The 70976-nt window shown below is 42.3% G+C and overlaps 3 protein-coding genes across 5 annotated transcripts in view; 2 read left to right on the top strand and 1 right to left on the bottom strand.

Annotated features, from left to right (window-relative positions):
- Positions 1-1394, top strand: part of TCF21 (transcription factor 21) — a 2791-nt gene extending 1397 nt beyond the window's left edge. Inside the window, exon 2 of the mRNA XM_008494037.2 lies at positions 832-1394. Within this exon, the coding sequence (XP_008492259.2) occupies positions 832-921 (90 nt within the window). The 3' untranslated portion in view covers positions 922-1394. The remainder of the gene's footprint in view (positions 1-831) is intronic.
- A 10665-nt stretch (positions 1395-12059) lies between these two features.
- On the top strand, positions 12060-25876 carry TBPL1 (TATA-box binding protein like 1). 3 transcript variants are annotated; one of them, XM_030448464.1, is made up of 7 exons: positions 12060-12180; positions 19263-19449; positions 20092-20174; positions 21052-21115; positions 22297-22400; positions 22504-22598; positions 25354-25876. In XM_030448464.1, exons 2-7 carry the CDS (start codon positions 19315-19317, stop codon positions 25422-25424), a joined length of 552 nt encoding a protein of 183 aa, XP_030304324.1. In that variant the 5' UTR covers positions 12060-12180; positions 19263-19314; the 3' UTR covers positions 25425-25876. The 3 variants fall into 3 exon arrangements, with proteins under 3 accessions (XP_030304324.1, XP_030304322.1, XP_030304323.1); XM_030448462.1 differs by lacking the exon at positions 12060-12180 and adding an exon at positions 12441-12645; XM_030448463.1 differs by lacking the exon at positions 12060-12180 and adding an exon at positions 12657-12885.
- Positions 25877-34526: 8650 nt separating this feature from the next.
- SLC2A12 (solute carrier family 2 member 12) lies at positions 34527-66447 on the bottom strand. The gene is made up of 5 exons (XM_008494039.2): positions 66192-66447; positions 57305-58627; positions 38782-38904; positions 36692-36824; positions 34527-34834 (listed from the first exon to the last, which is right to left on the bottom strand). The coding sequence occupies exons 1-5, from the start codon at positions 66322-66324 to the stop codon at positions 34738-34740; spliced, it is 1809 nt and encodes a 602-aa protein (XP_008492261.1). The 5' UTR covers positions 66325-66447; the 3' UTR covers positions 34527-34737.
- Between the last annotated feature and the right edge of the window lie 4529 nt (positions 66448-70976).

Genomic DNA, 70976 nt, shown 5'->3' with positions numbered 1-70976 from the left:
GGGGGTGGGAGAGATCTGCCTAGAATCTTTTTCAACATCCATCCTTTACATTGCCCATACACACAGACCCCTACAGATAAAGGGATGTAGAGGTGATCGGGGGATGTTTCACTGGGTCTGGCTCCAACTTTCTGAGCTCCGGACTCAGTAGGAAAGTCCATTACCTGCTGTGTCAGCTAATAGAAGTCCTAGGAGACTTATTGTTTTGCTAAACCCAAATCCTCAGCAGAACAAGATGGGGGGGGGGGGGAAATAATAAAGTAGAAGTAAAACAAAAACAATACCCAATCCAGATATAAACCACCACCCCTCACTCCTCACTCGGCACCAGTGCACACCAAACTTGCCCTAGCAGCCGTGGAAGGCCAAGGCAGGCGGCTGAGGGCTCCCGGGGCAAACCGGCGGCGGCAGCAAGGCTTGAGTCTGCCCTGGCGGGACACAGCTCCACGCCGCTCGGTCACCAGCAACGCCGGGGGGAGGTGTGGGGACCGCGGTGGCTGTGCCGTGGGTACGCGGGTGCGCTCCTTCCCTCCCTTCCGCCGAGCATTCGACGGGCTCTGCCGCCCGGGAAAAGTCCGCGGGGAGCCCGCCGCGTCTGAGAGCCGAAGCGGCATCACCCGCCGGTGAAAGGCAAAAGGGTCTTCGCCGAAGCCAGAGGCCACTACTCCGGCCCGAGCCCCTCTTGAGCGCTGCCAGAAGCGGGCTCAGGCGGTGGATGCGTGCTTGACCCCTGGGGCGTCCCCAGGCTGGGCCTGCTGGGGCATTAAGCGTTACAATGTGCATTTATCCGTATATAACCCCCTTCCCACCCGTGTCTTTTCCTGGCTACAGACCTGGCCTTTTATGGTAGCCGGCAAACCCGAGAGTGACCTGAAAGAAGTGGTGAACACAAACCGCTTGTGCGGCCCGACGGCATCCTGAGCCCCGGCGGCCGGGCCAGCAGCCACCCTGCGCGGCCGGGGAACGGAGCGGGCGGCGGGGAGGGCAGGGACACGCCACGGCCCCGCCGCTGCCCCGGGCCCCAGGCAGAGCGACGAGGAGAGCGGCTCTCCCGGCGCAGAGGAGACCAAATGTGCCCTAGCAAAGACTCCACCCCGAGAGATCCCGACTCTATTTAACTTTATTAAATACGTGTACAGTCGAGTGTCCTGCAACAACAGCCTTGCTGGTTCAAGCGCTACTAGAGAAAAGACAGAGATCAAACAAAACCTACCACGCGTGTATCTTTTGTCTGAGACCTGTGAAATATGTAGATGCCTAGAAAAAAAAACTGACTTTGACAGTCATGTCTATGAAGCAATTCACCCTAAAGATATATAGATATATTTTCTTCAAGCAGGTTTTGCTCTATTTCTGTGAATAAACCTTCCTTTCCACTGAACACGGAGCGGTGTAATCTTCGTTTCCGACCCTCGGGATCGGCGGGAGAAGGACCGCGCCTCCGCCGGCCTCAGGCGACCTGCGAAGAGGCCGCGCTCGCTCGACGGGCTGCGGAGAGCCCGGCCCGGGCCGCGGGAGGGCTGCTTCCTCGGAGCTAAAGATTTGGAGCAAATCCCTGGGGAAGTGGGGGGGCAGGTTGGGGCCACAGCCCGTCCTTGCTGCGGGAGCCCGGCCCGGCCCGCAGCCCCGCAAGCCGGCGGGGACGCGAGCATTTCTCTATTGATGAAGTACAGTCAGGCGCAGGATCCCCCTCTAGCCCCGTCCATAGGTGCTGGGAATTCTTTAACTTAAACATCTCCCCTCTATCGATCAGCGAGCCCGTGGGAGATGAGTCTGAGATAAACAGGAGTGCGGGGCGCTCCCCCGGCACCGGCAGCGGCCGCCGGCAGCTGATGCGCCAGATCCCACCGCGCTGTTTAATGTTTCAGGGTTATGACCGCACTGTTTACAAGACGTCTTCGGTTATTTATACTGTTAATATTAGCAGAGAGGCTTTAAATTTCCGCTTCACTTGCTCTTTCAATACCGTCCCCTCGGTTCCGTTTGTTACCTGGGTACGTTCTGGAGGAAAGCAGGAATAGGGCAGCGTCAAGGGGATGCGTAGCCCTGCTGCTTCCCGAGTCAAGCCACCCATGCCCGAGGGCTGGGTCTAAAGCAGGGGCAAAGCAGGGGACAAGGGACTTGCGGGGTGCTGATTGCCCCTGGGCACCCCTGCAAGCGGGTGCTGAGCCTGCCTAAACAGCCATGTGGGCTGGAGTGTGTTTCTTCTCATTCCCCACTTCCCCCCGAGATAATCGGGTGAGGTAGCGCCGTCCTCCAGGCGACCCAAATTCACCAGCTGGGTTCATGTGTGGGCTACGTTTAATTAAAGTGGCTTGCTGGGAGCTGAGAGCTGTGCAAACATCTCGGCCCTCGTTTTGGCTAGGGTCAGGTCCTGCTGTATCATCCTAATGGTTTAGAACGGGAGGGCTGTTTCATTTCACTTTTTCACAGCTTTATCTCCATCCCGTGCAATTAAAAGCAGACCTTCTTCCCCAGCCTAACCGTGAGCAACTTCTCTGCCATAAGCGGGGCTGTATCAGCTGACACACGCAGTTATACACACGTGTGGCTTCACTACCAAACTCATCACCTTGAACAGACAGGGAGCTGAACAACTCCGGTAAGCACAGCTGGAAGGGCTGATCTCTTTGCCACAGGCATTGGGAAATTCAGTGGGAATTGCTCTTCTCTTAAAGGGAGATAGACCAGAGCCTTCCAACCTCACACAAAGTGAAAATGAGTGATACAGCAAATGCCCAAAATCCATGCTAACCACTGAATTTACCCCCTGAACCGAAAGTTAACAGTTGGATTTAATCACTCAGAATCTGGAGCTGAATCCATACTAACTAATGCCTGCTTGAGCCTCACAGCAAGGTGCCATTTTCCTTCAAGAAAGCAGAAATTGATAGGCATTTGGGATGTGCACAGAATTAAGAGTTAAACTTGGAATTTTCTCACAAAACACTTCTTTGCCACCCTGCTTTTGCAATGCTTACTAACTGAACTTACTAAATGAACTAACAGCATCCTTCCCACACTTTTGCACTAGCCACGTTTACTCTTCATTTGCCACCTGAAACGCAGAATGGAGAAAGAGAGGGGAGAAATGAAGTATTCCTCCACAAAATGTGAGGATTACAGCTGTAAAAAAAGCTGCCAAAAGCTCCAATGTAAGAGTAGGCAGAAGGCACTTTTATATTTCCTCTTATTTTTCTTGCAGCTATTCCCTTTATCTAGCAGTCTAGATTGCAAGCCTCTTGGGGACTGAAATGTTCCCGAAGCATCTTCCTCCTTCCTCAGTCCATGCCTCTGAGCAACAGCTCAGCAACAAACAAAAAGACAAGCACACCAAGCAATAAACAAAAGCAACTAGCGATACACAGAAGGGTAAATCAAGATTTTACTCTGACTGTAACACAATTAGTGGCTTTATCTCCATTTTGAAGACCATGAACATATTTTCAAGAAGTATTTATTTGTCTGGGAACCCTTGGTCCACTGACTGACTTGTGTAAGGGCACAGTCCAGCCCGTCCTGGAAGTCTGCTTGAACAGCCCAAGTTTCTTAGCTAAATTAAGATATTTGCAGACAGAAAATGTATGTTTAGTCTGACTAAAGAAATTGGTGCCTTTGAAAGGAACACATGCGCTGAAGGAAACCATTTTAGATATTGATGTAAATTATTTTAAAGAAAATATTTTGTTTTCCTTCTTGCTTTTCTGTACAAATTGATGCATTTTAATATTTACTGAAAAACACTTACACTCCTTCTTCATGTGGAAACAAAGCTGATCTGATTTATCTTTCTGTATCTACATGGATGTAGATGCAGCTGCATGAGTGTCTGTATACATTCCCTCCTAATAATGTTTGAACTCATTGCCTGATTTCAACTGAATTTGACAGAGGTCTCAAAGATAACTAAATTGCTACTTTTTTTTTCTTTTTTTTTCTTTTTTTTTCTTTTTTTTTTTTTGGTGTGTGAAAACAGGCAGCTGAGTAGATAAAAAAAACTCACTATGTTTTGCAACTAAAGAAAAATTTTCAACATTAACTCAGCCCTTATCAGATATCAGAACATAGGGAGCAGCATACCAGCTGCAGATGAAGCTTCAAATGCTGCTTCAATCACAGAATACAAGTTTATAGAAAGCCTGTGGATCTATGCCTTTTAAGATAAGGACTCTCTAAAAATAGCTGTCCTATCTGATTATCTGATTTAATACTTTTTTTTTTTTTTTTTTTTTTTTTTTTTTTTTTTTTTTTTTGAAGGAAACCCCACTTCCACCCAACTGCTTCGTGACAGTTTTCCAGAGCAGCTAGACTAGATAAATCCTTTCTTTTCAGGGCTGCACTCAGCAGTCCGGCTCCTGGGCTTGGTGCTCACATTGTGCTGTTTAGCAGCAGTTTTCACAGCCCACAAGGTCTTAAGAAGCAAGCATTTTTTCATCTCTTACAGATAATACATTTTCGGTTTATCTCAGCCTCTTGACGGGATGGAAATCTGCCAGCCTTAAACACCAGCACAGCAATGAAGCCACTTTTCAGACACCTGCACAGTGTCTTGCTGTCCTGGGCACTGATTTGGGCAGTGAGGCCACTGTGATCCTCGTGCCCCCAAGCTGCAAGGTGCTCAAGAAGAGCACACACTGGATAGATTATTCTTTAAAGTGCCTCCAAGTTTGAAATTCCCAGCTCGAAAACTGAAAGACAGAAAAATCTGTGTGGTTCCTTTTGAAAGGAAGCTGGTTTGAAACCTGGATGACAGGACCACAAACACAGGTTTGTTTGAAGCATTCATATTGGTAACCCTACATTTGTGCCTGCCTGGAAAAGCATTCTTCCCTGGAAGGAATCACATATATTTTTCAAAAGGTCATCTTCCCTGAAGCCCTGTTGTTACTGCTATTCATTTTTATTTGTAGTAAAAAATAAAATATACAAATTACATTAGACAATTGCAGGTAATAAGTTGCCTAGAAGAGAATAAAACTCACATATATCTGGTGTACAAATGGAGGGTACAATCTAATAAAAGTGCAGGGTATTTCTAAATTCTGTCTGGATATCTGAATGTAGACTATCACTCCTAGTCTCCTAAATGGAATAGGTTTTCAAGAGAAATTTCAAAGACACTTCAATGAAATTCAGTTTCAATGAAACCGAAATTTTTGGTGGCAAACAACAGAACATTCTGTAATTTCCCTGTAAATACACAGCTAGAAACAGCTCCATATATAATTTCTCAAAATAGCCAGCAATCTGTATGGTCCTTTATTCACTGCTGGCCATGTAGCACTGATTATTCTTGTATTAAGGCTGTGTTGCATAATGCAGACTCATAGGGTAAATACAACACTGTGCTCACAGTGTCATGGACTGCTTCATGCCTTTCAGCCCACTGTGATTTATGGAAAGTGGCACAACTGGTAGTGATGCCTTTTTTGTTTCTTGAGCAGAAAAGCTACCGTTGTATTATGGCTTGGTGAATTTTGGCAACCCTGTGAAGATATCATAGGCCTGACCTAAAAATTGTGCTCTGGGATTAATTGGAAAAATCTCATTACCTTTGTGAGGATAGCTGTTGGTAGACTCCAAACCCACTGAAGTTCTGCAAGTAACTGATTTTGCTCCAGTTCACTTCAGACACTGGTGTCTCAGAGCTAGCTCTACAAAACTGACTTTGAGTGGCCTGGACATGCAGTCATCGCATTTCCCAACCGTGGTGGGGACATACCCTAGGGTCACAACAGCCCTGAGATGACGCATTTGCTTGCCTTAGGGGTTTGCCCTTTAACTGAAACATGTAAACAGATGAAATGCGTTTTCAAGTCGATGTGCATGCATGCACACAGCTATACCATCCTCACGTGGGGAGTGGAGATCCAAACCTCCATGCAAGGGGAAAAAAAAGATCATAACAAAAGCAGAGGAATAAAAACCAATGCAAACCTTTCCTTCGCATTAAATTCTACAAATCCATTTTCCTTCAGCGAGGAGGAAAAAATAATCCTTATTTACTTCCCAGGCTGCTATGTAAACTATGAGACCATATCCGACTGTAAATATGGATTATCTGCATGCTCGTGTTTTCTCTCAGTTGTTTATATGCTGTTTGAGAGAAAAAAAAAGGAAGGGTACAGCTACACAGTCAGAAGAGCAAGGGGTGAAAAAGGCACAGAATAATCCCTCTTCCTCTGACTACTACTGCTTGGTCCTTGTGAAAGGATGGGCTGGGGGAAGGAGGAACTACCAGCAGCTCTATCAAAGCTGGGTGGAGGCAGACCACCGGGGAGATGGAAACCAAGAGGCTCAGAGCTGCAGCTGCCTTCTCTGGGAGGAACATCTGTGAAATCCTGGGCAGCAGCAGCAGCAGCAGCAGTGGAGGAGGAGGAGCGGGCACAGGCAGCAAGCATTCCCAGGGATGCAGTCACACAGATAACTGTCCCACTGGATGGCTTCCCAGGCTGCTGCTGCAGCATTTCCCTCCCCCGACACGGATGAGGCAAAGACCATCGTGTGAGACAAGCAATCCAATGTCAGTGTGGCCTCTTGCTTCAGGATTCTGTTTCTTGTGACGCTTTTTTGATGGCCAAGATGACCAGAATGGGAACAGCCCTTCCTCACTGGTAAGACGTTGTTTTGTCCTTGTATAGGGACATTTATACCCCTGGCACTTCTGAGAGAAAGCAGAAATTAACTAGAAGACAGCAGTTACCTTGGAGCATTTGCTGTCACCTCATGACCAAATGTTTTTCTATAGGGGGCCTCTATCATTATCCAGATGGGAAGAAAAAGGAGGTACAGAGCTGATAGCCAGCTGGCTGAAGGTTCACATCTCAGTACAGGTTTAGGATAGCAGCGCTTTTGGTGCACAAACTTATGTGCCATTCATCTGGGCACACTGAAGCAACCAGGGATCTTTGCTCTTTGAATTTAGTAAAAAGACAGGAATATAAGAGTGTAGAAATTATATTCTCCCTCAGGCTGTATTTCTATATTTATGTCTAGATCCGTATCTTTATGTATACTTGCTAGCATAGACAAAACAGGATATTCACCATTCTCTGTCTCCAACAGCCAGTGTATAGCTTGGGTAACACCCACATATACCTGAAATTTATTTCACTCTTAACAAAGGGCAAGGACAGTCCCCAGAACATGCTATTCCCAAACCATGCCTGGACATTTTCTGGGAGGAAGTTAGACAGACCAGAGGCATGCCAAGGACCCTGCTAACAACCACGCCTTCATCCTGTTTTATTTGTCAGTATTGCTGCAGCCTTAGACGCTTAGAGCAATAAAGGTACTCAATGCCTTTGTCTTACCCCAGCCTTGTGTTCATCTCATTTTTTTCCTAGATCAACCTGCTATCTTTTTTTATGGGCTGAAAAGTCTTAGTGGGGATCCTCTTTGCTATCTGTATTCCATAACTAATATATTAAGACTGGAGGTCTCTAGAAGCAAGAGGCCAAGTTCAAGAACAAACTTAACACGAGATTTAAACAATGTTGTGCCCTAAATTATGACATTGAAAACTGCTGTTCACTTGTTGCTCAACCCTATTAAGCTCTGCAGTACTTTTCTACCTGGACTGTGAGTTCCCTGACACCAAAATTTGACATATGCCCTCAGAGCAGCTCTTTCTTGACATTAACGTGAAGCTTCTTGGCAATGGTATCTATATTATTTTTTATATAAACACATATATATGTGTAATGAAATAAATAATACATATTACAAAATCAAGCAGAATGTTTGAAATACTGCGGAGCTTGTCCAAATACTATCTTAATAGTGCTGGTGTTAGTTATCACATTGTACCTCATCAGAGATGTGTGAGAAGGCACATTTGAATTCACTGTTTCACCTGATAAACCCAGCCCTGGAGCAAGGGATTCCCTCCCTGACCGATTTCCTGCCACAGGGTTAAGCTTATTCCCTGCTGGCTGCCACCTTGGGAGGTGTCTCATATTTAACCTGAAGTATCAGACACACACAGCTGATGACCATTCCACAAAATGTAATTTCCATGGAATGTGCAAGGCATGGGTCTCTCCTATGGAGGGCAAAGGAGGGGAGGCAACTAGGCAACTATGAGGGCAACGAGGCTGGTGAAGGGGCTCAATCACAGACCCTCTGAGGAGAGGCTGAGGGAGCTGGGGGTGTTCAATCTGGAGAAGAGGAGGCTCAGAGAAGACCTCATCACTCTCTACAACTCCCTGAAAGGAGGGTGTAGCCAGGGGGGGGTTGGTCTCTTTTGCCAGATGACTTTCAACAAGACAAGAGGGCATGGTCTTAAGTTGTGCCAGGGGAGGTTTAGGTTAGATATTAGAAAGAATTTCTTTATGGAGAGGGTGATCAAACACTGGAATAGGCTTCCCAGGGAAGTAGTGGATTCTCAGTCCCTGGAGATATTTAAAAAGAGACTGGATGTGGCACTCAGTGCCATGGTCTGGTAACCACAGCAGTAGTGGTTCAATGGTTGGACTTGATGATCTCAGAGGTCCCTTCCAACTCAGCCAGTTCTATGATTCTATGATTCTATGTACCTCCTCTTAGAACACAAATACTGCAATGTAGTCTTCTGCACAGTACACAGCTGTATAAAACTCTTCATCTGGCTGTCTCAAAAGGCTGTCTGTCTTCTCTCCCTCCTACACTTTCCCACACTCTACCTTGCACTGGATCTTATCTGACTGAAAATTAACTACACAAAAATGCAAAACTCCAGAATCATGCATTTGCTCTGGTTTGACAAGTTTTTGGTTTGGTTTGGTTTTTGACAGAAAACTAAAGTTAGATCTAAATAACACTGTGAAATTGCATCTTTGTTTACTCTCACTGATGTAATTAAAGAACAAAATATGTGCAGTGTCCTAAAGTTCAATTATTTTTTCTGCACCAGTACTGATGGTCCCGAGCAGCCCACAGTTGCACTCTGCAGAATGCCCAAGCACAGGAAACAGCCTCTCACCATCTCCATCTCCTCTTTACTTCTCAAACAAGGAACAGGGAAACAAAAACATAGGGAAAAAAAGAAATGTTGTAAGGAACTGACAGTGTCAGAAATGGCCTCTGTGCCTCCCCTATTTGATGTCAGTACAGCATCTTGAAAGAAACAACATGCAATAGAAAGGGGCAGATGAGGACAATGGTTCCTGCAGGTGGGAAAACCCCAAGGTTTGCATCTCAGTCACACCAGTGGAGAAAGACACAGAGCCAAATTATAGTTGCACAGAGGGATGGAGGCCAGGACAGGGAGACCATAAGGACAGAATAACCAGTTTTCTAATTATTTTTTAAATAAAATTGTAGACAGAACTGATAAACTTACATGTCAAATTAGGTAGATGCCCAGTCACCTTAGCTGCAATCCATGTTAATGTGATCATAACTGCATGCATACTTTTGCACATTTTGCAAATGTGTATTTCAAAATGCAATCTTCAGAACATGTCCTAATCTAAATGGGAAAAGCTCAGGCTGACAAAGCAGCCAAAGCTTTGAAATGGTAAGTGTTCATCAATTCATCAGTAAGAAAAAAATCTTAATGCCCATTGAGGACTGCATATTTCTGTGGAACACCTGCTAGGAAAAGTTATATCCTACAAAATGCAAGCACGGGGAGATAGGCAACGGGTGTGTATTTGCCAGAAGGCATTTTGTGTCAAATTTATGTGTACAACCTACATGGGTATGGAAAAAAACAAGGACAGAATTCAAACAAAATCAGGGTTTATAAATCTTTTCTTCATAAATTGCCTACGTGCTTAGCTATTCAGAAAAAAAAAACCAACAAAAAACAACAACAAAACACCCCCCACATCTGTTGTGATACAACTATACTGAACCTTTACAGAACTATCATGAAGAAGACGCCATAAAGATCTACCCCACGGTAGCTTTGTTAATTACAATGAATCAGAGCCTTTGGGCTGGTGCCCATAAAGAATTAAAGCCGCCCTAAGGCACTCCGTAAAAATGCTGGCGCTTGCTTCCGTGCAGAGTGAATGCACTGCGCTAACAGCTGCTCTGAATCCAGAATCCCTGCTCCCAAAAGTCTGCCCGGATCCGCCCGGGAGCGGGGGATCCCTCCTCTCTGCGAGCAGCCGCCGGGGGGCAGCGCGGCCCCGCGATGCTGGGCAGGAGCCGGCTGATGGGGAAGCAAACCCGGCATTACCAACCAACACTGGCACGGGTGTCTGTCTCCCCGGCTGGTCTGAAGTGAAAATCCGAAGTAATTTTTCTTGACAAGTGAGCCTAGTAATGTATATATAAAGGTGATTTTCTGTCTTGTACTTTTGCTTTTAGCTAAATCTTAGCTTAGCTAAAGTCTAAGCTAAGTCTTAAGCTTAAGCTTAAATCTGTCAGGGTTTAACACTGGCCCGGCAATTACACCGAGTAACAGATGCTCTCTATTAATCTCTCTCTCCTCCTTGATAAAGAAAGGAGAGAGAATAAGGGAGAGAGACTTATGGGTTGGAAACTAAACTACACAACTTTAATGAAACAGTAATGATAAATAGGAAAAATTACTAAATATATACAAATATACAGGAAAATGGATACCACATTCCTCCCTCGTTTTCCCCCAATAACTCTCACGTCACCACCGAGGCTGCAGGGCAGCCCTGGGAAAGTCCAGGCTGGACTCCTGGAGTCGGCAGCAGTCGGGAACTGGAGGCAGGAACACACAGACATGGGCTGGCACGGATCAGGACCAGAGGTAGAGGAACGGACGGGATCCTTCCAGGATGCCAGGTGAAGGAAGGGAAGCAGGAAATCAGAAAAAAAAAAGCTAAAGTCTAAGCTAAGTCTTAAGCTAAGACTTAGCTAAAAGCAAAAGTACAAGACAGAAAATCACCTTTATCCAGGCCCAAACCAGGACAGTATTTCAAGCATTAAACTGAATCTAGCAGAGGAAAACAACCCAATTCTAAAGACTTCAAACTTTAAATTTCATACTTCCCTCAGCTAATTAAAGATCTTCTGCTATCAGTTCAGATGTGGAAAGCAGATAATTACAGAACCTCTACTTAAAAAAATTGTCATTCCAGTGACTACTTTGCACTACACACACAAATATGCATATATATGCTTTTTGTATAAAGACCAATGCATCTTTGTAAAACTAAAATCGACCTGACAATTTCACTTCATTCCTCAGTCTGGGTGCTCGGTCCTTAATTTGCCACGTTCATTTGCTTCTGGGTTCCCAAGGGAAGCACATAATAAAATGTTGTTTTGAGAAAGAGAAAAGGTAAGTATGCTGAAAGGCAGCTCATCACAGTCTGCAAAGGAGGATCAGTGCCACATTTGCAGAACTGTCCTGAATGGAGAGAAACAGTATTATCTCAGCTGGGGGCTTGGATCTTGATGATCTTTTAAGGTGCCTTATAAACCTAATCAATCTATGATTCTATGATCTCAAGTCTTTTCCTGCCCCCCATCTGCCTCTCCTCAGTGTGCACCATGTACCCACTCAGCAATGATTAAACGAGCTGTGTATTTCAAGAGTACAAAGGAGCAGTGTCACTGTCGTCATGTTAACATTAAAACCCCAAATGCTGAGGGCCCCACAGCCCTCAGAAGACTTGAGAACAGTTGAGGTTTCTCAGCCACCAGCTTTTTTATCTTTGTTTCACTTGGGATCAGTAGCCTGCTCACACAGGAACAAGGAACAAGTTTACTGCTATGGATTATCCCTTCAGTACCAAACGACATTGCTTTAAATTTAAAACAAATCTTTGAAGCATTTGTAAGACAAGCTGCAGAAGCCAGACTCCTGCTGCAGTGCAATCCTTGTGTGTGGAGCTGCAATGGTGGCAGCGCGTTGATACTCCCAGTCCTAATGACAGCCGGGTTGTATCAAGAGCTCTGCTGACCACTCATTTCGGTCAGATGTATACACGGAGCAGACAAGCCAGCGAAAAAGCTGCTAAGTTCTGAAGGCCATGAGGGTTCACACATCCGATTTCCAAACCGGACCACATCTCGCTTTGCTGGCAAAGGCGCTCAGCTGACGTGGTTCTGATCAAGCCTCTATCACCTGGCCAAAGGCCGGGAACCACGGGCACACCAGCCCCACGGACGCTGACAAGGGCTCGCAGGCCGACCCACGGCCAGGCCCCGCCGCTGCAGAGCCGGAGGCGATTCCCCGGTACAACTCCCTGCGGGCTGCTCCCGAGACAGGTCCGAAACAACACCCAGGGACGTTTCACGACAGCCGCCGTGCCGCAGCCGAGGGTAACGCCTCGCTGCGCCAATCCTAGGGCGGTGTCTGCCCGAGTAGACCACAGCGGGGCGGCCCAAAGCCGCCCGCCGGTCAGCGGGCCCATCAGCCCGCTCGCCCCGGGCGCCTCCGCCACCTCCCTCACCCCGCCACGGCCCAGGGGGCGGCAGAGGAAAGCGGAAGTGCGGTGCTAGCGCGGCCCCCTCCCCTTCCTCCCCTTCCTTCCTCCCCTCCCGCCGCCGTGACTTCCGGCGGCCGCTCTAGCCGGCCGCGCGTCTATGCCCGCGGCGCCGGGGGATGTGGATTGTCGCGGGGAGTCGGCCCAGGACCCGCATCGCTGCCGGGCGCCAGCGGCGGGGCGCCTAGCAACCGGCACCGCGCGCCGCCCCGCCCCGCCCGCCGCCAACCGCCCCGCCGCCCGCACGGTAACGGCTGCTGCTCGCCGACGGGCCGCGCGTCTCCTCCTCCTCTTTCTCCTTCCCTTTCTTCCTCCTCCTCCTCCTCCTCCTCCTTTTCGTCGCCGCCTCCGTCTCGGTGTACCCGGCCTGGCGGGACCTGCAGCCCCTTACCCGGAGGAAAGCGGCTCCGCCGGCAGCGCTCGCCGGGGTGGCCGTTGCGACCCGGCGTGCCGTGCCCCCGCTCCCTCCCGTACCTTCCCGGCCGAGGTGAGGAGCGGGAGGGGGGGGCAAAGGGAGAAAGGCGGCGGGGGGTTCCCCTTCCCCGCTTCTCGTCGCGGCTCCTTCCCCTCTGGGGCAGGCGATGCGTGGCTGGAGGCGCCGTGTCTGGGAGGGCAAGGGGGGCAGAGCATCTTCACGGGAAACGTTCCCCGGCAGCCGGCGAGGCTTCCGTAAAGGGCACCGGCTGCCCCGCGGCCCGGTCCCCTAAAAGAGCGTGCCCGTTCCCCCGGGGGCTTTGTAGCAGCCTCGGCGCCGCTCCGGGTGTGGAGGTGCAGAGACAATCCAGCGCTGCCGAGCGGTGGAGGCTGGCGTGGCCGGGCCGCCTCCTGCCTCCGCTTTGTCTCCGCTGGGCTGGCCGTGGAAGTTTTCGGATGGTGTGAAAAGCGGGAAGGGTTGGGGAAAAAAAAAAAAAAAAAAAAAAAAAGAAAAGAATTATTTGTTAACTTAAATATTGTGTCGCGGGGACGTGAAGGGTTCTGAGTAAGGTTCCCAGCTGTGGTAGTAGGAGGAGTGGTTTTGTGGCCTCGGTTGAGTGTGCAAGCGGTAGATGTTGGACTGGGAGGGAGGTGAGAGGTTTTCCTGTTGTGTTAAAATACATTGGAACAGCAAAGCGGAGTTTTATTTTTCTTAAAGAGTTTTACCAAGTTCGAACGGCCGCATAGCCGGTCAATTCAGACTTTTCACATATGAAGACCTGAAGGAGGCATTTGACTATTAGTGTTTGTTATGAGGGAAAGATGGCACAAAATTGGATGCAAATCTTGCTTCGAATATAAGTGGGCATTTTTATGAGAGATCTGAGGAAAATTACCTGTTACAGATTATATTAAAATACACTTTCTGGTCTCCTTATATGAAATATTTGACTTCTCCATCTGGGTTTGTGTTGAAAGACCCCAGGACCATGGGACCTGACAGCGTGACTGGGCATTTGTGTCCTACTTGCTTATGCTATAGCCATTGCCATAATTCTGTTAGCATCTAATTGGACAAATCCTTACGCTGACACTGGTTTTATTCATGGTTGGAAACTTATTCCTTCAAAACATATTTATTTCTGTAGGAAATATTCATGACAGTGCAAACCTTGAAAGATGAGAATAATAGCTTCAAGATGGCCTTTTTTTTTTGATTTAGGGACAATTTAAGTTGCCACTGGAGACAACAAAAGTAAAAGCATGCCCAGCTAGTCCAGCGGCTGTAGCTAAAAAAGCTGTTTAGACTGCAGTACCAGTGCAGAGGATTTTGATAACAGCTCTTGGTACTGGGAAGTCATTCACCTGCCACCTGACTGTGTAGTATCTAAGAATTCAAGCAGATTTAAGAGGTCTGTCACCTCCACCTTTTCATATGGACCTGTTCCCTGAGAGGAGCTGAACACAAATCTTAAAAAAATGTGCCTTCAGTGGAAGGATGTAATTGAATTTTTTCACTCCTGATGGGCTTTATATTGTGCTTTCTCTGATCTGGTTTGAAAACTTCATATGGATGTTCCTGTTAACTTCTTCAGAAATGGCTTTCAAGTATTAGTTTGAAAAATGCCTACAGGCTTAGTTGTGACAAATAACCCTTCAGCTGGTCATTTGGTGAACTGTTTTGGAGCAAGGTTAAAAATAACCAGTAGAAGATGCTTATACTTAGAGTGCTGGTGAAAAAGGTGTTTATTAAACTGTTCTGACATTAATGTAACCATTGTTAGATACCACCCATCTACCTTTATAGCTCTGAGTTTCTGGGATCAAAGGTAGCCAAAAGCTTAAAATAATACTTTGTTTATATGCCCCATCCCAAGTGCCTTTCCTCTCTCTTTGATGATGACGATGGTGTGGTTGGTTTGGAACTTTTTGAAGACTAAGAGAGCACTGGCTTTTTTTAGATTGTAAGATTTCAGTGCAGGGTGTTTGTCTTCATGTGTGTTTACATATTATCTAAAATAGTATGGCCATGGTCCTAACTGGGGATGTATGGGTAATGCTTTTCCTAAGAACTTGTGTGCTCATTCCTTCCTCTTAAGTTTATTTTAATCTAGGAAGTTTCTTTAGTTTCAGTGTAGAATCCATTACTTTTCACTGCGTGAAATACCCTTGAGTTATGTTTTGTTGTTTTTATTTTTATGTTCATTATGATGTTTTACCTATCTCCTTTTTTTTTTATTATTGTGGTAATACTCCAGATGTATATCTGAAATCTATGTTGAAAAGAAGGAACAAACTTTAAAAATTTTCATTAATAGAATAGTACAAACCTGCAGAGATGTATTTAAGTACTTTTTTTTTTTTTTCCTGCCCTCTTGCCTATCAGGGCATATTGTGTTATGCTGGTGTGAGAGAACTTGAAATCAGAATTGGCTAGTTTCTTACACTGGGGAGAGCTGAATGAAGTGCGTAGTTTAAAAGAAATGCTGCACATATAGACAAGTAAATTATTTTACTTTCAATTTTATCCTGTTATTAAATCATTAACTAGCAAAACACAATTTTAGAAGTGAGATTTGAGCTGCCAAAATTCCAGTGTTTAGATGAGAGAACCTTTGGGAAGAATTAATGAATGAAACCTAAGCTGTGCTCAACAAAATCAATTTAGGTATTTGCAAATTCAGAACTCGAAATAACGAGATGTCTTCTACTCTATCTCTCTGTTCTGCAGGTATAACTGCATAAATATGGAATAGTGACAAGCTTATATGTAAAGCTATTGCTTGATCTCAAGATGTGTTTGTAAAAGCATGGGAGCATTATTTCCCCCTTTATGCTGATAGAAATGCAGAAATTCAGGTTTTGGGAAATAATATCATGGATCAGGGCTATGCAGCAGAGATCCAGTAATATGTGTATCAATAGCAGAGAAGACAAGACAAGAGAATTCTGTGAAAGAGGACCATCAGAATGTTGCTTAGGATTACAGCAAGTTCCAGCTAGTCATACTGTTGAAGATACTATAAAAACATATATCTTTCTTTATTCTCAGCCTTTCCCTCTCTCTCAGCCTTTCCCTCTTTGCCTTTCCTAGTTGTGATACCTTTTTATTTTATATATATATATATATAGTGCCTGTATTGTTATTTTTTAACAATTAGTTAGTTAGTTAGCTTACTTCTGTTCACACTGTTCCTATGAATACAGACCTTTTTGAGACTTCTCAAAGAAAGGTGGCAGGATGTCTTTCTTTTCTCTAGTTTTTTTTCTTTGCTGTCAGTACAGTGTGAGACATGAAAATGACTGCTGAAGGCAGAGGTTGTAATAGGTTATGCTTGCTCACTCCTTGGACAGAAGTATCCAGGTCTAGAAACATTTTGGTTTACCCAATATTTCTAAACCATGCCTTAAAACAGTTCAACCCATACTGAATGAGAATAGATGTATTATTACACCCATTGGTTGTATTACTGACATGTAGATGCAGGTTCTCAAAGAACATGGGTAGTATTTAGCAGCAGCAACTAAAGAGGTCTCAATACAGATTAGAAAAACTTGGTAATTAATATTTGAATATTGGTATTTGATATTTGAGTGAAGAGTTTAACAGTTAAATGCTTCTGTATTTTAAAGCAGAATAAAGGCAGTGTTCAGTATTTTTACACTGTATTCAGATACTGCTTCTATAATACATTATATCCTTTATTAGCTACAGCTTAAATCATATTTCAAATTAAAAAGCTGCCCCCTAACTATCTGTTGTCTTGAACTTTCAGAATATAGCTAATGAAAATGGGAACACACTGCTGTAACATTGCTTTATTTTTCTCCCATTAATATCTATGCAAGTAGGTTGTACTCCTAACGAACATACACCACAAATGATGAAAACATCCTGACAGCTCCACAGCATATTAATGTTCTTTTTTCCTTCCTCTTTAATGATTATCTTTTCCCTTTAAATTTTAATTTTTATCTCTTTCAGTCACTTTTTGCTTTGTTCTGAATGAGCATGTGTATTTCCTCCCCAGATCTGTTTTAAGACAAGCCATCCCAGTTTTATGGGAATGTTATTGTACAGTATTATGGTTTACTCAGAGGTTAGCAGACTTTCAAGGCTGTTGTGAATCCCAGATTCTGTGAATCCCAGAATCTACATTCTTTCAGAATGTAGAGATTGAGGGTGCCAGGAGAAAGTTGCTGATTGCAGGTGTCTGTTTTTTTTACACAGCAGTCGTTCCTGGGTTCCAGTAAATGAACTCAGCGAGAGCCAGGAGTTGGAGCCAGGACTGAAAACAAATGCCACTCTGAAGATGCCATGGGTTCCAACTCCTTGCTCTGCACTGGCCCTGCCTGCGTGCCATTCAGAATCTGCACCTGTGCTATCTTTGGGTCTGGTGCCATGAATTGGTAACCCAATCTGTAGTAGTCGATCAAAACCAGATGGGATAAGTAATTTTTAACTTGAGGATTCATATACTTTTTGTTAAAGAAAAACAAAGAATCAAGGAATGCTAACTGGTTACTGCTTGCTTGCTTCTTTGCCTGCTTCGTCTCACCCCCACACATAGCCTTTGTTTTTTTCATTTTCCTCTTGCTATTTCTTTGTTTTCAGATACTGCTTCTATAATACATTATAATCTTTATTAGCTACAGTTCAAATCATATTTCAAATTAAAAAGCTGCTCCCTAACTATCTGTTGTCTTGAACTTTCAGAATACAGCTAACGAAAATGGGGACACACAGCTGTAACATTGTTTTATTTTTCTCCCATTAATATATATGCAAGTCAGTTTTACTCCTAATGAAGATACACTGCAATTCTTTGTCTTTTTTCTGAATTAACACCCATCTTGCCTTTTCTTACACTGGACAATTCAGCAATTACAAAATAATTCTGTCAGCCAGGAATAAGCTGCACAGTAGAAGTGGTAACCATCACAGCAGCTGACCAAGTACATTATGCACATCTGCCTTGGAGTGTAGTGTCTGCTGTATTGTCAGTGAGTTGGGAGTCAAGAAGCACCTTCAGTGAGTTCTTAATTAGAGACTGGTGTGATGTTTAGGAAGTCGTAGTCAGCTGAAAATACTGATAATAATGCTAATTTTATATCTTGAGGATTTCTTATATAGAATATAAGGCCAAAAGCATTTAAGTGATCCGAGTGCTTTACAGTTTGTATATTGTTCTTCATGCATGGTCTCCTGCTTCTTCCATGACAATGATCATATAGAAATTATAAAAGATAATATAGCTGACTATGTTTCTTTGATTTTGCTATTTGCTTTCTGTTGAGTTAATTTTGTATTAAACTCTACCAATTTTTTAAATTAATGGATGAAGATAATATTGCTATATTCAGGCTGTGTTCTACATAAGCTACTTCTCCTGGAGTAAAACTAAGACTTTTACATTCTTCTACAAAGAAAAATTCCTTAATGCTCTACAGAACTTTTGATATGTCCTTTTCACTGTATGCTTAATATTCTTGCTCTGTTCCCTTCTGCTTTCCCCTAATATTTCACCAGAGGTTTGATTTGCCCGCTGTCTTGCCTTTGGTATGCTTACAAAAGAGATGTCAGGTAGTTTCCAGCTGAGCTGAGTGGTAGCCCAACTCCCCCTCTTATGATCTTCCTGTTACTCTTAGTGTTCACAGGCTTCCTGGCTTCCTTAGGTTTGTTGTGCATGCGCTGGGACGCCGTGCTGTGCCTTCACAGTTATTCAGGCTTTTCCTCAGAAACACTCACTCTTACTCTGCACATACAATGCGTTCATTCTGTGCTGTTCCTGTGGGCAATGCAGAAGGGGGTGAGAGGCTGCTGCAGTTCAGCCCAGGCTGTTGCTGCCACCAGAACCTTTTGTATAGTTCACATTATGCTATTATGTTGGGAGAGAGAGGCCGAGAGTGCTGGATGAAGATGGGAAAGCTGTGGTAGTAGGCTGTCTGCAGACTGCAATTTGTGTGACCTGTGTTAGTTTGAAGTTGTTCAGTAGGCTCATCCATTCCTGCACAAGTGTCAAGCTGTTCAGAATTATCAACTTTACCAGTCAGGGAAGTACATTTTCCTGAGGTGTCCAATGATATGCTCAAAAGAGTTGAGGAAAGATTATCCACTCAAGCGATGAAGAAAGTTTCAGTAATCTTTACTGTGTCCTAATATAGTTGGTAGGAGTTGTAACATATTTAGCTGACAATTTAAGATATTTTATATGTATGTATCTATACAAACTGTATTTCTGCTAAGTCTGGCAATGCGGTTTCAAAAAAGTAATCTCCCATTTTTAAGCCTACGGGATGCAGACATTCCCCCTTCCCACACACAGTTAACTTAGAGAAGTCAGTGTAGCCATATCTGCTGCTTGTCTCTTTGAAGGGATGGATGTATACAATAGCATTAATAGGCAATTTTCTACTGGTATGTTTAATTTTATCATTTTCGTTTCTTAGGATGTGATCTTCATGGTGAGCTGGTGGGAAAATTGAGTTGTAAATCACCCCAATGGATGCGGACAGTGATGTTGCACTGGACATTTTAATCACAAATGTAGTGTGTGTTTTTAAAACAAGATGTCATTTAAACTTGAGGAAGATTGCATTAGAGGGAGCAAACGTGATATACAAGCGTGATGTTGGGGTAAGAAATTTAGCATACCTCAAGTTGCCTGTTTTTACAAATGTTCCTTAAGTTAAATATTCTTATGACTGATATCTGTGTATGGTGGATAGAAAAAAAGCAGTTTTATTTCTGTATTTCTGTCTTTATAAGCATGTAATCTGTAATACATTAAACGTACAGTAAGGGTAGCGGGTAAATATTGTCTCAGAAGAATGCAATAAGTGAGGTGAATATTGGGTGTGAAGGTATGTGATGAGACCTTTTACGCCTCAGGGTTTATTTTGCCTCCCAAAATTTGATGGTTTTATCAAGAAAATATATTCCAATATGAAATTAGCAATGTAGGAGTCACTGGAACAAGGGGAAAAAAAAAGCCAAGCACTATGTTCATGGGTTTCAGCTTTTTATTTGGAGGAAAATACCTTCATTTAATCTGTTTTGTGAACTCTGAATCACTGGCTGAGATATTCCATGCTTATTTTGCTCTTTTCAAAGCTGATTTTTTGGTTTTTTTTTCTCCAATTACTGAAAGAGGTGAAGGAACAGTTTAGGTATATCAGTTATTAGTGTAACAGTTGATTTGACTAACAGTTGGTTATTTTTGTTTCCATTTAGAAACTGAACTACCACTAATTCCCAATTCTTCATTTTTATTTTTAGAAAGTATTAATGAAGCTTAGAAAACCTAGGATTACGGCCACAATTTGGTCCTCAGGAAAAGTTATTTGCACAGGAGCTACAAGGTGAGTTCATTAGAATTTTTCGTCTCGCTGTAAATTTTTGTGCATTTCAAATTATAATGTTGTAAATTAAGGTGGCAAGAGTCAGTACTCACCATCATCAGTATTCCCTCACACTGGATCACACACAGATCCTTGCCAAACTACATATCTGGAAGGAAATTTTCCATGTGAAGTGTTTACCTCAAACTGGGTTGAAATCACTTCAGCCTTCTGGGAGAGCAGCAGGGAAAAGTACTTCACGAAGAAAATATTTCATTTGGGAATGCTCTAAGAATTGTATGTCTTTAGCCAGAACTTGAAACTTGGGATGGCATTACTTTTTTTGAGGGATATCTCTTATTCTTTCGAAAACGCACCTGAATTACATCAAGTTGTACAGTGTTGAAAGACTTGAAAGAAGCAAAAGCAGGCTCTCAGTTCAGATACATCTGAGACTTGCTAAATTCTTAACAGCTGAATTCCTTTAAACTATGTCAGCATTGTGGAATTAAGAGTAAGGTACAGTAGTTTGCATACTTTCTGTATATGATCTCTCAGAATGAAAGATGATTATTCAGGTTAACTCCAGACTACTCATTGTCTTTTAAGAAAGAGGATTTAGTGCCATGTATGATCAAACTATGTCTCCCACTTTAGTTTGATAAGTGCCAAGATACTCTTTAAATAGGGCATAAAGGAGACTCTATTTGAATGTCTAAGCAGTTAAAATGTAGTATGTACAGTAGGATAAAATTAAGGCTGTCCATGTGATCATAGTTCATGCTGTACATGATATAGCAGTTTATTTTGTAGTCTGAGTAGCTGTTGTGGTATGTGTGTGTGCAAATATCTATCCTATTTCTGTTAATGCCAGATTTCTTTTCTTTCTCCTTTATAGTGAAGAAGAAGCTAAATTTGGTGCCAGACGATTAGCTCGTAGTCTACAGAAACTAGGTTTTCAGGTAATTTTAATGAAAAAGGACTTGTATGATGCAAGCAGTGCTGGTAGTCCATTATTTAGAAAGGAAAAAACAAGGGAGCATAACAATTTATCAGTGAGCATGTTTTCACTCAAATGCCCTTTTTGTGTTGACATACATTTTCTAGATGCTGGTTAAAGAGAAACTGGTTTATTTTGTAGATGTAAGTTTCATTTGGCAGCTCAGAATAGTGCTTCACTGGCTAATGAACAACAAAATTTGTTTAATAAATGAACCACCCACAGATGTTTCTTGGCTAGAATTTACAGTGTCTTAAAAGATTTGTTTAGAAGAAGTGCTGAAGAGTATAAACTTAGTTGTCATTTGAACATTGTTTTCCTGTGTTTCTGACGGAATAGCAGGCACGTGTTTGTTTGTTAAGGGTAAGTTTGAGCCTTTTTTAGTTAAGGAAAGGAAAAGTGCAGTCAGGTTGCACATCAGGAAGTAAGCCAAGTAAAATACTTAGGACACAAAACTCCTTTTTTTTTTTTTTTTTTTTTCCTGGTTTTGAGTTAACATTACTAGTCAGAAGTGTTTCATAGTAAAGGTTGAAAACCAGCAACATGTGCAATTTAAAATGACACGGTTTAATACTCTAAAACTTCCTGGTATTCAGCTCTGCTGTTTACCTACTGTTTCAGTTTACAGGCAGACAATCAAATAGACACAGTGGCTGTCCTTTGGCAAGAAGAGGCTACCTTTGATAGTAGTATACAAAGGAAGTGATGACAGGCTATCCTGGTAATGCTGCATCAGATCTGAGCAGAAGTTAGACACTCTCATTGTTCCACCTGCATACATTCATTAGATCCAGACCCAGCCTGTACATTTTGTGAGTTATTTAGGGTTTTTTTCAATTTGGAGGTGCTTAGTACAGCATTATGAGTGGTTTCTGTGTTTCATTCTTAAGCTATACTGTAACCATATAGCACAACTGTGAAGTATCTAGTCCAACAGTTACTGTACCATAGAAGGATAAAGTAAGCAATTTGAGTCCATTAAGTGCTGCTTATATGCCTAATAGAAACATTCACAAGGTTTTAATTTTGAAATCTCATCAAAATATTCTGATTAGTATTCTTATACTTTTTTCTTTTTGCAACCCATACATCTGCCTCACTGTCAAATGAATTTCTAATGTCTTTTTCCTCTCTTTTGAAAAGGTAATTTTCACAGATTTTAAAGTTGTGAATGTTTTAGCAGTGTGCAACATGCCCTTTGAGATCAGATTGCCAGAATTCACGAAGAATAACAGACCTCATGCGAGGTATGGTACAATTTTAAAGAATTATAGTCTTGGTGTACTTCTTAAGCTTTTCTTTTTTCAGTTCTAGATCTTATATTTTTTTACCTTTTATTTTGTTTTCTAGTTATGAACCAGAACTTCATCCTGCCGTGTGTTACAGAATAAAAACTCTCAGAGCTACCTTACAGATTTTTTCCACAGGCAGTATCACAGTTACAGGTATTTTGATGTCAAAAAGAAATATTTAACTTGTTGGGAATATTTAACTTTAGAGTCAGTAGTTTTAGGAAAGGAAAATATTTAAAACAGTCAAAGATATGTTGAAGGGATTTTGTTTCTCAGTTCTTGCACTTAGTTTGGTTTTGAGTGAAAGTGCCAGAAGAGTTGTAGAGTGCTGTTATTGGCAAGCCTTGACTTTGACTGAATGTGCATAGTCTTTTTTTTATAAAAAGTGAGATAGGACTTGAAGATGTAGGTACTTATTGTTTATTTAAATACTTTCATTTTATTCTTTTTTTTTTTTTTTTTTTTTGTCCTCATAGTGCTATAAAATACACTGCACGTAGCATTAAGATCCATTTCATAAATACATATTTCCAAACTGAAGATTTATGGAAATGTAAAGGATAGCATAGCATTTTCTCATAACTGAAGCCAACCAGTGCTTGCAGTTCTTCAGACTTGTGCCATCTTCTGTTAAAGCTCAACTGAGAGACAACCACCACCTGAAACACAAGCATCAGTGATTTTTCTCGTGCAGTCAGAGACGTGGTTGTCCTGGGTCTTGGAGGTGCCATGACATGTTTTTTCCTCTCTTGTCCTAATTTTCATTTTCCAATCTTTGTTATGTGTGCTCGTAAGGTGTCCACCACAGGTTTCCAGATATAAAAAAAGTAATATTTTTTAGAGAATACCTATTCAAATGGTACAGAGCCAAACAACCTTACATCTTTAGTGGGAATTCTGTCTTGTGGCTGTTACACCTAAGCATCTGGTTTAGGAGTTGGGTAGTGATTTTTATTGTCACACCTTAATTCCATAACAGATACCTAGGCTTTTTAGGGAACGTTTTTTACAAGATATCAGGAGGTGTTTTTTAAAGAAGACAAACTCCATCAGATTTGGAAATGTGAAGATAACAGGGCTTAAAAAGTATTTTAAGATGATAATGTAGGTTCGGAGCAGAGCAACTGATCTAACCAAAACTAGAAACTAAATTTAAAATATGTAAGAAGCTTGAGTATCACTGCAGTAATAAAAGGCTCTCAGCATGTCTTGTCAGCCTCCTAATGAGATTTAGCCTTTCTATAAGATTCTTATTACCCCACATACAGGACAAAGTCACTTTCATATTTCCCGAATTGTCCTTTCAAATATGAAGGCAAAAGTGGTAAACATTAAACATTTATATCCCTCTGGTTTATTTGTTAGAGTAAGTGAGATATATCAGGTACATGTTGTTTTTGAAGGCTTCTGTTTTGCCCAGGCCTTTCTTCTAGGGGAAAAAAAATGTCCAAGATCTTATGCTTCTTGTTAGTGAAGTGATTGTGATTACTTTCCAAGCTTACTGTACTCCTTCTCAAGTGCATTCAGATTAGGTTCTTCTTGATGATTCATATTTCTGGAGTACTAGTACTTGTCATGACATAATTTTAGTTGAGATACATCATTAGAAATGCTTTAAAAAGCAGGAGAGTGTGTTGTTTGTTTCTTTTTAATGGGATGAGTATAAAAAGATTTAGAGTCACACTGAGAAAATAAAATTAAGTTTCATATAATACAAAGAGGCATTTATTTTTCCACCTCCAAAATGACCAATGGGGAGTTGGTTTGGGGTTTTGGTTTGGTTTTCTTCTGCTACACTCCTTGAAATGATGATCCAGTTTTCACATCTCTTCAGCCCTGCAGGGAATAGCAATTTTTTTACAATAATTCTTTGCCTACTCATATTTTCACTTTCTGAAGGCCTTTTCTAGAACTTGCATTTCTCTAATAGCAGACATATTTAAAGAAGGTGCAGTATCTGCCCAGAAGGCAGGAATCTTTCACCAGGCTTGTTTTGTCTGAATGCTTAACTAACTTTGCTGAAAGTCTGAAGTGAGGTTAGAAAACTCATCAAAGCATGTGAGAAATTGCTGGTTTTGTTCATGTGCATCACTTAAGTTCTATCCAGGATTAATTTCTTCTGGCATGTTACTGCTTGCTTATTTGCAATCTTAATAATTCATTTCATGAAATGGTTGTGTACCATTAGAAAGCTTCTCTAGTTCTTCCTTCCTTATCTTTCCCCAAGCACTCATAGGTCATGTTAGATAACCTTTATATGCTTCATCCTGAGACAACAGATATTCCCTGGCTTGCAGGTTTTGTTCTGAGATCAGTGGGGGAGCTATTTGCAAAATTCAGACCAGAAAGTAATAGTTTTATGATTTTCAAACATAAAATAACCTTGCTTGAAACATACTTGGGTTAAATCCAGTGTTATTTAGCAGTAGCTTTTATTGGTAGGTTTTTAAAAGAATACATGAAAGTGGTTAGGCTTCAAATAATACAAATTCCTAAAAGTTTAGCTGAAATAGAAGTATTTCTGTTACCTCTGCTGCTCTGCCTTCCCTTCTTGGATGATTGCTTAAGCCAGTAAATCAAAAAGCACCCAAGATGATACGAAGTTAAGTAGGGGTATTATTTATCTGGAATCTAGACATTGACCAGTGTAGGAGCATCTTGCAGATTTCAGGCTAGAGTCTTCTGTTGTAAGTAAAAGTGAGGAGAGTAACACCTTTTTAAGTTGGGAGACATGGGTGAGAAATTATCTTTGTCTACAGTTTAAAATTGTGGTAGCTAACAATATTAAGGTTATTTAAAGGAACTATTGTTTTAATTGCAAATTCCCTGATATTTCTCTTCCTACTGCTTTTTTTTCTTCTCTCTCTCTCTCTCTTTTTTTTTTTTTTTTCTTCAACAAATGTCTCAGGGCCAAACGTAAAAGCTGTTGCCAGTGCCGTGGAACAGATTTATCCATTCGTGTTTGAAAGCAGAAAATAAATATTGTAATTCACCACTTGATGGTTAGGTTCTCTAACCAAGCACCTTTAAAGACTGCTGCACATTGGACTAAAAGGAAAACTGGACCAACTATAGCAGAGAAATGAAGACACTTTTACTTGCTCATGGCCACAGTATAAACTCCAGTTCTTTTGGATTTTACTCTTAACAGTGCTGTATTGTAAAAACAGAAGTTTACAAGAGATGAAATTGCTGCTTTTAAAAAGACATTCTATTTATTTTTGCAGTAATTTCTGTGTATTCATAAGCAAAGCTGTCACGATGTGCACTACCATTAAAACATTTTTTTTTTAGTTTGAGCTTGTGTTTTATTTGTGAATAGTCTTTTACATTTTTGTATGCTGAATATTGGGCACCAAAGAAGCTGTAAAAGTTATCTTTTTCACCTGATGAATGTGCACAAATAAAAGTTTGGAAAATATTTTTCTTCATACCTGTTCTGTTATATTCCTTTCCCTTTTTCTATTACAGTTAAAATTGTATAGTTGCAAATTAATTTGAAACAATGTAAGAGTAGTCTTTTGCTGATACCTTCTGTTTATATTTGTAGTATGTGTAAAAATTTGTGTGTGGGTTAGATTGAAATCTATAGTAGTTACGTATGTTTATCCGAGGGTGAAATTTGGTTTGTTTCCAGTTCTCCTAACTACATGCCAGACTTCAAGTATTTTCATGCTGTTATGAAAGAGAAGAATTTTCTAAATACAGAGGCCTACAGCAGGTGCTTTCCTATAGCTGATAAGGAAATCTTATCAACTAAAGAAGCTGCTGTAGAAAAACCAACTGCCTTGTCCACCTACTGGATGCAAAAGGGAAAAAATTACTATGTGAGCTTCAGTTTTCAGGAAAATCGTGCTTGGCTTCAACAGAAGAAGATGGTATGGTCACACCAATCCAGACCCAGCCTATTGCTGAGTGATTAACACACAGACCTTTTCCACTCTCTTCTTATTGTATGCTGTTTCCATAACAGGAGCTAGGACAAATGTAAGGTCTTGCACCTGGGAAAGCATAACCCATGAGAGCAGCACAGGCTGGAGAGCAGCTCTGTGGAAAGGGACCTGGTGGTCCTGGTGGACACCAAGCACAGAATGAGTGAACAGTGTGCTGCAGCAGCAAAACAAGCTGACAAGATGGTGGGTTGCATCAACAAGGGCATCATCAGCAGAAGTAAAGAAGTCATCATCCCATTCTACTTGGCCCTTGTTAGGCCACACCTGGAATATTGTGTGCAGTTTTGGTCCCTGCTATGCAAAAGAGATGTGGACAGGCTGGAGAGGGTCCAGAAAAGGGCCATGAAGAAGATGATTAAAGGACTAGGAAGCCTACTGTGAAAGAAAAGGCTTAAAGAGATGGTTTGTTCAACTTTGGGAAAAGAAGGCTTAGGGGAGACCTCATCACCTTGTTCCAGTACTTGAAAGGAAGCTACAAAGAAGACGGAGGCTCCTGTTTTTATGAGGGGTCACGTGGAAAAGACAAGGGGTAATGGGTACAAGTTATTCCTGGGGAGATCCTGATTGGACCTAAAGGGAAATTTTTCACAATCAGAACAATGAGCCATTGGAATGAACTCCCCAGGTAGTGGTGGATTCCCCAACCTTGGACGCTTTCAGGATTCAAGTGAACAGGGTGCTGGGCCATCTTGTCTAGACCGTGCTTTTGCCAAGAAAGGTTGGACCAGATGATCCTTGAGGTCTCTTCCAACCTGATATTCTATGATTGACCAAGCGCTGAAGCTTGATTCTGGCATGTATTATTATTGGTATTAGTCTTGGACTTGGAAGCCAGTAAATGTTTCACTCAGTAAGTGCACATTTGAAGCAGAAGAGAGGTGAATGCTTAAAAGTAACTGCAAATGCTACTTTTAAAAAGATACAATAAATATGTATAAATGTATGAATGTCTTTTTTTCCCTATCTCACTGAAGTGTGATATAATACTACTATTGTGTGCTGCAGGTAATACACAATCCTAGTGAGAGCTAAAGATTGTGAATTCTGAGCTGTTTGCTGTATGAGAAGTCACAGCTGTGAAAGAAAAGTGAAAAAACAGCCTGGAGAAGCAAATGAGCAGCATAGTATATTTAATCTGTTTTTGAGGGATGGCATCGAAGTTGGGGGGCTGTTGTGTCTTCATACAGATATGGAAAGGAAGTAACAGTATGGGAAATGGTTGTGTTGTGGTTTTAATCCAGAGGCTGCTGAATACCATGCAGCCACTTTCTCACACTCCCCCATGCCCCATGGCGTAGGGAAGAGAACTGGAAAGGTAAAGAGGCTGCACTCCCTCCCAGCTTCTTGTGCACCTGCCCGCTAATAAAGCCATGTGAAACTGAAAAGTCCTTGGTTTCTTAACAGCAACTGAAAACATCAGTGTGTTATCAACATTTTTCTCATACCAAATCCCTCACTAAATCCAAAACATAGTGATATTCTAGCTACTAAGAAGAAAATTAGCTATCCCAGCTGAAACCAGGACAGAAATACTCAACCCAACCCCTCGGAACAAGAAGAAGGAAGCAGCAATTTGCCTTAAGCCTGAAGTGATACATTCATAAAAGCCCTTTTAAGCTCCCTGTAGGCAGGAAAGACATAACCATGAAATTTCAAAGTAGAGTTTAACATTCGTGATAAAGAGCAGGGAAAAGGATGTTTGCTGTATGGCCTTCCAGTTTACATAGATGATAATGTGGACCTTGTCACTTGACGCTAGTGAGACTTTTGTAAGGAATCAGAGCAATGACAAATCATAGGGAACACTAATATACTATTATCTAAAAAAAAAAAAAAAAAAAGAAAGTATTTAAAGTATTTGAACAATGAGCAAAATTGTAATGGATTTTTCAGGAACAAAGCATAGTCCTAAACTGATGAATGAGGATTTGGCCATTATAACTACAATAGCTGCCTTAGATTAAGCTTGCTGGTTTTGCATCAAATTACAAAGCACTTGAGTGCTACCAGTGAAATTCTGGAGCTGTTATGAAGCATGCTTCTCTCCTAAATTTATGTACAGAGAAAGGAACATTTTGCCCTTTTGTTAGCACTGTCACCTAGTATGAAATCTTCCTGTTAAAATGCAAAGGTAATAATAAGCTACAATGTATTAAAGTGGGAGCGGTTTCTTTTGAGGTGCTGCTTAGATCCTGCTAGCAGTTTTAGGCCTTAGTAACAATCCATATGGTTCTGTCAGGCACACTGCTAAACTTGCAGGGTAGTATTGAGGAAGAGAATAATAGCAAATTAAAGGTTCCTTGAAATGTGTGCTCACCTGTCCTAGCTCCAAGGGAACCTCAAGCTGTTTGTGACAAATACACTTCAAAACCTCTGGTGATGAAGGGCAGTTACCCTTATATGTTTATACTCAGGGATATCACTCTGCTTCTCATCACTGCTCTAAATCAGTAGCTCCCTGCCTCGGGCTGGAATAAGCCTTGCTGCTGATGATTTCTACCTACATGAATATACACCCCCCCATCCTCACAGAGGCAGTTCTGTTTCCTTTGCCATAGTGTGCTGCCTCCTGCCAGGCTCTCCTGTCAACTCCTGATGGAGGTGTGCATTCCAGGTCTCACCTCCAATGTGAGGAGCAGTGCTTTGGACTAAACTTACCTGTTGATCAATCAGCTCTTCTTCAGTGGATGTATTTTCCAGAGCAATGTGTGGAGTCTCCAGGTGGGTCCCATGTAAAATTCCACACAGGGCTCAGCTGTAGCTGAGTTTATTTTACATTCCTTAGAGACAAAGGCTGGTTCTATTTATACAAACTACTAAGAGCTCTTTTTTGCAGTAGAATGATAACTGACTCATTGCTAGCTTGAAAGTTGTCATAGCCACTAGATCTTTTCCTGCAGTTTCTATCTCCATTTTATCATTTTCTGACTTGTAATTAGCACTGCCAGAGAAATGAGCACTAACACGCTCAGAACTCTATCCTCCTTTTTTCAGCCCCTTCTCATGGATTTGCAAGGCTCTGACTTCCAACCCAGTCTCTCAGTTAAATATTGCCTGCAAATTTAGTAAGTGTATGCAATCCTGTAATCCAATCCATTAAAGAAGATACCAAATAATTTTAGATATGGGACAATTTTGTTTTGTTTTGTTTTGTTTTGTTTTGTGGAGTGCTTCAGGGGTGCAGTTTATAAGACATGTCCATTTTTTCCCTTGTATTTTCATAGCTAATGAGGTTGTGTGTCATCAGATGTACAGGCCTTGTTAAATAAGACCAGTACAATTAGGCTACATTTATAAAATTATGCACAGGGCTAAGTCTTCAGGACTATACTTACAGCTGTGAGGATTTTAAAAGCCCTTGAATACAGCACCATCATCTTTTGGAGGTATCTGCAGTTAAACCAGTGTAGGAACTGTGTTTTCTTCAGAAAGATGGTATTTTTACTTACTTGTTTCCGTACTAAATAGGTGTGCATGGGGAAAGTTTAGAGGAGCTTGCTATGAGCCCAAAGCCTGAAAGATGGAGTGACAATGTTTATGGTATTCATAGAATCATAGAATCATAGAATAGGCTGGGTTGGAAGGGACCTCAGAGATCATCGAGTCCAACCCTTGATCAGCTACCGCCACAGTCACTAGACCATGGCACTGAGTGCCATATCGAGTCGCTTTTTAAATGTCTCCAGGGACGAAGAGTCCTCCACCTCCCCAGGCAGCCCGTTCCAATGTCTGATCACCCTTTCCGTGAAAAGATTCTTTCTAATAGCCAATCTGAACTTCCCCCGGCACAATTTAAGACCATGCCCTCTTGTCTTTTTGAGAGTTGCCTGGGAAAAGAGACCAACCCCTGCCTGGCTCCATCCTCCTTTCAGGTAGTTGTAGAGAGCAATGAGGTCTCCCCTGAGCCTCCTCTTCCTCAGGCTGAACAGCCCCAGCTCCCTCAGCCTCTCCTCATAGGATCTGTGTTCGAGTCCCTTCACCAGCTTGGTTGCCCTCCTTTGGACCTGTTCAAGGACCTCAATATCCTTCTTGAACTGAGGGGCCCAAAACTGAACACAGTACTCAAGGTGTGGCCTTACCAGGGCTGAGTATAGGGGCAGAATCACCTCCTTGGACCTGCTGGTGACGCTGTTTCTGATACATGCCAGGATGCCATTGCCATTGGCCTTCTTGGCCACCTGGGCACACTGCTGGCTCATGTTCAGCTTCCTGTCAATCCAGACTCCCAGGTCCCTTTCTGCCTGGCTGCTCTCCAACCACTCTGTCCCCAGCTTGTAGCGCTGCATAGGGTTGTTGTGGCCAAAGTGCAGGACCCGGCACTTGGCCTTGTTGAAGCTCATCCCATTGGAGTCAGCCCATCTCTCCAGTCTGTCCAGGTCCCTCTGCAGAGCCCTCCTGCCTTCCAGCTGAAGGCTGATATTTCCTGATCAAAATTTATTTGTGAGAGAACACACACAATATTTGCTACAACCAGACTGTTTGGGAAGCTTCAGTGCTGAGAAATATTTTGCAGAAGTCCTTTTCATTAAGTGTGTTATAATAGAAACCATAAGCAGTGTGGGCTTGGATTGCATGTGCACAGGTCTGCTTTCTAGAGGCAAGTATCAGAAAATAGTACCAACCAGAGCAAATGGGGATGCTATTGGAAATGTGGGTAATACACTGCCTGGTGAAGGCACTGGTCAGGAAATGGATTAATTTCCTGCAATATAGTCATACTAAAAATACATTATATTATTTGATGTAATCTCAGGCACTTGTTCATGTAAGAACGATGTTGATAAAGTGGCAGCATATTTGGAGGAATACCCAGAGTCACCATAATATTACTTGTTCTGACACTGATGTAGTAGTATCAGAATACTGATAGTTGTCATCTAACCTGAACATGAGGTAGGTGGAGAGATTTCAGTAGACATCAATGCTAAAAAAACTGAGGAAGCTACTAATACACAGAAACAGAGAAAATTGTGGGTTCTGACTGGTTTTTTTTGCAAGATAACTTTACTGATTTCAGAACTGATAGAATTTGTAGGTTTCATAAAAATAAAATATCACCGTTGATCTTACAAAAAAAGCTTTACAGTATTAGCAAGCAGGTCCAGCCTGCAGCCCTTTGCTGGTGTTTGAGAAGTTCTAGATCTTTTGCTTTTCTTTAACAAATGTTTACCAGGCTTGACAAATATTTACCAGGCAACATATGGCACTGACCATGTATCCCAAATTTTATTATTCTTTTCATTTCAGTAATAGAATGAGTTGTTTTGTCTAGCAAGAAGGCACTGATATTTTTCAAAACGATTCAGGTTGTGTATCATCATCAGGATGTTGTACTGAACTTTCCACATTAAAAAAAAAAACAAAAGGAAAATACCCCCCACAACCTAACAACCACCAAATCTTGTAGGTTTTGGCTATGTTCTAGTGATTGAATTCCTTATGCCTCCAAGTTAAATGTGAAAATGTAAGGTAAAAAATTCAGTCTTCTGTGCATGACACATCTACACTTAAAACGTTTGGCTGCCCCTTCCCCTCCCTGCCAGAGTAAATCTCTGACTTCACCTCCCCATATATTTTGTGTGCCCTCCTCATCCACTGCTCCAAACCCAGCTTTCGCTTTCTCCCCATTTCACACTGCTTTGAAACTTTCATGTAGCCTGAGCTCTAATGCATTTTGCATCCTTTTTCTGACTATTTTTAAGAGTCACAGAAATACTCTTACCTTGCTAATTCTTGCTGCTGCAGCACAGAGAAAATTGTTGCTGCTGATTCTTTCCCCTGCAGGGGCAAAGGGACTTCTCTCAGCCTCTTGTAGTCAGTAATGGAACTGTAGACCTCAAACTAAATTATAAGCAGGTGTTCAGTTTTTATTGGAAAATTCTAAATAATAGAAAAAAGAAGTTTTAAATGTCTGTGGAAAAGGTGGATACACCTGAGACCCAGGGGGGAATTTTAGCTTGGGATGGGAACCTGCTGATTCCTCATAGGGAATGAGAGCAAGAGGGTTTCAAGTGAGTCATCTGCATCTCAGATGAGCAGTCCCACTCTCTGTCCATGTACCCTGGGTGTACTTGGTCTCTTCTTGCTTGTAGACTATGTCAAAAGGTCTCACTTGGACCCTTATGAGAAGATTTTGCTTCATCTTTTTTACACTGTGTATGCCAAACCTGCATCCTGCTGAGCTTTAAGCACACTATCACAAGCATCTCTGAAAGCAGACTGGTCTCCTGATACCCAGGAGGTTACTGTGAGGACTGCTGGTTCTAGGGGCAGGACAGAAAAAATAAGGCAGCCACGACCTGACCAGATGGCAATTCAGAGTTTTCCTTGTTTTATGTGACATGGGTTTTACATAGTTAAAAAATCCTACATTGTGATATCTACTTACCTGACCTTTGTACCAAAAGTCCAAAGCTGGGGTTTTTTTGCGATTGGTTCCCTTAAAGATTACAATGCAGGGACATTGTGTTAGGGTGTTGGCCAGCCAGTAGCTTCTCATCCGAAGGTAACTAAATTTCCACTGACTTCTGGTAAATCAATAGTTTCTTGTAGTGAAATGAGGCAACCAGGTGCCACTAATTACCAGGGAGTGGGCATGAGCTTGTGTTAAGCCCACCTGTGCCTGATTAGGGCAGGCCCCCACTGCACATGAGCAGGATTAGGGGGCCAATAAAAGGTGAGGCTTGAAGCACAGACTCAGCTCAGTCCTGAGCAAGCCAGCAGAGAGGTTAGTTGAATATGGAGTAGTAGCACCAAGCCAGGCTAACCAGTCCTGAGGGCAACAGACTCAGAGCACTGTCTGTGCACTTCTGCTGGAACACCTGTTGGACCTTGGAGCACTGTGTCCTAAGAGAGGTTTATCTTGCTACAGTTTCTTTTCATGGTTTTAGCACTTTCTTACTGAATAGACATGTGTCTATACGTTTATGATATCAATATCTGGAAGTGTGACCATGTGGGAACCTGATCAGAACTGATCCATTCTGCTCAGAAGTAAAACTTAACACAAATCAGTAGGGTGCTGTCCTTCAGTGCAGGACACAGTCAGGTGGTTATGAGACAGCAAATAAAGTGGGATCATGTGCTTAGTTCAAAGTAGTATCTGCACTCCAGCTGACCGTGTCAGTCTTGCTCCCTCAATTAAATGCTGGAAGAATGCAACTCTGCATTCAGAGTTGAGACAGCCAGATCAGTTTTTTTTTTTCTTGAAACAAAGAACCATTTATTTATATGCTAATAAATATTTATCTGCTGATCATGCTGAAAACTCTCTAGGAAAAAAAGATCTACATTTTTTTATGGAAGCCATTTAGATAACCTTGTGTAAAGGTCTGTTGAGTACTTCAGGGTACACTTGCTAAGCAATAACCAAGATTTTGAGGTAATTCATGATTTGCAGTGATTATGATTTCTGAACTCCCTTTATGCTACCCTGTATCACACAATTCTCACTTTCTGGATCCAAAAGTCAAAGTCTAGTGTGCCATGAGTTGAAAAAGAAAATTATTTTGGCATCAACTCTGGTACCTCCAGCTTTCCCAGGAGGCCAAAGAAATCCTGTCTCCCCTTCTGTAAAACCACTTTCAATCTCCAGTAATTGATTATGCAAAGTCCCCCCCATTAAACAATTTGACTATGTTTGCTGAGGAGTATTTCCTAGGTTACTGAACCTTGGTCCCCCTGGGACACTGCATGTAAAGTTTCTCTTAAACATGCAGAACATGCTCTGGGTTATAAATAATGAATTCTGATGAACACTATCCTTTTTCAAGTCTTGTTAAGCTGATGCCTAAATTAATTGGTAAACAGTTCATACCCATTTTTTCTGCACTAACATCATCCATTATACTCCATACTTGTCTATTTTTGCTCTTGTCCTTCTTAACACACTGACAGAGACTTGTGAACCATTTTCAGCCCCCCCTTTTTTGCTAGACTAGAGAAACCTGTCTGTGGTGGCCTTCTACTGTTAGACTCTTCCTTCTGTACGGCAACCCAGCTGTTCTTTGCCCCTGTCCCTGGCTGAACTCTTGTGAATATGGCTCACTAGAATTGTGCACAATATTCCGGTTTCACCACAGAGGTGAGCGACACCAGAGGAGATGGTTTGAAACAGATGGAGCCTAGATTTCCAGTAAATTACCAACTAAAACAATCTTTAATGTTGACTGTAAACTGCCATTGAAAGAAGCTCTGCTAAGAAATGAGAGGGCATCTTGCATATAATGAAGTTACCAAGTGTCCCAGTGGGGTGTGAGCATCGCTGAACTTTTTTTTTTCTTTCTTTTTTTTTTTTTTAAATCAGTCTTTTGGCGAAGGCTGCTTAGCGATCCCCGGCTCTAGTAGAGCTGCTCTCTCTCTCTCTTGGCAAGCTCTACCGGCACCAGTTTCTCTCTGCGCTGGCTCACCCAGCACAAGGGCGTCTTCACGTATTTCCTGGAGAAGCCAACAAAGAAACCGCACACAGCTACCACATGAGCATTTCGCGCACACCATTGCACACCCGATACGCGGAGGATAAACCCGCTCCGCCAGACCCCCTCGAGGTGTCCCCCCGGACAGCGCTTCCCCGCCTGCCCAAACATGTCCGGTCCGGCCCAGAGCAGACCCCGCCCGCTGGCTCCCCCCCACCTCCGTCTCCAGCTACCCCAAACGCTGCGGATTGCTCCCACTCGGAATCCCCCCTGCTGCGAATCCCCCTTTCCGGATCGCCCCCCCACCCCCACGGCATGTCTGTCTTTCAGTGAAGCGAGGGGAGGAGAGGGAGCAGGAAGGGAGGCAGAGCAAACCGGGCCAGAAACGCCGATTTGTCAGTCCCCGAAGCGGGGAAAGCTGTGAGGGAGAGCCCGAAGGGCAATTAGCTGTAGGCTTTCTGCAGTGGCGTAATTGTTCTCAGTTAGGCTCATAAACAACCTCCTTCAAGCCTGGCTGAGTTGCAGCGGACCCCTTAGAAAAAAAAAATATCATCTGGTAATCAAAAAAAAAAAACAAACCCCACACAGGATGACACATGTCACCGGGGTATTCCCACATTCATTAACTTCCACCGTCAAAAAAAAAATACGTGTTTTATTTTCAGTCCGGGTATTTCCACCTGTGCCTTCAAGCCTCTTTTCTCGGGGTGTCACTTGTCTCCCCAAAGGGCAGCAGCCTCCTGGCAGGATGTCAGCAGAAGGGGAGTGACAGAGCCATCACGGCCCCCCACAGCCTGAGTGTGTGGGTGAACCTGGAGGGATGCTCCCTCAACACAGCTACCAGCTGTGTTGAGCCCTGACTCTCATCCCAAGCCAGCAGAGCTGCAAGAATTTTGTTCACTAAATTGTTTCCTCTATCATTTCTTCACCCTTTTATTCATTGTACTGATAAAGTTCTGAAATTTGGCCAAAACCAGCAAGTAGCTGCTGCAGAGTAGCTCTTGGAACAGATCAGGGGGGTTCTGCATCTTAAAAAACAGAACTGCTTAGGTTTTTCTGTAATTTTTATGGTCAAAATCGACTGAAAAGAATGGGGGTACTAGCAAATTGATAGGAAGAAATGCCAGTTAATTTATGGCCAGTAAGACCTTCATTTGGAGATTGTAAGTAAACAGCTTGTATATTAGCAGACCATTTAATTCTGTTCTACAAACTGATGTTTTACTTCCATTCAATGTCTGTAATTTCAAGGGCCATTTAGCTTCTGAGGAATGCCAAAAGACAGGTAGAAGAGTCAGAATACACAAGAGCAATCAGAATGGGTCCTATTAAAAGAGCAGGCATATGGTGCTCATGTCAGCAAATCTCTCTCACTCTCTCATTGCTCTTCAACCTTTTTATGTGGTGAGGTGGGGACCCAAAGCTCATACTGGAAGAACCTTTTTTGGGTATGAGTTTATAGAGTCCACAGTAACACAGGACTCAGTAAAAGCACCAAAAAATACCTATCTCAAAGAGCTATCAAAACTCACATGGTGCCTTGAAGTACTTGAAATAGGGTCTCTTCTCCTTCCCTTTTTCTGCCAAGACATACAGCCCAATATGTGAGGACAGAGATGTCCTCCTTTCTAGGAACCCCAGTCAGCAAAAGTGTTGGGGAGCCAGGCCTGTCTGCAGGTGGTCCTCACAGGTGTGCTGGAAAACACCATCCACTTAGGGCCAGTCCTTCAGCACCAATAAAATGACTGCTTGGCCACTGTACAAGAGCTAGAGCTTGAGAGAACCTGATTTTTCCAGAAAAAAAAAAAAAATAAAAAATTTCTTTTTCTTTACCATGCAGCATTGAAAGACTTTTTTTTTTCATGGGATGTGTACTCACTGTTTAGCTAGTTCCATGGATATTTGCTCTAAAGAGCATCCTTTAGTCTCTGGTATAAACACAATAACAAAAGCGAGGGATGCCAGGCTCATTACTGTGTAAATGAAGCACACCCAGGACAAGCCAATGAGCTCTACAAAGGAAAAAAAACCATGCAATATTTAAGTTTTGAATATATTTTTTTTCCCTGTTGACATATTTTTAGAGAATAGAGCCCTCAATGCACAAAAGTTAGAAAGAAGCTAGGCTATTATTCTTAGCTCAATTATTTGTGCTTAGGCAGAATTCGAAACAGAAGAGTGGTTTCGCTTTTTCTAATACTCCTTATGAAAGAAAATGTGAAGAGCCTCTATTGACCCATTTAGCATGAACCTATAGATTTATTTTGCTTGCACTCGCTGAATGAAAACCTTGAGTAGCTGTTGGTACTGGGTTGCAATAAGAGTTACATGAATAATGGAGTCTTTTCCCAAGAATGAACTCCTAAAGGGGCTAGCCAACAGTCAGTGGTCTTCTGAGCCCACAGACCAGGGCAGGTAGATCCTCAGGCTGAGGGATGCACTATGAAGTCCCTGGGAAGTAAAGTGTATGCAACCCAACAGGCTGCTGGAGCCCCCTTGGCCTTCTCCCCTGTTAAAACAAAGCCAGACAGTTGAGACATTTGTCAGTGGTGTCCTGAGCTAAAAATTGCAGCTGAAGCTGCTAATTCAGCCAGAATCTGCTGCACCAGGTAGCTAAGTACAGATGCTGCTGGCCACTGTGACCTCCACATGTATTCATTTGAAGAAAGAATTTCCAGTTCTGCTTCTCTGGCCTAGACTAGGAACCAGTTTGCTTGCTAAATTTCCATAAATCCAGATCAGACCCTGAAAAGCCAACGGAGTTATTGTGGCTTTGCATTCAGTGAAATGGAGACCAGGATTATTTTTAGGTGTGCATAACCAATTCATGCTGCCAACAGGAAGGAACCTTCTCATGTCACAGTTGGTGCTGAGGACCTCAGGTCTGCACGATCTGTTTTTGGGGACATTTCCTTAGGAACAGCTCTAGACTGGCCCAAGGACTCAGCAAATGTTGGAAGATGGGGGGCATTGACTGTGCTTTACTGGTTTGATTTTGACCAAAAGCTTGTGCAGTTCAGGAATGTAGTTCTGTGATGGAAACCAAAGTACAGTGAGTGGGGAAACTGAATGATTTGCTTCTAAATTTGATCTAAACAAAATGCTAGTGTGAACATAATGAGTTTAGCCTGGCATAATGTGAAACCCATTCAAAGATCACACCAATTTTCAAATCTATCTCAAAATCCATCTAACAGGATATAAACCATCTTGACTTTTGGTGGTTTAATTGCCTCTCTCTTGTGGAAACTGATGTAGAGCTGAAAGAAGCTTGGAATTCCTGTTGCCTTATATAATTTGATTTTCAGCATATATTTTCCTCAGAATAAGACTGAAAAATTGAATTTGCAGAACATCTTATGAAACAAAATTATAAAAAATATTTTCCAATTTAACATTTTTTTTCTTTTTGCATTTAACCTTTTTTTTCTCATGACATTATAAGTTACTATATGGTAATCTTCTTTATTGTATTAAAACAGGAAACATTTTTGCCCTACATTTAGCAAAATTTCTTTTTGCTAAAAGAAATTTTCCCAAAGCCAGGACATGCCTGTGGAAAGGAATGATGGCAATGGGATTGTCTATGCAAAAGTTTGATCATAAAATCTGCAGTCTGATCTAGTAAAGAACTTACACTGACTTCAGAAGGTGTATCCTAAATCCTAAATATTATGTATTTTCAACCTACTAAGGCAATGGTGTTTTTAAGAGGTGGGGTTCACAGCCTATGGAGTTGATGCACAAGGTGCCCTGGTTGCTTGCCCCCTGAGGCAGTAATTATTAGCACAAACTTAGAAAGATGTGGTGGAAATTGTGAAGTTAGTTACATCAACAAAAAGCACCTGAGCAGAGATCTGAATTTTCCTTCTTGGGCAACACTGTTGCTATTTTAGCGATGCTGTTTGTAGAGGAAGTATTTTGCACTCTGCGATAATATCAGCTTGGAAATACTGAGAGAAATCTTACCAGTTACAGTCAAAAATGTCAAGGATATGAGGAGATTGATACCCCAGTTCATGCTAGATGTCAAAGCCATGGCCCGTCCTCTGATTCCAACAGGAAAAATTTCACTCAGGACCAGCCAGGACACTGAAACAGAAAGAAAAAAAAAAATAAAAAGGTCTTGTCTTTGAAAGAATGGGTTTTCTTACTGTAAATTTAGGTAATCCATGAATTTAGCTGAAGCCACCTGAAAAAATAAGGTGTTTTCCAGAGACGTTAGGTTGTGTGGGCCCAAGCCCCAGAGAAACACCCATGCTCTGCAAACATTGTGTGCAGCGGTCAGCATCACTCTGGGGTATCATCCCTGCCTCAAGCCCTCTCCCCTGGACAGACTGGAGAGTTGGGCTGATTCCAACGGGATGAGTTTTAACACGGCCAAGTGCCGGGTCCTGCACTTTGGCCACAACAACCCCATGGGGAGCTCCAGGCTGGGCACAGAGTGGCTGAGAGCAGCCAGACAGAAAGGGACCTGGGAGTCTGGATTGACAGGAAGCTGAACATGAGCCAGCAGTGTGCCCAGGTGGCCAAGAAGGCCAATGGCATCCTGGCCTGTATTGGGAACAGCGTGGCCAGCAGGTCCAGGAAAGGGATTCTGCCCCTGGTGAGGCCACAGCTTGAGTCCTGCGTCCAGTTCTGGGCCCCTCAGTTCAGGAAGGAGATTGAGGTGCTGGAGTAGGTCCAAAGGAGGGCAACCAGGCTGGTGAAGGGATCCAGCACAAGTCCTGTGAGGTGAGGCTGAGGGAGCTGAGGGTTTTCAGTCTGGAGAAGAGGAGGCTCAGAGGAGACCTCATCACTCTCTACAACTCCCTGAAAGGAGGGTGTAGCCAGAGGGGGGTCGGTCTCTTTTCCCAGGCAACTCTCAGCAAGACAAGAGAGCATGGTCTCAAGTTGTGCCAGGGGAGGTTTAGGTTGGATATTAGAAAGAGAGGGTGATCAGGCATTGGAATGGGCTGTCCTGGGAAGTAGTGGATTCTCCATCCCTGGAGATATTTAAAAAGAGACTGGATGTGGCACTCAGTGCCATGGTCTGGTAACTGCAGCGGTGGTGGATCAAGGGTTGGACTTGATGATCTCAGAGGTCCCTTCCAACCTGGCTGTTTCTATTATTCTGTGATTCCCCACAGTGCCAGCACTTGTGGAACCAGGGAAATGAGCTCTGCCTGCACATCTGTGTGTGTGTAAGGGAGTTTGGACTAAATAATTCTGGAGTGATGTAACACTAATGGGAGTGGGGCAGCAAACCAAAGTAATCTTCAGCCTTGGAGCAGCACTGTGTATTTATGCCACCTTATAAATCGACACCTACCACACTGAGGCACATTTGCTTTTCCAGCTCTCCACTCCATATAGATGAAATTGTTTGAGGTGTAAATGAAGAGAGAGGGACTGATTTTTGGCCCCTTCATATCACACCACACCACAGGTGATCTAAATGCTGGTGTTGCTCGCCCACAAAAACAAATTGATACATGAAGAGCTGGCAGTGGAACTGCCTTGATAGCAGAGCAAAAGAAATCAAGAAGCAGGGAAAAAAAAAAAAACAAAACACCACATCTCTGCACCATTCCTGGCTATTAGAAAACAAAGAAGAAAATCCTCCACCCTCCTTTCTTTCCTAAGCACAGTCTTGCATTAGCAAGAAGTTGCTGTGTGGAGAAGCCATGAGTTAGCAGATGATCAGCACAAGAGCAGAGAGGTACATGTGGATGAACTGAATCTTCAGACCCTTTGCATGGCCATTATAAGCTGCTCCTCTGTGGTGGTGTTTCTGCAAAATGAGAGATGGGAATTTGCTCAGGACATTTGCACTGTGCAGTCTTAAAGTTACATTTTTAAAATGAGCCCCTTTATGTGTGAGTGACACTGCAATATTGTCGATATCCCTTTGGATTCTTGTGTGACAGTACTTTACCAATAGAAAAGAAAAAGTGCTGTGGAATGAGACAAGAAGGAACTAACTGAAAGGGGAAAAAAAAAAACAAAACAAACTTGAGACTTGAGTCAATGGAGCAGATTCAAGCAAACTCTAGACTTCTTTGTATCACTGATTTGAAATCAATATTTTTTTAGTTGTTTTTTCTTTATTTTATTTTATTTTTTTTTAAGGAAAAATATATGAAGAGCTTTTCTCCCACAGTGGGAGTGACCTGGCAGAGTGGTGATTTTACTCCAGAGAATGAAGACTGTGCTGCATATTGACTTAACACACATAGGCAAATGACCAGAACACAGTCAAAGCATCTAGCACCAGCTCTAGATAAGCCTTTTTTCTTTTTTTTTCTTTTTTCCTTTTTTTTTTTTTTCTCTTATTTGGACTTCATCAAAGTTTAATACTCACTTGTGAACAAGGCGCTTCTTTATTTTCTAGAGAAACACCTGGGACAGGTTTTGTAGGGTCACCACACACGAGGGGGAGCAAAGAAGAAGAGAACTGGGTTCTCATGCAGGTGTTTTTGCCTGACAGGCCAGTGAGCCCTGCACCTGAGCAAAATCAGGCCCTGGAAATGTGTGGGGATCTCATCACTGCCTTTTGCTCCTCCTCAGCATCAGGGCTGTTGAAGCCAGTATTGCTTGTCACACCTGATACAACATGTCACGACAGGGAGCAAGTAAGCAAAAGAGCCCTCCCGAGCAGTGCATGCGGAATCCATGGAATCTGTCTCCGTAAGAAAGCCTGGCATCCAGCCACTGAGCTTGACTGGGGAAATGGTTATACAGCAAGGCTGACAAAGGAGACATTCATAGTCACATTAGACAGGATTAAAATACAGTCTGAAAGAATTAAACAGTCTTTCTAGTCAGCAGAAACCAGCCTCCAGGAATAAGCTTTTTCTGTGGGTACTTTGATCTGTATTTGCTCCTTCTAGGATTTTCTTGCTTTCAACCAGCTGGCAGTGGCTGCTCAGAGAGACACCAGGCAAGGAGGATCAGGCTCCATGCACTGGCATGGCAGCCCCACCATCCTGGAGAGCCCTGAGCTAGATGGGCTCCAGCAGCATGGGGGGCACCAGGGGACAGCCCTTGCTACACCTCAAAATCTGTGGCACTGCAGCACCTCCAGTACCGTGCATTTTTCTGAGGACAGACTGGTCCTTCCAGACTAACTACAATTTGTCTGGAGATTTGAAACACAGTGTTTCTCTCTTAAGAAAGGAAAAATACTTGAGGATCTGCATCAGCCACAATAGTGGTTAACTGCTCTTATTTCAACCAGTTATTTAGTTCAGGAAGATCCCACCAACACACCAGATCTATTCTTCATGTCTGCTAATGGTAGTTACTTCCTCTGGCATGGCCCTGACCTCAGCTCAGCTGGTGAGCAGTGGATAGGCTTATTTGCAGCAGAGAAAAAGTGGTTGTAGAAATCTCACACTTATTACAGTCTGTTTAGCCCTTTCCCCAAGCTGAGGCAGTGATAATGATCGATTCTTTGCTTTTAGCACCTCTCTGAGGTTTTTTTTTACTATTTGTCCCCCTGCCAAAAAGCAGCAGCTGCTGTAGGTACAGCAGGGATGTGGCTTTCTCTTGAGGAACCAGTAATTAGGTTTGGGCTCCCATTTATAATGACTGCTGATACCTTGTGCACGGTGTGCATTCAGCACTGTAGAAATTTTACCTTCACGCTCCCAAGGTCACTGCAAAGTCAACTATGTGCTCTGCCTTCACCAGCCTAGACAGTGGCATTTTATGGGGAGAGTCAGCCTAGAGAATCCAAATCATGCCCTCGATACATCTCTGCTGTGTACTCTAACATTATTTCATAAGGATTCTGTGCTGGTAAACCCCACTACACACCCAATTGTTTTCAGTGTCTACTCAGCCACCTTTACCAGGTGCTCATAGAATGGATGGGAAAAGAGCTGGTGCTCTCCAGGCCAGGTGGAGATGGTGGGTAAAAGATGAGGCTGAGGGCTCAGGATGAGTCTCTGTGCCAGATTCAAGAACTAAGGGATTTGTTCATGCAGTTCCTGCAGGTAATAACTCACCTCTGCTGACCTGCATGTGGCAATCTCTTCATTGAAATGGTTATGAAGTGCTGGAACAGGCTGCCCAGGAAAAGGGGCTGAATCATCATCCCTGGAGGTGTTTAAAAGATGTGTAGATGTGGTGCTTGGGGACACAGATTAGCACTGGGCTCTGTAGAGTTAGATTAATAGTTGGACTCGATGATCTTAAAGGCCTTTTGCAATCAAAACTATTTTATGAATCTCTTCTTCTGAGGAAAATTTTACGGGTGAGTGGACTTTTATTGCAGTACAATCTAGAGACAAGAACTCCCACTGAAAATGCAGAGGAAAATACTGCATTGGATCAGAAAGCTTAACTTTTTAACTAAATCTCACAGAAACCTGACAGTAAAAGAGCAGAGGATCTAGGTTTACAAACAACCTCTTGACCGGATGGTGACATTCACCTCTATAGAGTCACAAGGGTAGTAAAGGCAGAAAGCATAATAGCAGTGGAAAATTTCAGCTACTCCCATTAAGGCTGAATAAATTGTATAATGGAGGCTAGTGCTGGGACTGCATTTTAGATAGCATAGATGATGGTTTCTTTTAGCACTTTACCTGATATTTACTGAAAGGAAAATAAAGCAAATCTTGCTTCATTGCTATCAGGGGTGGTTCAAGATGTCACTGTCACAAAAGTGTTCAGTTACAATAGTTATAACATTTCAAATTCAATGTTCTCATAGAAATGGAAAGGCCAAGAACTTGCCATATTCTGTTTCATGAGGAGAGCAATAGGAGAAAAAGGCTGTTTTCTATAAATAAATTAAAAGGACAATCAGTGGTGCTATGTTTAAATTACCTGATTAGAGGCTTAAAATGCACATAAAACCAAATACAATTAAAAAGAAAGCTCAGGACAGTTAAACAACTGAAGGAAGAAAGCTGTTAGAAGTAGAAATATGCCTCCTGTAAAGGTGTCCAAAGAAAGAAAACACTGCATAATTGCTGAAAAGTTACTTTTAATACCACCACCAGGCAGTCGAGTATTCTGAAAGTCTGCTGGTTCAGAGGATGAGAAGCCAGGGACAGACAAGGTGACACATGCCAGCATCAGAGGAAACTCCCCCTGAAAGAAGGGGTCACCCTGGCAGACTGCTGTAGAGAGTTGCTGGCTGGAGCTAGGATACAGCTAAATAACCTCAGCTGGAAGAAGGAAAGGAGGATAAATACAGAGTCTTGAGGAAGAGTTGTTTAGGTTTTGCTGAGTTAAGGAAAATAGGGATTAAAAAAAAAGAGGGACTGTGCTTTTCACTTTCAAAGAGCATTGGTGAAGTATCATGGGGTAGAAGAGAAATTATCCATTCAGACTGAGAACTGTTTGTAATAGAAAACAAAAGAAAAGCCTGTCTTGCCCAGTCTCTCAGGAGAAGGAGGCAAACAGACAGGATGGTACAAAACTATTTGGGGTAAAAAAAAAAAATGCAGAAGTATCTCAGAAAATGCCCTATACTATTCCTTACTGACACATGAAGATAAATACATACGGAGAAACCCACCTGCCAGTACTCACAACACTGTGCCACCACTGCTCAGAACACAAGTGCTGAGCCTCCTTGGGCAGTTCAGGGACAGCATCAGCTCCCATGTGGCAGAGGCCATGGATGCAAACAGAGGCTTGGTGATTATTAGGAAGAGACCCCTGATTTTGCCACCGAGTGTGTCTGTTGTGTATTTGACCAGTTGCACGAAGATTCAGTCAACTTAGAACTAGATGATGAACCACAGAGAAAGGTGGGTAATGGGCTCTAAAAAGAGCAATTAAAAAGACAAGGACTCTTCAGCTGAGGTGGCATGCAGATAAGGACACAATCAAAGTTTACAACACTGCGGAGACAAATAGAGGAGAGGTTTGCATTACATTTTTAAAGATACAAACAAAGAGAATCCAAGTGAAGTTACAAAGGATAGGAGTTAGGTGAAGTGGAAGGATTTGCTTTTTCAGACAATGTGTATTTCAACTATGGAACTCACTTTCATGACGTCCTTCAGACATGGAAAATATTAGTGGGTTAAGATTATTAAATGCCAGGTATTAATACATTATTTCTGTCTGTGTATTTAGGAAATTATCCATCAGGAGTTATTGCTCACAACAGTAAAAATAAATCCCCAACATTTTTCTTGAAGTTCCCTAAACCACAGATAGGCAGAAGGACAGGCTGTGCATCCTGCATGGATCTTTTCTTATGTATTTTCCTTCAGCATCTGCTACTTGCTGTTGTTGGAGGCAGACTGACTGAGTGACCCTTTTGTTTTAGCCAACCTGGCCAGCTTAATGAGCTTTGTGTTTGGGATACAAGGAAAGACTGTTGTGTACTTTCTTCCTTATTTCCTTACTTTACAGCTATGCAGTAAATAAAAAAGTAATTTTAAAAATTAACAGACTTGCATCAGAGAAGCATGACTATCTGAGAACATTGAGAAATACTGTGAGCTTGAAGGTACTCAACATTCAAATGAGGTACATGAATGAAAAAATGCCCTTGTTTTCACCTTATTCCTGCCAGGAGGCAGAAGCAAATTGGAAGCTACTCCGCAGCTCTCATTAATGAAATATTAGATTACCTTGGTATTAATTTGCTGCTTGGCATTTTTTTCTTTCCTATAGAAATTTTTTCCTTTCCTCTCACACACCTGTATTGTGTGAGATCAAATTCTTTATGGTGAGATTTAGAGAGCAGCCATGGCAATACTTGAAAGAATTCAAGTTTCTGAGTTATAAGCTTTGGAAAGAATTTAAGTGGTTTTACAGCTTAGGAGCGAAGTAGGCAGAAGTATGTAAGACTTTGAAAGGGAGGACCGGGTTGTTAGCAACAAGAGGTCCAAGGGATGATAAGGAAGGGATTATCCCACCAGCAATGCTGACAGACCATCTCAGAACATGTAGCAAATGTTCAACACTGGTGAAGGATGCACGCAAGGCACGAGATGAAGGAAGGAAGTCCAACTGGCTTTGCCAGAACTCAGTTTTTTTCCAGGTTTATGAAACCCCACAAGTTTTTAATTTACTTGGTTCCTGGCTCTGCTAAGTGTTAACACAAACAGCCAAATGGCCAACTATTTCTCTCAAATGACAACTTCAGCATTGCTCTGCCTTCATTTCAAAGGGCACGTTGCAGGGGATGGCACAAGTCTTTACAGCGTGTGTGGTGATGAAGAGTGTACCCATGAGGGCACATAGGACAGGGTCACAGCTGGGATTTGGGGTTGTAATGCACCAGCAATGTCCTGGCACTGCACCCACACAATTCAACCCCTGAAAAAGGCTTTCTCAGCAGTTCCAGTGAAGGACATGTGGGGGATGGCAAAAGTAAGAGAGAGATGTTTAGATTGGAAAGAAGAGAGGGTGAGAGAGAGTTTGTCCTTTTCTGAAGCAGGTGAAAGAGAGGCAATGAAAAAGAAGTGGACTGAAACTCTACCCATGGTTTTGTGCAAGATGAAAATCAATTACTCTGCATAATGAGAGCTATTTGTCTCTCTGGCTCTGCCCTATAGTATGAGACTAAAGTGGGTGCTCAAAAGTAGTAACTGGCAGATATGGAACAAATGAGCTGCTAGATCTCTTTAGAGAGCATATAAGCTGCCAGAAGAGTTCCAGCCTGCCAAGGGTCAAGTGAAGCCCCATGTGTACTCTCTAAAAGGAGTGTAATTTCCCTTCTGCTGAGAGATAGGGGAGGCAGAAGAAGCCTCAGCTAATCTCACACCACCGGCTGCATCTTGATCTCTGTAGGCAAAGTCACTATGTACCTCATTCTACAGCTTCCAAAGAACTTCTTTCCATTCCAAGCAGCTTTACAACTACTGGTTGCAAGATATCTGATATGATATGATATGAATGATCCAAAGGGAGCTGATGTGATGTGTGGAAAATCTTGAATTCTTTTTCTTTGCTTCTAGTACACTACATTTCTGCTGCTGATGGCTAATCCTTTAGGCTGGCTTGTTGAAGTAACAAATATTAGGACTAGTGGGATTTAATTCTTTTATCACTAAGGCTGTATCAGAGTACATAAAAACTGTTGTCCAGTGTTTGTACTATTTGCATCACTATCTAATAGATAGCACTCACATGTGTTTTTTTTTAAGGAACCTTGTAGTGGGCCATAGAAATGACCCTTCACTTACCTTTATGCTAGAACAGCAAGTGAGTTTGGGAGGAAGAGACTGTGAGACTAACACATTAACTTCTTCCCGTGTTTTTTGGGCCACTTGAGAAGTAGTGCAATGAGATGTATTTCACCTTTGATTTTCCCCAGCTGCCTTTCCTCCCTTAACCTTCTCACTACTGTGTGCCTATATTTTAACACTCTTTTTTTCTTTTACTGTTGTAGCAAATGTACTGCCTGGTATTGGTTTTCCTGTTTCTTGCAAGCCATTCAATATTCTTAAACCTTTTTTCAGTGATCTTCAATTACTATCCATTTTCAGCTTGAAAGAATAGTCTCAGACAAGTAGAGCTTTCTTATAGACAGTGATTCCCAGTTAAAGGATTGCTGGGCAAGAAGTGATAGATGTATAGGGAACCAGCAGTGGTAGAATTGTCTTAGTTAATATGATTTGTGTTCCATCTTGCCCAACAACAGTACTCAACAGCATATATATCAGTAAGATGCATCATAGCTTTACTGTAAGCAGGCAGGTAATAGTCTGCTCCAATTTTCAGGTCCCTTAATAGAAGTTGATTTGAACTGATGCATGAGATGACGATTCTGTTTGCAACTGGATTTCACAGTCACCATCTCTCTGTCTCTCTCATCCTTTATTCTATGGTCAGTTATGCTGTCTCATCAAGACAGAACAACTTGCAGGGCAAACAGCAGGAAAAAAAGTAGAGAGAAAAACAAAAAATGAAAACAAGCTTTCAAGGGAGAATATAATTATTATAATAAATCACATACCGTAATCAAAAACTTTTAATTAAAACCTGAAATGTGTATTCCCATTTGTAAGTGTTTATTTGTTCAGATTATTGAATCCAGGATAATCCCCTGAGGCATTTGCAGAGGAATGACTTCAGAAGCCAGAGACTCTAATTCACAAGGAGGTTGTGCATGAATTAGTTTCTACTATCACATATTTCACTTCTAAAAGGTATGTAGAGGAGGAATCACACAGCTGGGTGGGGTAAAAGTACTTGGTTTTCCACTATCCAAGTGCCACTGTAGGTCCCTTAGGGGGTGCACAACAGAAAAGAGCTGTTGGGACCCAGCAATCTGGGGAAATTCAAGCCTTTGCTCTTGCAAAATAGCCATTTTTGTGTATACTTTAGAAAGTTCTCAATGGAAAGGATAAGCAACCTTTAATAACAGTGACTTATTTCATGTGAATCCTGCAATGATTCATCTTTTTAAGTCCCTCACTGGCCACTGCTGACCACGGGTTGCTCTGGTTGCTGAGGGAGGAAGGGAAAAGCAGCAAGGAGGTCGGTGTGAATGCTCTGGGACCACCACCACAAAGTGTCTCTTAGTTCTTAATTGATAAAAGTTTTCTGCATTTAGGCCTGATTTTCAAAGGCAACAGAAGCTGGGTGCCCTCCTGTGTTCCCATTCCCTTTGAGAAAACCCTCCTGGCTTTCCTCCCAGAGCTCAAAGTGACACAGAAACTCAGATGCCATGGGAAGAAACAGTCTCCTTGCTCTCTGCACTCACTTCCCACCAGGCCATCTTCTGTGCTTTGGCTGCCAGTCTCCTCCTTCCACAGCAGTGCCACTATGTTACATGTTTTCACATTTTTGCCTCTCTGGCATAATGTTTTTTCACACTTTATAGTACATGGTTTAGTTGGATGATCTTTACAAGTGAAATAAAATACTGTCTTCTCTCTTTAAGTCCTACTGACATTCTAGTTTTTGCACAAAGCTGGCCCAAGATTAGATTACCTCTAAAAAATGCCTCTCAGCCCTCTCTCCCAAAGGAAAACAGATTTTAAGAAGAACATAAACCCTATATACTTTTTAACAGACTTCAGTATCAGAATGGTCTTCCCTGTAAGAACACAGTTAAAAACTAATGTAAAATCTACTGTCTTTGATATGATTATCAAAGGCCAGTATTATTTACTGGATGTTAAATTCAACACTTGAATTAGTTAGAAGGGCAAACATGGCTAATGACAGGCAGCCTTGATTAACATATGAAACCCTGTAGGAAATATTATGCTAGACTCATTTGACAGTGCACCATTTTACAAAAGATCACGTCTCTGTGGAAAAAAAAAAAAGGGGATAGTTACTAGTAAGAATCACAGCAATATCCATTTATCCATTTGCTAGATTTTTTAATAAAGCGAGTCTGGAGGTAAAATCCTTCATTTTGGCCTCCAGCTTCTAACTAACCTGAGCTGAACTTTAAAACTATACCTAATTTTAAGCACAGGACTTATTCCTCTTAAGTCAAGCAGTGCCTTGTCAATAGTTTCATTAATATGCAACAATTAATAGAGAAATATTTATATAATCCAGAGAATGAAGGTGCTGTTTAAGTGCATCAAAAGGCAGGTAGTCACCTGCCTTTTCTAGGTAGTTCTTGGAGTGCCAAATGTGCTCAGCAACAGCAGATTGAACCACGGTTCTTGTGGAAAGACAGGAATATTGGCTGGAGAATGGTGTTGTTACTCTCTCTTTTCACACCACCAAGGGCTCTACTCTTTCAGAAGGCAAAGCCCTTGCCTTGATCTGCTAAGTCTTTCCCTCATTCATATACATAAAAGTAAAGTTATGAAGAGGAACACAGATGTCAGTGAAAATGATGTCCCAGATTTCAGATGTGCACCTCAGTATAGAGTTTAAGTTCAGTCTCAGGGCTGACCAGCCTGTACTTTGGAAAATGGAATCCTACAATAATGAAACTCCCAATGATATTGCCATGCCTTGTTACTGCAAAAGCATTTTTTCTCCTTATTATGACCTTTTTTTCACATCTAAAAATGCCTCCCAAAGTTGTAGGCTCTATCAAGTTAGAGAAGATAAACCTACGTGTCTGATGTTTTAGAGTCCCCTCTGGTACTTTGAAAGCCTGCAATTCAGCATACAACTACCCAAAAATATCTTAAAGTGTCTTGCACTTCACTACTACCAATCAGACCGTGAAAAGCCACACCAATTATTGGGTTATCTGATATGTTATCAACGAGCTTCAGATAAACCTGGTTTGGGGCAAAGCAATAGGGAGAAGTAGGTAATTCACAGTCTTTGCTTTCTTTTTCATTTTTGTACACCCTGTCTTTCTACTGCATCTTGTTAGCACAGACACTGTGTGAAATAAAGGTCATAAGAGGCACCATTTGAAGAGCAGAGGAATAATGAACTAGATAAATAGTAAGAGTGTCACATTCAAACCACATGGATGCATGCATTAAAAGATGATGCAGGACAGTACTAGGAATCTTGTCATAAAACAGAGAATCCAAGATAATTTTTAATTAACTAAAATAGGACTTTCTGTACTGAACCTCAGTGGAACAGGCACATTTCCAAGGCTTATTATTCTGGTTCAGATCCAACAAAGCATTTAAGTACTTGCTTATTTTTGAGCATTTTATTTGATCACTACCACTATCTCCTTTTCCAGAGTAAACCACAAGACACTGTAAAATTGATGTTTCTCATTTCTGCTAAATTTAAAGCCAGGTCACAACTGCTTTGCAAAACATAGAAACTCAAAAATAAAACATTGCAAACAAATGACATCCAAGGCAATGTTGAGCTTGAATGCCTGTTATCATCGAATTTCTGTGAACTATAAATTTATATAATAACCACGTTTTGTAAAATCCAAAATGTTGCTCTGATGTCAAAAATACTGATGTGAATTTCAGAAAGCCCTATCTTTTACTAACACTTTCCAAACTAGTGCAAGGCCATACAGCTTACAGTATTTCCAAATACACGAATAACCAACGAAATTCACAGACACTCATCAGAATTTCCACACTGGCAGTTCTCTTTCCCACAATATTTTCCAGTTTCTGGTAGGGCATTTGACAGCCAGTATTATGCCCAAGAGCATTTTGTGGCAGAGAAAAAGCAGTTCTGTGCAATCTGGATCATAAGGTTGGCAAGAGATGCGACCTCAGTGATCGGGTCCCTGGGCTGTTCAGTGTCTTATGTGGAAATCTGCTTGTTTGTTACAGATGGAGTTAGAAAGTTAAGTTAAAGACACAGAAAAGGTTCTGCATTTAACCATGTTAATGAATCATACTTCAGCTCAGGTAGCTAGTTAATCTAAGAATTACAGGAGCAAAGACAAGGGGACTAGATTTGTCTTTAGTGTAATTCTTTGGGCTTTAGGAGAATGTTCCAAGTCTGGGTTTTGGCTTGCTTAATCCAATAAAATACATAAAGAACAGCTGCCACAGACCACAGAATATTGCATCAGGACAGTGACAGATTGAAAGAGGGACTTATTTCCTTCCTTGTCTCCATGGATTTCACTTTTCTTGTGAACCCTTGAGCTTTTTTCCATCCTCTTTGGCACTTCTTGCCTCATCCTTCTTCTGTCTTCCCTACTGTCCCCAACACTGTTTTAAGACTGCATTTAAATTACTTCAACATCTCACAACAAAAGTTCAACAAAAGAAGTGATTTTTTTTTTTCCATGGGAAAAGAGGAGAGGAGAGGAGAAGAGTGGAGAGTTGGAATTACCCAATTATCACCTAGGCCAATTGCCTGACCACTTCAGGGCTGAGCAAAAGTTGAAGCATATAATAATGTGAAATGCTATTAGACAGTCTAATTTAGCTTCCTGATTGCCCTAAACTCCTTCAGCAGCCAATGAGAAAAAGAAGAGTGTGCCAAAAGAGAGGTCAGAAAGCAGGGGTCTGAAAGCCCCTCTTAGGTGGGGAGAATGTTTCCCTTTGTTGATTATCTGAGGAATCTGGCTCTCACATCAGTAACATTTCCAAACATGTTGAAACATCTGTTCCATTTTAGGAATAAATTAGCTCACTTTTAAAGCATCCATTCAAGCTGATATAAATTTAACTCAGATATACTCAATATGGCAAATCTGCCCACGTTTATACTAGAAATGGGCATCTCACATCCCCGGATAGATTTTCATTAATAAAAACTTGCTTCTAAGATTTGCCCTCACTAGGGTCTTGCCTTCACTGATTTCAGAGTGTGAGCTTTATGTCTCATGGGGCTGATGACCATGCAGAGAGAGCTCCTGCAGCAGTGAGATGGTACATCCATGATAGAAGGGCTTGCTCAAGAGCATGGTCACTGTCCTTTCCAGGGGGAATCAAGGTTGGGGGACACAGATCTGCAATCCTGGGTCCCTCATGTGGCAGGAATTTCATCAGTGGAGCATCTTTGGTTGGTTGGCCTGCCACCCCTCTGTGCCCTGGGATTCCATGGGTGCTCAGATCTGGGTTCCAAGTATCCCAGATTAAAACTGAGTGGAAAGTGGATACCTTGTAGGAAGTGGAAAAGTCTTTAGGTAACAGGTAACTTGGAAGGGAAATAATTTCCCTTCTGAGCCTTGGCTGTAAGACTGAGGTCCCTGGTGAGAAAGTGCCTGTAGTGATCACAAGCTGCTGTTTTGTTAACTTGCCTGGATGCTGGTGAGGTTTGTCCATCCCTCTCTTGTGCTTGTCCCAGCAGCTTTGGAACTGCTTGCTAACTTCAAGCAGGCAGCTACATGTTCCCCTGCACCCATTCACAGAGAGCAGGGAGATGTTGGAGGTTCCCAAATGCGGGAGGAGTTTCAGCCCAAGGTGGCTGTGAGTCAGCAGCTGAGAGTCCAGCATGGAGAGAGACACTCTGGGGGAACTGATGTCCTCAAAACTGACACTTGTTTTGTGGGCTCCGTGCTCTCTCTCTCTGCACTCTCTCTGTGCTCTCCCCTAGCATATGGTCCTCAAACATGCTTTGCATTCACCATGGGTCTCTATTTCACCACCCCAGGCACTTGTGAGGTGCTTTCAGAGCCATCTGGTACCCTGCTCCATGGGCAGAACCCTCACTTTAGAAGTTAAAACTAAACACTGCTGTGAATAGAGCTCAAGCATGCTATTTTTGTTCATTTTTCCATTCAGGAATATTCACCTTCTGGCTGAGGCTTGCAGATGGCAACAGAGGGAATAAAATTCCAGTCTGAGAACACTTCCCATGGGCATGTAATTCCACTGTTTAAAAGGTTTGGATCAAACCCAGAATACTGCCAGTCCCTCAAGGACCCACTCAAAGGAGTTGATGGGACTATAATAGCTACATGGAAAAGCTGGGTTTGCAGTAAGTTCTAAACCCTTCCTCCACAACCCTGTTAGGCATTTATTTGTCCACTAAAAAAAATGGAAAAATATTTTTTTTTAGACTTTCTAGCTATGCGATATTTTTTGTGCAAAGCCCTGAGACCCAGACGATACTTCTTCATCTGCCCTAGGTGTGTTGTGGCCACAGCTCTGGGTGTGCTTAGTGTGCTCTGAGTGCTCAGGGCCAGCACATTCCTGCAGCCCCAAGAAATCCCCTGTGTCCAAGAGCCTATGATGGCCTTCAAGAGGAGGGTTCTTAAGAGTCTGGTCCTTGGAGAGCTGCACAAAGCCGGTGGTTGCTCTGGGACATGCAGTAATAGAACATCTTTGGTAGAGGCATAAATACCTTTAGTGATTCTGACAATTATTTAGTCCCACTTGTAGGTGCTTTTGTTGATTTGCATCTACATCCTCAACATGAACCGACAAGATGTCAGCAGAACTGATATGAGTAGCACCAGTAAATCCCAGAGTTCTTTGGTCAGCGGCCTAAACACCTTTGTAGTCATACAGAAACCTACATTAGGGACTGTCAGAGGAGAAAGAGCTCCAATACCATACATGCCACCCAAATGCATGTGTCCAACACCTCCCTCTGAATAAAAGTGTTCCTGACTCCACAGCGAAAAACAACTGTGATGTGCATGGAGGCCCTTGAGCTGCACCCCCACAACATGTGTAAAGAGGTACTGCTCGAGTGCTCTTTTGCTCACTCACTTTTTATTTGCTAGAACAAATTTAGACTGGAAAAACAGGTTCTCTGCTGGGTCCAGGCTGTGTTTGCATTACTTGCTTCTCAGTCGATGACTTGCAGGAGCCCCTCTGATTTTTGTTCAACAAAGAGGATTACCTCCAGACCACACTGCATGCCTGTATAAATGTGTGTGGTGCTACTGTCTCTCTTTTATCCACTTATTAGTGAGACTCATTCAGCGAATATATAGGAAAATACAGAGGGAAGCTGTCCCTATTTAGTCTTTGATCCTAAGTGGGGCAAAAAGAGATGATCAAGGCAGAGAAGCAGATCCTTAGTAGCAGGTGCCACCTGCCACCAGAATCTGAATTTTGTTCATGAGGTCTGTGAAGAAAGCAGCAGAGCTCTGGGCACCCACTCTGTTTCAGAAGAGTGAAAGCTGCCTCTCAACTGTTAACCAAAAGCTCATGCCCCATCCAACCCCAAGAGTCCCACATTTACAGCTTTATTTTGGAAAATAAGTCTGATACTCCAGGAGTTTGGCTTTCCTGGTTCCTGCATCTCAATATGTTGCAGCATTCAACATCAGTGAGTGAAGGACAGGGCACCCCTCTGTAAGAAAGAATTTCTATGTTTTATCCCTCAAGTAATCTGAACAGAACATCAGAAAAATGAGATGCTTTGCAACTGTTTCAGATAACCCTGTGTCGTTTACTAAATGGTCATGGGTGGCTGTGGCCCTGACTAGTGTCTGAGCCTCTGAGTGTCTTTTGTTAAATTAATTTCCAGGGTCACAGTGAGCTTTTAGGGGATAAATTGGTTATTTGCCTCCACACTGCTCTCATCTCATTAGCCTGCACTCACTGCTCCCTGTGCAAGGTATGGCAGCATTTCCCTGAGGCTCCGATTTCTTGTTTTGTCCCCTCCATGTGGAGCAGGTTTGATCACCTTTCCTTGCAAACGTTTTGAAAACGTTTTGAAGAACCCCTCTCACGCTCCTCACCTTCCATGTGGCAGCCAGAGTAAGGTTCCTTGTGGGCTCTGCAGGCACCTTTCCCTGTTGAGAATAAGTCCCCTCAGCTAATGACTGCCTTGAAACGCCTCTGCCAAGCACCCCCAGAGAGACAGCATGTGCTGTTCTGCAAAGTGATCCAATGCTGATTTGTTGCACCTACAAGAAGTCCTCATGATTGTGTGAAATTGAGTGTGAACAAGCAATTGAATTGCAGTTCCTCAAACATAATTAATCCAAAAACAGAGCAGCAGAAATGCTCCTTTTATCTCGCCTAAGGGTTGATGATATACAGAGAACCCCAGAATCAAAAGAGTGACAAAGCAGATGTTTGCTAGTCTGTGAATTCTTTTATAATGCAAAAATGGCTTTTATCTCTTGCTGTCTGCCTTTGAGTGCTCATCACTGTGCTTTGATAAATGGCAATAAATATATTTAGCATATGTTTTGTTCATCAAAAAGCTAATCTACTTCATGTAATTTGGAGACAAAAGAGAAACCATGAAAAAACACAACATATATGAATGTCTGCTGTGCAAAGCTGGACTGCAACTACCACTTCAATTAGAATCCAAAAAAAAAAAAAAAAAGGAAGGGGAAAAAAAAAACAACAAAGGAATTAAAAAAAAAAAGATGATCTAGCTCAGGTTGCATAGTCTGTCCTATGAAGTATGCCATTTTCCTAATAGCATTACATAGACTTTATCCCCACAGAATGTAATGCAGCATGGACTCAAAATAAAGTGGGAAGATTTGTTCCAGAAATGCCTCATGAGGTGGAAGGAAAAGAGCAAGATCCTCTCAGTTCTTTGTCCAAAAGAGGCTGATTTGATCTGTAAGTCACAAACACATTGCCAGCACCACCTTCACCTTAACCAGCAGGATGGGGAGATGCTGTCAATTTTAACAGAACATCATATTTTTAAAGGTGTGAAAGTGTCTTGAAAGTACTTACCTGCATTTTGAAATACCTGTATCTGTCCTAGACCTGGCCTTCACTTGTTATGCAAATATATCTATCTGTCAGTTTAAATTGCCTCACCATTGCTCTATTCTATGTGACTTGAACCTGCTGGAGCTAAGACCATGTCTGCTATTTCCCATTTGCTGCCTAAGAGCATTTGTGCTCTTAGTCAAGAAAGAGGTCAGAAAACATGTATGGACCTCTAAGACTTTCACATTAGCCTGGAAAACACATCTCAGTTTCTGTAGCCCTTCTGTAGAAGTTGATGTCATTATCATTACCGTCACCCCAGACCAACCCATTTGCAGCCAGGTCAACAGGAAAGCATCTTTCAACAGGAGGCCAAGCCTGAACATGTGCCCCTGCCTTGAGGGTCATTAAATATGTTCTTGAAACATCCAAGTAAAAGTTCAAGTAACATTTTCTTTTCAGGGCTGCACCCCTGGTTTTGAACCTATGTCACAGAAAGCAGAATCCAGGCCCAAGCTGGCCTGTAAGGGGAGGGAATAACGTTGCAATAACACAGTCAAGCTTGCTGCCCTGGCAATGAATGCTAATCTCACACTGCTCTCACAGTGAGTAATGTTTAAAATAAATAAATCCTGCAGGCAAGTTGCTGTTAGTGCAATTGTTGGGTTATATTTTTGCGTCAAGCTTTTTATCATACTAGTGCAGCAGAAGAACAGTGTGTTTGCAGGACAAGTTTCAGCCAGGGCACAATAGCACTTTCAGTCTGTTAATAAATAATGGACTCTATGGATCTGGTTTTTGCAGTGTGGTTCAAAAAACCAACCCCTTCATATAACAATATGCAAGTGCTATTGAAGCAAAAGAAAACAAAATCAAGACATTTTATTGCTAGTGCCAGGGAATATCAGACACCTCCTCCTCTGGAGAGAGTGGGAACCCTGCAAGTGGAATGGCAGCTACAGCTCTAACTCAGTTGTACAGTGATGTGCCCTTGTGCTCTTCCACTTGTTCTGGTCAGCACAGGTAGTGGTGATAATACTACAGTTTGCTCATGGACTAGAATACCTTGAATGTCTTTCCTATAACTAAAGACTATTCAGTAGTCTGAAGGCCAGATCCTTAGTGGGACTCAGGCATCTTTGCATTTAGGATTTGATGGTATCATACCATGTAGAAGGCTAGAGGTTATCATTCTCTTGACTTTATGAGCTAGCAGCAGCAAATGCCTACATCTTAACATTCCCAATGTAAGGATACGATAGACTAGGAAGAGGAAAGATAGCCAGGGCCCCCATAATTTTGCTGTACAAAGCTCATGGTAGTTCTCCACTTCACTGAAGAGACACAGTTAATTTCACTGAATTGAAGGGAGATCAGGCCATTAAACAATGTGAAAGACTTCCTAAAAAGTACACCCCAGGCCCTTCAGAATGGTCTGTGACAACACCAGCATATATTAGTAGAAGACACTACTTTGCCCAGTTTGGGAACTGCCTGATGCCAAGATGGGCATGTCACTCCAGCACTCAATCCACTTGTAAGTGAACCTTTACAAAGAGTTAGAAAAAAGAAACACTTACTTGGTCCAAGACCTATGGAAAACGCAGCAACATAAACGAGCAGGCTGGCCAGCGACAGCCATTTCAAGACAACAGGAACCTCCTCACTTTCCATGTGAGAGCCTCTTGTGCTTTTGCCTCCTGCTAGGGTAGTTCTGTTCAGCTCTGCTGTTCTGTCAACACCTGGGCCTCTCTGTGCATCAAATGAGAATCTTTCTGGTGAATTCATCCTAGCAAAGAGGTCCTTGAGACTTCCATTGGCGACACCAGTGAGGTTCCCTGGTCTCTGGAGAAATAAATCCTCTGGAGGTTGGCTTCTACAGACATTTGTGAAATTCACATGTATGTTACGGTTCACCAACCCCAGAGTCACCAATGAAACTGCCATAACAGAAGAGCCAATGCACAGAAAGGTTTTACTTCCAACTTGATCCACAAAAACTGTGGCTGGGACTGTGCTGACCACTTTAACCACTCCAACTCCAGTAGAAGCCAAGCTGGCAGCTTCATTGCTCTGGAATCCAACTGACTTCAACACAGTTGATGCGTAAAATAAAATGTTGGGCTGACCAGTTGTTTGGACAAAAAAAACCAGAGTGAGCCCTACCAACATTCGGGCCCTCATGTTGCTTCTTGAACGAAACAAGTCCAAGAAACCATACTGATTTTCATCTTTCAGGGAAGACTTGATCACAGTAAGTTCTCTAGTAGCATCTGATGTTTCCCGTAGCCTTTCCAGTACTTTTCTTGCAGCTTCATCATTATTTTTCATTACAAGAAACCGAGGACTTGGAGGAAGGAAATACATGGCAATAGCCTGCAAAGCACCTAAGGGAATCACAAGGCCAAACATGTACTTCCAGCCATGAGACACACTGGCAAATGCATAATTTGAAATATAGGCAAAGAGAATGCCTATCACAATCATGAGTTCATTTAATGATACAAGGAGTCCTCTTCTGTGCTGTGGGGCAATCTCAGCAATATATACACACGTTGCAATTGATGATAGTGATATGGAAATACCTATGGCAATCCGTCCCACAATAAGTATCCCATATGATTCATAGGGCAGCAAAATCAAACTCCCCAACACGAGTAAAGAAGATGCAATAATAATAGAAAGTCTCCTTCCGAATCGGTCTATCAGGAAGCCACCGGTAAGGGCTGCAAATAAGGCCCCAAAAAGTAAGGAACTTACAACAATTTCCTGCTCTCTGCAAGAGAGTGCCAATATGCTGCCCATCTGAAGGAGAGCTCCAGAGATAAGGCCCAACTCATAACCCATCAGAAGTCCACTTACAGCAGCAATGGCAGAAGTCAGAAATGTAAATGTTCCACAGCCTGAAATAAGAGAAGAAACATGAATTTCAAAAGTGTGACTTCTGCAACATTCTGGCAACTAATAACAACTTTATTTGATATATGAGTCCAAAAAATCTTTTTGAAACTTTTAGGTAAGGCTGTTAGGTTTATGCAAACCCAAAGGCTATTTCTTAAAAGAAAAAAAGAGATAGGACTTTTTAATTCATATAAAACCCTCTTTAATTTGAATCCTTTTAGGTTTCTTATCTTTCTGATTAGAAGGCAATAAGGTTTTGATCAGGCTCTAAATAATGAAGCCTTCTGCCTCAGAATATTGTTTCAAAACACAACACTGACAATAAATACACAACCTTTGGTAAAAGAGCAATTTTTGCTGTGAGACATTCTCACTGTTTTTTTTTCTGTACTGACCTGTGGAAATCTTGTTCAGTCAACTGGTGTACCATGGGCAAGGAAAGCAGCAGTTTCCCAGCCAAATTTCTCAAGCCTTAGCTTGAATAAGTAACAAGTTTTCTCTTGCCACTTACTAATTCATTTGCTCCATCTGAGGATGCCATGAAGACTGCTGATATCAGTTGATTTATTTTGTCAAACAAAAACTTATTCACTGAACACCAGGCTGATCCAGATAGCTGGAACATTCTAGGGAAACCAATCTTTGAGGTAAAAAGTCATGAACTTATGAACTTTCTGGGCTTTGCTCATTACTAATCTCAGATTCTTTGGAATACCAGGATCAAATATTTTGCATAGCTTATGACAGTCATGATGTCAGGAATAAAAAACAGATGGTGAAAACATAAACCAAACGGAGATTATATGCCTTTGAACATCCACTTTAAAACAAACTCATTTTATACAACTGCAATTCATTGTTTATTATTACAAGATAGATTTCAGTGATAGCATTCTACTAACTGTGAAGCCTTTTGCACCCTAAACCTTGAGGAATATATCAGTTTGTTATTGTTGGTCCTGTTCTTTCTCCTAGTATGATTTTACTCTCATCACGATGTTGGCTGCCACACAACAAGGAAAAGAGTGAGTTGACTTTGATTTTTCTGGTTAGCTGAAGAGATAGGACATGTGTGAGGAGAGGTAGCTTTTGCAGTGTTAACAGGGTCTGCGTTCCAGTTAACTCTCCTGGAACAAGTACTTGCCAGCTTGGCTTGGCTGGAAAGGGGTATAGGGACCAATTGAAAATGATACATAGATTTTGTTTATTTTTAGCTTATTTTTCTAAGGCATTAAGGGTCTTTGATCATTCTGGCTGCCTGGAGTTTCTTGCCAGTAACTTCTGAGCACATTGGCAAGGATCACTCCCATTTGACAGAGGTTATTACATTTTTAAAGCATATTGTGAAGAGAGAGGAGGAGAGCAGCCCTAGCAGTATGCCTAGCAATAGCAGAGCTCAGGATTGGACCCTGGCATTGGCTGCATATCCCACTAGATGGCCCACTACATAATCCCTTGGGATGGTTGTACCCCAAGCCACCCCAGGCTTTCCTAATGATTCCTGGAGGTAGCCTGGTTCACAGGAGGCTGGGTTATTTTGGAGGGTAGCGGAGTATAACTGTGTGAGTATAAGTTGTGCCTCCAGAGTCAGGAGAGATGTGTAAAGCCCTGTTAAGATAAATATCACCTATTGGCTCTCCTACCAGTAGCTTTCAGCTATTGGGTACACCCATCATACCTCAGCCCACTCTGCCTCTGGACTCAGCTGGCAAACCAGACATAGATGAGAGAGGTTAAAAGCACATGGGCATATAAGGGCACATAAAAAAAAGCACATAAGAGCATGGGGGAAATGGGAGTATTGTCAGAAGTCATCCAGAAGGTGGGGTTGGATTGTAAATTTATTGTGGTGGACGTGGAACAGCACGAAGAAAATGTCAGAAATTTTTTTTTAAAAAATGTATATTGTGTTATCCATGTCTTTCTTATGGCTAAAGCTGATTCTTCCTTCATGTCTGCAGTATCCAAGATCATTGCACTTGGTTTAAACAGAGGTTAGTACGTGAGCTAGGGCATCTCACTTCTCTCACACACTGAATAGCATTCTGGAAGAAACACTTGACTCCAGTTAAGCTGCTTTGTGCTACATCTGCTCCATCCTCCAATGCATGCATGCAAGATACTTTTTATCAGTATAAAACCTAATTTCTCCTTCCTATACTTTTGACATGCCTGGTTGCTGTACATTACTAAGCTTGGAAAATACACCATTCCAATGTCTTCTGGCTGGAAAAAAGGCCGGGTAACAACACAGTGTTGTGCTGAATGAATGAGTTTAGGGTCAGAAGCTAATGTGATCGCAGTGCTCTGCCCAAACTACTGTTCATTGCTGATAATTTTGCTTTCTTGAATTCCTCTATATTTTACATCATTGAATCATGTAGATTTAACCTAAAATTTTACTTTAATTTATATATTTTAAGCCAACAGAGGCCCTTGTGGTTCATTCAGTCTGACACTCGTGAACGTAACTCTCCAGACACGTATAAAAGACACTTTATTTGAACTAAGCAATTAAAAATACTCAACTTTGATTGAAAAATGGTAGTGCTTGAAAGGCAGTGACTTAAAGTCATAGCTTGTCTCAATGATTAATTGCTATCACTGTAAATTATCTATAAATTATTTCTAGACTTAATTTCCGCAACTTCAGCTTCCAGTTGTCAGACCCCATTCTCCATTTGCCTGCACTTAGCTGAGTTCACTACTGAAAAATTATAGCCTGACACCAAGTCATCCCATGGAACTCTCCTTGATAAGCCACTTAGCCTTTGAGGATTTACAACTTTATCAGACCCTTAGGTATTCAAAGCCCTGCTCTCTGAACCCTACCCAGATTATCAAATTCTTCAATTAATTGTGAGCCAAACCCAGTGCTCCTGCTGTGCCAGGTAGGAACTTGACACCATTATTCCACTCCCACTGAACATATTCCCTCTGCTTTCTTAAGGGTACTCACAGCCATGTATAGGAACTCATCTTCTGCTAGTTATCCTCCATGAAAACCAAATTCTGTTCTGACTGAGCTCTTTCCAAGGCACTGCCTTTCCTTTAAAAATGGCCTAGTTTCCTACACCCTAGCTAGAAATGTCAATTACTTTATATTTGTATTAAAATGCAAAGGATGGGTTTCACTTACCTACTGCGAGAGAACTACAGCATTAATAGTTTCCTTCTGTAACTACTTTTGAAAAACAGGCATTTCTAGATGTCTGGAGTAGGTCAATATGCCTGTTCCTCTCCATTGCCTATAAAAGGAATCTGTGTGGCTTGCTCAGATGCAGATGCCAAAAATTGAGAGAAGAACCCCAGACAAAACCTTCGCTTGCTCTCAGCATGACAACACACCTGAATTGCATTTGGCCAGTGATATATATCCCACTTATCAATCAACTGTCACTTTTATCACCTGCAACTAATCACTTACTATCTTCTTCCAGGCAATTGAGGAAAAATGTTAAGTAACAAGACAGAAAGTGAGTTTAAGGCTCTCCAGCAGAAGCACAGCAGTGTGGATGCTGTCTCTTATTGATACTTTGAGGACTGTGTCCTGCGTGGCTTTGAGTTCTTTAAATGTGTGGCTGACTGTCAGTTTTGTGTGGTTCCAGTTTCTCATTCAAAATGACAGTTCCAAGTCAAATATCTTGACAGAGTCCACCAGCAACACTGTTAGTTTCTATTCAGACTGCTCTCCTCAGCCTGTGGTCCTCAGGTCAGAGCAACCATGGAGATTATTTATTTTTAATCTGAGCGACTGTACAAACTATGCATGCAGCTTGGACACCTAGGAAGTTGCTAGGGACGCACTCAAGAGCATATATTTCTTGCCTCTTCCACTACAGCAGCTTAAACAGTGTCTTAATGTTTCCTTAGTCAGTTTTTACTTGGTCAACTGGTATCCTTGTTCATTTTTCCAGTGACAAACTCCGACAACTGTTTAGAAATAGCAGAGGGCTGTACCTCAAGCAGATCCCTGAAAGAAAAGCAGATTCTGAGGTAATGCAGAGGGAGGCACATTATCTTTCTGCTTTATCAGCAGTAAACTCAGCAGTTAACTTGGTGTCTCTTGTCCCTCACAGGCACTTTTTTTGCTGAGAAGCATCCTTATAGCTCTATGAGGTTTTGTTGTAATTGGTGCACCTAAGCCTGCTCAGAACTGCCTGCTGAGTTAAACCCTGAAATCTCTGCTTGGTTTTCCTTCATGCTGTTCCTCCAGACAAAATTCCCTCTGACTTCAGCATGTGTTTTGCTTTAACATTTTCAGATAAAGCATGTTGCAGTAGATATACTTGCGATCCTTTTAAGTGTCACTTTTAATGATGTTTCTGGCAGTTCTTAGGCATTCCTTTTTTAAAAAATGAGCTTCTTAAAATGCATATTTCTCTTATTTTATGAGATGCCTGCAAAATACATGGCAGCGTGCAGCCCAGGGGAATAAAATATTTTAATGATGGCTTCCAGAGAATTTTTTTCTCCTTCTGACTGCAACAAACACCATGGCTAAAGAGTGTGTGACTGGTACGTGACAACTGATTGGAAAGTCTATTCTTTAGTTTCCCTGTAAATGACATGGTTCCTCACAACTGTTACTCAGGTCAAAAGCAGCACTACTTGGCAAACAAACTTATCGTTAAGAACATTTGCTGGAAATGTTTATGCTTGGTTCCTGAAAAGGAGACCAAGTGCTGTTGTAGTATAGCAGAGTGTACTGCTGATGATACTGGATGGGGCCAAGTAGTAAGGGTGTGCCCTTTTTCTTATTTTCTAGCATATGGTTGGGAAAATGCAGTCCTTCCAAAGGCAAAATATTTGGTCTGTGCGTGTACTTTATGGGCATAATGGATAAATTGTCTGTGCCAGGGAAGATCTGTAAGCAGGCTGATCTGGCAAATACCACTCTTCCCCCACTTCACATTCAGGAAAGCTACAGGAAGGTGCCTGGGAGCCCTTTCCAACCTCACCTTTGTAATACCACACTCCACATTAGTCCAGACACTGAGATTTTTGCAATGTAGTTTTCTTTCTTTTCAGTTTCCTTTCCCTATGTGTACAGAAAACTAGTGGGATGGGACTGGGGGAGAGATTACTTTATGTGCACATACGTTTATTTTGATGGCAGAGGACTCAATGTTCTCTTCCAACATGGGCTTTCTTCTTTTGGCTTTGGTTTAATCTGAGATGAGGAAAATCTCAGTTTGGAAGGGAAGTATTTTCCTGGAAGGTCAAATATATGGTCTTTAAATCCTTGATGATTCTTTCATCTGTTCAGTCATTTGAAAGGTGAAATCAAGCTCTGACAACCATTGGATAATAAGCACAGTTCAGAAAATCATGATGAGTTGAGTGCATTGCATAGGTAGAAGTCCACAACATAGAATCTCCATGTTTCAATAGATCAAGATACCTACTTTCATCCATGACACAGCATCTGTATCTGAAAATTTTAAGCTATCTTTAACAACATATTTCTTCTCCATCTGAGTGCAATATGACATACAAAAAAGTTTGCCTTTACGGAGAAATAGTGTTTAGAATTCCCTAAACTTTCTTTAGGGAAGCATTTTGCTGAAGAGTGTAACGTGGATCACATGGTTCTGTAAGATAAACATTTAATGGTAATGTGTTGGGAATTTCTTCATAATTCAATCATGATTTTGTTTCTCATGAAAGGTGATTATGCCATTTTTTGCTGCACTGTCACAGTCATCTTCCTTTCTCATACAACTATCTGGTGTAAAGAAATATATATTTCCCTGCTGATCTATTCTAATGCCTGATATTTCTTTAGATTCAGTTGCTGCTCAATATGTGCAGCTATCCATGTTCCTCTTAACAAACCTAAATGTCTATGTAGAAGTGTGGCATGGGATCTAAAACAATTACCCAACAAAAACTTATGGGAAGAAAGAAATGGTGGCTTTAGGACAAAGCCATGTTGCAAGCAGAGCTGGAAAATGTCCGAAATCATTAAGTTTGTCCAAAAATAGTAGCAGTGCCACGTAGGATCATGACCATTAGACAAATGTTAATTCTCTCATCCATGTGTGAAAGGAAAAACCTGAACAAAGTTTTTTAAAATTGAAGTAAAAAAGACAGCAGAAGGAAGATAATGTTATCACACATTTTCACACACCTAAACTCTTGCGATGATGTGAAGCACTGTATATTTTGTACACGGTAAGCCTGATAATGTGAGGCTAATACTCAAATTTCATGAACAAAAGCCCCCAGGCACTGGAGGAAAGACAGGGAATGAAGATCCTGGACAGACCCATCCTGGACATCTTGCCATCACTCTCTGTGCTCTGCAATGTATTTTCACTAAGCCAACAAGCAGTTTGGCCCTTCATTACATTAAATGTGAAATGGGCTTTGTTTTATTATTTTCCAGGAAAAATCAAAAAGTTCTTTTAATTCCTAGCTAAGTAATTACAAATTTTTGAGGTTACTTCTTTGATTTCTGAGGGTAAAGCCAGGTGTGTAGTTTGCACATCTTCTAACAGCACATACTCTTCTAACTTCCCCTAACAGTAACTTTGCTGTTTATTTATTGTAACTGCTTTGCTTCCCTTTGGTAACACTATCCTATAAGCATCTGCACTGCTCCCCCCATACCCTAAGGTAATGTTTAGTAGATCTGCACACCAACTAGCTTTCTGTTCTTGATTAACCTCTGCGTCCTCTTCTTCCAGTTATCAGTAGATGTTGCTGGACTGATCTCTCTCACACTCCAACAAAGCATCTGTGCTGCAGTATGTGAACATACACCCGCTAGTCAGTTCATTAATTTTTAAGTGAACAAAACCTGCTCAGGGCAGAGTAATTTCTGTCTTAAAATGCTGCTTTCCTGTTTGGGTAAAGTTGTCTTGTGAGTGAGAAAAGTCACAATGGTGAGTGAGTTTCCCACAGTCATCAGTGACAGAAACTCAAGATGCAAAACCAGGCTGTAACTTAGAAAAACTGTCTGGGTAGGACAGCAAGGCAAGGAGCTATGAAATTCATCCTCAGCACTTAAATATCTTTGCATAAGAAACTATACAGCTGATTTTTCAGTGTGCCAGCACAGAAATCCTGTTTCTTCATGAAATACCAGAGGAGAAAAGACCCAGGGAGTTCCCTCCCCCCCCCCCCCCAACTCTACTTTCTCCCTGCATGAGCAGGTGCAATGTTTGAGTGGCCTCCTTCCCCTTCAGTGAAAAGGGCTGAATTGCTCCCAGGCAAGCAAGGACAGGAGCACTGTTGCTACCTTAGACGGCAGCAAGCTCTCCAATTTTTCAGGTGACTGATCTTCATAAAGGGAAAGGGATTTACACAACAGACACCACATGCATGAACAGTCGGACCGAGGCCATTTGGGAAACGGGTCACATAACCTTTCATTCAAAATTCAAGCCGGCGTTTCCCTCCCTTGCTCACATTTTCCCCTCTCACACTTTTAGAAATGGAGACAGTGTGCCCTAAGAGTCCCTTGCCTTCAAGGGGATGATTTTCCCTCTTCCCAGAGCAGGAGTTCCGTGGGTACTCCGGGGCTGGCCAAGAGCTGGCATCCAGCTCCTGCCGCCTTACCTGCTGCAGCCGGGAGCTTGCGGAGGTGGTGGTGACTGCTGCGGCGGCTGCCTCGGCTGCTCTCCTCATCTTCTTCTCTTCTCATCTCCTGGCTCTGCTGGCCGAGGTCCTCTGTACTCTGCCCAGGTACCATTGTCACTGTCTTTGCACTTCAGGGCAGAAGCTCTTCACAAAGCAGCTGTCGTTCCTCTTCCCCTGAGGAAAGGGAAGGCTGTTTTCCTCATGGCAACAAGTTGCTGGGGCTGGCTGAAACCAAATGCAAACCACGAAGTGGTTTGTGAACAACTTTGTTCCTATTTCAGAAGGCTTTGCCCTTTGCAGTGACACAGCCTGTTGCTATTCTTGGGAGCCTATTGCAGGCAAGGGGAGGGCCGTCTGTCGGAAGTATTGCTTTTGCCTTTTAACAAATAGTTGGAGGCATCAGACGTCCACACACAGCTCGATGCACATTCCTTACCCGTTAGCTTAAAGGGTCTCTCTCTCCTCTGCACTTTCTCTTCCCTCTGATGTTCCCACACACAGGTTTTTAACAGAGAAGGTGCACAGAAGGGAAGTGTTTGCTGCGTCAGCTGAAGTTAGGGCACCAAGCAGGCACACACAGCATCGCTTCATTCTTGTGAATTAAGAGCAACTTGTAGAGAGAAATAGCAGAAAGGAGAAAAAAGCCATGGCAGCCCTTTGCGTTCTGCAACAGGATATTTCATGGCATAGATGCTATTTTACAAGCGAATGAAAGGGAACCCATCCTCTCTTCAGTAACAATTTTTTGTAGGAAAACTGAGACTGTCTAAGTCATATTGAGTCAAAGGCTTGTTTCTGAGAACTGCTGGGAGTCACTCCATCCCTACTGGCTTCTATGGAAGCAGTGGCCAGAGGCTGGATACAGGGCCAGGGAGGGCTAGGGCAAGAGACTTGCCCGGAAGGGCTGTCTGAGCCCAGTCCTGGTGCCAGTCTTGGTCCTGATCCCTAGCCTGGTGTGGGAGCCTCTGGGTGCCTTGGCAAGGCAAGTTGTCAGAGCTATCCCCAGTGGGAATTGCTGTTGTTTAATCTGGCAGTGCTGAAGGCTTCTTGTTTGTGCTCTTTCTCTCTTTCGTTACTCGCTGTTTTGTCTTGGTTTTTTGTGTTTTAACACACTAACACCTGCAGATTGGGTGGGAGGGGGGAAGGTCGAGGTGGAAAGTTGGAAGCTATTGAAATATTTCCAGGAGGTAGAATTCCTAAACATTTTTTCCTTAAGTACAGCAGGCAGGATACACCCTTTAACTGGGGTTTGCTTAACAAGAAAATTTGACAAAGGACACTGTAACTGCCCTGTCCAACAGCTGTGTCACTGTCAGCTTCAGAAGCTGGAGCACCAGGGATGCTACAGGGGCACAGGTTCCAGCAGGGAGTTTGGTTTTGACAGTGCCTTTATTGTAAAGTTAAATGAGCCAGCTCAGCTCTACTCCCATGTGTAACATATTTTCCATGTAAAATGTCCACCTACCTATCGGGTGGTACAGGATGCTATCAGGCCCATTAACAATTTCTTGACATATCCAGAGAGGTGTTTCATCCTGGACTACGTGCAAAAAGTAATGTCAGCTTTTAAAGAAATTACTCTGATGCTTTAGGAAAAAATGAGAGGCTTTTTAGGCTGGGAAAGGAGAGGAAATATTTTCAAAGATTTAACTCTGCAGTGATAAGATTCCTCTGCTGTAGTGTGGTGTATAACCAACTTCCTTCAACAGCTCACACCTCACTTAACCCACAGCTCTGCCCACTCTCTGGAAATTCAACTAACTCCATAGATACTCATGTCTTGCCACCTCCCAAATGTTTTTATATGTAATGATCCTGGAGAAGTTAGAGAACTGCTGAGACCCCTGCAGCAGCATTCCAGGGATCAAAGCTGTGCTGCCAGTCATATGCCATATGCTGCCAGCATATGGAGGATGCTCTGGGCTGGACCCCTCCTACCCAGAGGTGCTGCCTGACCCCAAGGTGGTGAACCTTGTTCAGGAAACAAGAGAACAGAAAGTTCAGTTCAGAATTCAGTTGAAAGGCAGGTTCAGCTTCACAGAGAATTGATGAGATTAGCTCTGGGCTTCTGACAAGGTCTGGCAGAGAGGGGGGCTGTTTTTAAGGGGGAATGACCAGTGGGAATTGAGCCATCCTGAGCAACGTGAGCAGGTGATGGGCTTCCTCCATCCTGTGCTCACTTTGAACCAGGGTTAGTAAGATATTCTCAATTTTTAAATTTGCACATATGGAGCTACAGCTTTTACAGAGAAAATCTGTCGCGTCGTTAGGTAATCAGGTATGTAAGAAATGATTACTTAATTTTAGTGGGTTTTGCCATCCAGCTGATGGGAGGCTACTTTGCTGAATTAAGGACTGCTGCATGAAATTATCAAGACAAGCTTGCAGCTCAGCATTGATGGGACTGGAAGTATCCATTGCTCCTTCTTACTTTTGTGAAGAGCTTCTGCAGCCTGCCTTTGTCCCCTCACTTTCTCAGTTCCACCCAAGACCAATTCTGCAAATCTCCATGAAGACAGCCAGGGAAGGCATCTCCACTCTTGTCACACATTTAGAATGCCCTTCCTCAGCTGTCAGCTGAATTGGACCAATCAGCTATAGGGTGTTATTAATTTTGACACAAATGGGAGGTATAATGGCACTGTAGCCCTTTCTGTTCAAAACCTTCCCTCTAAATATAATCCTCCAACTAAATATACTGATTATGTACATCTGCTGGCAGCTGTGTAATTTGGGAGAACTTAAAATCATGTCAGGAACTGTGCCCTTCTCCTGAACAAGCATCATATTACCCCAAGGAGTAAGTAAAAAAAAAAAAAGACTACCTTTCATCAAGTTCCCAAATCTTGTGAAGAACATATTTTAAGTGATGAATGTTAAGTGAGTAGAGTGAATTTGTTTTTTTGATTGGTGGATTTTGTTTGGTTGTTTTAAATAGGAAAAAAAGAGATGAGCAGTGGGTTTTCTTTAAGCTGTATTTAAGCCTACTCCCACCTCCCCCAGAGGCCATAGCCTAGACTGATTTTTGAATGTTTACCTACTTGTTTACTCAGAAATCCGGCAGACTAATATTCTTCTGAAAATAAAACCAAATAACCCAGTTTTTCTCTCTCGTTCTGCCTTTTTTTCATGGTATCTAAGCCAGCTGCAACACAGCAATGGCTTAACTTTCCCCCCTGTGGTAGCCTCAGGAGGTATCTAGGTAAAGCAGCCATTACCCAGCACAAACCATAATGGCCAGAGAAAAAAAATGAAGGAAAACATCATTATTATGGGGACTTACTTTTCAGCCGCCCAGAGGACAGTGCACCCTTGCCATGCTGAGCTCTGGTTGCCACCAATGTACCAAGGAGCTTCCCAGGTTTCAACCTTCTCCCTAAGTCACACCCTCTGCCAAAAACTCTCTGTCACAGTAATAAATATTTCTTTACACAGGGGCTCGGGGGAAAATTTCCTTTCGAGTGGGAATGGGAAATACTTTTTCCTGCGACCTGCTGTTTGGCATGGCATTGGTATGAGAGATGTTTTGCAGGGTCACCAGTAACCAGCTGACAGTGAAAAAACCCAGCACAGCAGGTGTGAGAATCTGTTTTCACAATCATGTCCAGAAAACTGAGGCTTCTATGGTACCGATGTTAACAAACCAGCAACCCAGAAAGGGAGGAACTGGAAAAGGGCTGGTTCTAAGCAATGAAAGCAAACAGAGGGAGTAAAAGCAAACAGCCTGTGCTGATTCTGCAGCCAAGGTGATGGTAAAGGGATCGCAAGAAACGCTGTGATTTTGAAACACTTGCTGGTCACCATAGGATCCTGGTCCCACAGCCCCTTACCTGTTTCCCAGCAAAAATAAGCAAACAAAAAGTCAGAACTTCCATGAACTACCATGAATGGCATAGGGAAGAAAAAAGAGAATGTGTTTTGCTATTTTTCAATTGTCTATTTTTTTTACTGTTACTGCCTTGCTGTGTATGCTGTTTGGCTGGTGCTGTGTGTCTGGGTCTGTCAGGACAGGAGTTGGGTGTCTGCCAGAGGCTTGGGAAGGTGGGGAGGGATTGTACCAACTCTGCCCCTCTCACTACCACCTGGGAAGGGAGTCCTGATGAAATGGGAAGGGGGAGGGAGAGATGTTCCAGAAAGCAAAAAAAAATCCCAGGTGCTGGGATGGGCAGACAACTTACTGACACTCCAACGAGAAGGAGCCCCAGCTCAATGGTGGTGCCATTTGAGGTGGAAGAATTTCACATGCCCTAGGGGAAAGAAGAATGAAAAAGATTAAAAAACAAAAGCAGAAGAGAGTCAGGAGACAAGCTGGGGTGATGAGTAACACTGTCATGAGATTCCCCTGTCCATTTTGTGCAAGTGCAGTTGGCAAAAAAATATATTTTCTGCTAATTTGTCAGTTTCTTGCTTTCAAAACTGACCAAATGCTTTATAATTAGATCCATGATTAAGCTGGAAAAAGAAGATAAGGTGAGATAAGATACTCACTTTTAATTGCTGTGCAATCTGCCTGGAAAATTTATGAGACTGAGGTGGGCATTTCTTCAAAAATTTCTGGTCATGATTTTTATTTGTCTGAATTTCTACCAATCTAATAACTCAAAGGACAGTGAAGAGACAGGCAAGTTGGTGTTAAGCCAACAAGAATGAATCAAGAGCAGCAGGGCTTTCTGGATCAGCTTCTTAGGCCATTTTTATCAGAGCTGGAATAAGGAAAGTAACCTTAAGTCCCTGTAAATTTTATGACTGTCAGAGAGAAGATAG

The sequence above is a fragment of the Calypte anna genome, chromosome 3 (assembly GCF_003957555.1).
Source record: "Calypte anna isolate BGI_N300 chromosome 3, bCalAnn1_v1.p, whole genome shotgun sequence".
In the NCBI taxonomy this organism is placed as follows: domain Eukaryota; kingdom Metazoa; phylum Chordata; class Aves; order Apodiformes; family Trochilidae; genus Calypte; species Calypte anna.
This window is presented reverse-complemented; position numbering and strand designations above follow the sequence as displayed.

What these genes read in the sequence shown, in the direction of transcription:
- SLC2A12 (XM_008494039.2), bottom strand. Translation starts at nt 66,324, where the DNA reads ATGGTACCTGGGCAGAGTACAGAGGACCTCGGCCAGCAGAGCCAGGAG. An exon ending in CAAGCTCCCGGCTGCAGCAG is followed by an intron (nt 58,628 to 66,191) that starts GTAAGGCGGCAG and finishes CTCTTATTTCAG; the next exon opens with GCTGTGGAACATTTACATTT. An exon ending in TCCATGGAACTAGCTAAACA is followed by an intron (nt 34,835 to 36,691) that starts GTGAGTACACAT and finishes TGGCTTCTCCAG; the next exon opens with GAAATACGTGAAGACGCCCT.
- TBPL1 (XM_030448464.1), top strand. Translation starts at nt 19,315, where the DNA reads ATGGATGCGGACAGTGATGTTGCACTGGACATTTTAATCACAAATGTA. An exon ending in TACAGAAACTAGGTTTTCAG is followed by an intron (nt 21,116 to 22,296) that starts GTAATTTTAATG and finishes TCTTTTGAAAAG; the next exon opens with GTAATTTTCACAGATTTTAA. An exon ending in AGGCAGTATCACAGTTACAG is followed by an intron (nt 22,599 to 25,353) that starts GTATTTTGATGT and finishes CAAATGTCTCAG; the next exon opens with GGCCAAACGTAAAAGCTGTT.